Source organism: Lygodium microphyllum, chromosome 30 (genome assembly GCF_053477565.2).
Source record: "Lygodium microphyllum isolate KBCC chromosome 30, Lygodium_microphyllum_v1.1.10, whole genome shotgun sequence".
Lineage (NCBI taxonomy): Eukaryota > Viridiplantae > Streptophyta > Polypodiopsida > Schizaeales > Lygodiaceae > Lygodium > Lygodium microphyllum.
The window spans coordinates 103,916,908-103,986,511 of NC_141164.1; the positions used below are offsets into that span (position 1 = coordinate 103,916,908).

At 41.0% G+C, this 69,604-nt stretch overlaps 1 protein-coding gene and 1 non-coding gene across 2 annotated transcripts; both read left to right on the forward strand.

Moving 5' to 3' along the window:
• Positions 1 to 32,664: 32,664 nt before the first annotated feature.
• LOC148010210 (protein trichome berefringence-like 7) lies at positions 32,665 to 60,644 on the forward strand. Its single transcript, XM_087673065.1, has 5 exons — positions 32,665 to 32,850; positions 32,953 to 33,487; positions 33,640 to 34,029; positions 59,445 to 59,603; positions 59,706 to 60,644. Exons 2-5 carry the CDS (start codon positions 33,045 to 33,047, stop codon positions 60,010 to 60,012), a joined length of 1,299 nt encoding a protein of 432 aa, XP_087529191.1. The 5' UTR covers positions 32,665 to 32,850; positions 32,953 to 33,044; the 3' UTR covers positions 60,013 to 60,644.
• A 4,397-nt stretch (positions 60,645 to 65,041) lies between these two features.
• TRNAA-AGC (transfer RNA alanine (anticodon AGC)) lies at positions 65,042 to 65,114 on the forward strand. The gene has a single exon. It is a non-coding gene; the product is annotated as a tRNA-Ala (tRNA).
• The last annotated feature ends 4,490 nt before the right edge of the window (positions 65,115 to 69,604 follow it).

Here is a 69,604-nt window from a genome sequence, read left to right on the forward strand (position 1 = left end):
TCAAGACCATTGAGTACGATCCTACTTATATGGCACCTCTTTCATTTAGAGTTTTGGCCATTACCTGGAACCAACACTTAGATGACCAGGTCCTAGCCCATCCTTACATTGACCAATTCCTTACGGAAAAAGAATTGCAAGTTGCAAGCCACCTTAACACCAGATATATTTTCACGATGTCTTGTCCTATATCTCCCAAGTTTCTGTACAACCCTATGAACTCGATCGTCATGCTCAACTTGAGTACAACCCTGCATTTTATGAGTGGCTGTTGGTCAGAACACCCCATCAAAATCACCTTTGATATCCTCACCACTTCGTTCAATCCTAGGAAGGATTTTCATCTTTCCGAGGGGGAGGAATAAGGCTAAGAAGGCATAAATAATTGTTGAAAGGTTGAACTCATTGGTTTTTTTTTTTAAGTTAGCAAAATTTTTCAAGTTCTTTGCATTCCTGTTTTGCATATTTTTCATGCTTAGGTTCATTTAGCCATGTTTTCCTTTTCCACTTGTGATTAATGAAAAGTATTTTTGCTGGGTAGGAACCCAAGATGGCTCATCAAGATCGCGCTCATAAGCTTCCCTTCACGGAAGAAGAAAAGCAAAAATATATGCTGAATTTGGAAATTCAAGCTTGCGGACGGTTGAATTTCCGAACTATCCACAACCTATCCAGGGTCGTGGAAACGGAGGAAGCAGCGAAACAGGTCATAGAAAAGTGCAATATGACCAAGTATGTGGAGAAGGCGGAACAAAATGTGGATCATGCAAGGTGTGTTGAGATCTTATGAACTTTCGACTCTGCCTCCAAGAGTGCCACGGTGACTGTGGGAAGGGGGGATGTTGCCAGGTAAGTCAGGATACCCTTAAGCAAGGAACTAGTAGAAAAGGCACTGGGCCTGGAATCAAGGGTCGTAAAGAGACCAAAAAGGGATGTCTTCGCCATGATAAAAATGGACAGGGGCCAGGTGTGGTCCAACGACGGAGTCAATATCCAGGATATCCCTGATGACGAAATCCACATGCGTGCTAAAGTCATGCACACCCTCTTCTCTAGCCATCGATACACTACCTATATGGGCAAAATAAATGTGCCTGTGCTCAAAAGCCTCACGGCCAATGCACCAAAAGAGATCTACTGGAATGATTATGTAGGACACACAATCGAGAAGGCTGCCATAGCACTTGATCTGGGAAGCCAACCTGCTGGAGGTGAATCCCCAGCAGCAAAAGAGAAGAAGAAAGCCGCCTCCAAAGCAACATTCATTGGATATGGAGGTGTACTAACCGCCCTAATTGAAGAAGCAGTAAAGGAGGCAGGAGCAGTAGAGGAGGAGCAGGAGAGACTGCCACCCTCACCACACAATGATCTGACGAGGAAACAGAAACTGATGAGAGTAGTGATGAAGAAGAAAAGCAAAAAGAACAACTCCAGTAGCAGCAAAGAGAGCAGCGCACTAAGCGCTTCCAACAGTAAGGGGAAGAAGAAAGGAGGAAGAAAGACAAAGAAGAACTGCAAAAAGCGCAAAGAGTGTCAAGAGCCCAGGAAACAGAGAGGAAAAAGAAAGAAAAAGAGGATGCACAAAGAGTGGAAGAGGAGTCTAGAAAGGCAGAAGAGGAGAGGAAAAGAAGGGCTGAGGAGGAGGAAGAAGCCATGAGGAAGAAGGAACAAGAAGATATAGAACTTGCAATTCGCCTATCTGTGGAACAACATCAATGACAAAGAAAGCAAACCTCGCCCCAAGAGGATGAGAACCCGGACACGAGCTTGAATGTGTCCCATCCCATCCGCCAGTCATCGCAGAGGGCAAGGGCAAGGAGGCCATCATGCCTATCCCTACCAGTTTTGTGCCAACTAGCCCTGCTGCTTCCGTAATAACCATCCCCACCCCAGGAACTTCGCCAAAGGTCGATGAGAGCAATATGGTCACATGGCTGCAGTTCCTGGTGGAAAGGGAGTTAGCAAGAGAAGCTCGTGTAGCCACCCCAGTGTCAAGAGTGAAGAGGGTAGCCACGGCTGATGTGGAGCCAAGCCCAGAGCTTAAAAGACAAAAAATAGAAGCTACTACCACCGCCCCATCCCCCACCTCCAGCAGGCCAGTACGATGAGTATGTTAAAGAGCTGCTCTTGCACCTAGAAAAGGCCAAGGAAGGAAAGAGAACTACCATGGAAGAGTTCACAACAAACCGAGAATCAAGAGCCACTCTCCAGATGGAGAAAACTAAACAGATAGCAGAGTACCAAAATGAGATTGCTGTGCTAAAGGAGGAAGCCAGCAATAGAGATGCAGAAGAAGCAAAAACCCTAAAGGAACATGATGCTGCCTGGGAGAAAAGAAGAAAAATCCTAATGGATCGCCTCAACGGAGAGAGGCAGACCACTGCTCACTTGAGGCGCAAGAACGACCAGCTCACTGCAGTCAACCAGGAGGCACAAAACCAGCTTGAGAAGATCAAACAGGAGACTGCAGAGCTAGAAAAGCTAAGAGAAGAGCAGGTGCAAAGAATGCAAGTGCAGCTGGATCAACTCAGTGCACAAATTGCCAATAAAGACCAGGAGCACTCCCGCCTACACCGCGAGCTCGAAGACCAAGAGCAACGACTCATGGCTATGACCCTCCATCAGGGGGAGAGTCTGGAAGATATGGAGAAGAGAGCAAAGGAATGGGCTGACCACAACGAAAGGAGGGTACGAGACTTGGCACACCGATTGGCCAAAGCAGAAGGAGATAGATTGTTGGCTGAAAATTAGGCAGAGGCTGCCCAGCTCTCTATGATGACCTAGCAGCACACTTTCCTCAACACGCTACTTCACTCCACCAAAATAGAAGAAAACGAGGCCAATGATCAGCTGAGTAGAAGAAGCTAGCCATTGCACACAGAGCCCTAACAGCAGGCCTGCACGTACCACTGCAACTAGGAGGCCCACCGCAGAGCCTAGAGGAGCAAAGAAAATACCTTACACACGTAGGCCTAACGGTGCAAGAAATTGACGAACTTGGTTTCACAAAAGAGAAGGTGCAAGAAGAAGTGCAAGCAGAAGGGGGTGGACCAGAGTTTGATCTGGGACCTCAGGAGGAGGACTACGTCCCACCATCCTCTCCTCCATGACAAGATGAAGTGTAACCCACTGACACATCCGAGAGGAAAGCAGCCTTGGCTAAGCGCAGAAGAGAAATGGTGGAGAAGGCAAGGAAGAAGCTGAACATTAGACTTGTCCCAAGGCAACCTACTCCTCTCCCACCGTGCCCTGAGGACCTCCCCGCTGGATTCCATGTAGAGCTAATCATCTGGGAACAGCAAGAATGTGCCCGCAACCCCTTCGAGTTGAGCTTCGAGCTTCCCACTAAACTAAATAGAGTAATGCTCATTGAAGTTGTAAACGATGTAATCGCTATGGGTGCAAGGCTTAAGGACAAGTGGCTAGCGGAGCGAGAGGCCAACCCAACTGCTTGGGGAACCAAGGACCGTGAATTTTGGCATGATAAAGTCTTTCAGGTGCCTAGATTTATGGAGGGCTACAATTGCCAACCCACCTGGAGAAGATGCATTTTTTATGTCAACCTTGACGCTTGGGTGGCATTTTGAAACACCCTTCCTTCTGAGAGAAACGACCCCACATTCATGCCGTATCCTCGAAGGGTAGGTGTGGATTTTAATCCGTCCATCCATGGCAGGTTTGACTTTCCTATCATCTATAATGCCAATAGCACCTATGATAAAGATGCCCTTGTATTCACCCTCCCTAATTTGTACAATTCCATAGATAGATTCCTTAGTGAGTTAACATCTTGTCCTGACCCCGCCTTCATAATAACCTATAATTATCTTAGACTAATTAGGGTCCTAATCTACCAAGAGCTTGCACCTCAAGAACACCACCTTCCACCCCTTTACTTCGACCCCAATGCCATAGATAGTAGCACCATGACTCGCCTCATGATGCGTGCTACTCTTTTGCCATCCTTCTGTATTGCACTGCTTGAGGATATGAGCGATAGTAAATTCACACGGTGCAACCACCCTTTTCTTTCCACCATCACTCTCAAGACCTGCCTCAATCTCAAGGGCTACATGCTGAGCCGCAGATTCCTTAACAAAGCCCCTCGCCCTCCACCATCCCCTACCCGCCATTTGGATGACGAGGATTAAACTCCCATCATGCCCTTGTATCACATGCATCTATGTATAACCTCTTCCAAAAAAAAGAAGCCACAAGGAAACAAAAGAAAAGGTGAACTGAAAAGAAGAGACAGCAGCAAAGAATAGCAAAGCCAAGGGATGAATCTACTACTAAGCAAAGATAAGAGATAGAAGACTTCACATGATGAGCTTGCAACTTCCCTTCGCCTTGTTGTGCACCACAGTCACTGCATCTAGGGTTCTCCCTAGCCCCTTCCCCACTTCACACTTAGGGCACATTAAGGGCAGGACTTTCAGACCTGTCACCCTAAGATTTACACTGCACCTCCAATGACACACGAACTGGGTCCTCAAGTGTGGGACATTACCAAGGGCTTGCCCAAGGTTAGACCCATCTCCCAGTTCCACTGCCACGGGCACCATGTACTACATGGTGAGGCAGACACACCCCTTAGGGAGTGCACAACTTTTCTTGCAGGTTATGTTTGTGTTTCAAGAACTGGCTACTCAGCTAAAGAAGATCATCCACGGCATCCTTTAATGACCAAAACTTGTTCCATGTGTCAAACATGACACCATTGCTGCTGTTTCAGGAGCTTTTCTGCATTGGATTGGACGGACCAACATGCTTCATGTCGCCAACCATCTGCTTGCTTATGGCTACCATGACTGAACCGAATCAAGCAAAAGAAGTACTTAGTAATAGATCTGCCATTGGCATAGATTTTGAAACCTTATCTTCCAAAGATGCATGCCTAACGCCTCAAGATCTAGGATCACTTATTGATTCCACAAGCCTGAAGATTTTCAATGCAAGGTTGAAGATCTTCAACGCAGCACTGAACATCTTGAAATCACAGACAAAGATCTTCAAATCAAAGACACAGATCTTCAATGCGAAGCCAAAGCATATCTTTGTCAAGGCAGAGTTCGGGGGGGCTTCTCCAGGATAAATCCCTCCAACACCATCCTCCTAAGGGATTGCTTATTGATCAAGCATTTCTGATGCTCAAGGGATGACCGGCTACATATTTTTCACCAACCAACTGGAACCCCTATCAGCCGGCAGAATGGAAGCCACAACTGTGTGAGAAATGCCAAGCATCTTCATGAAGCCTAAAGCACGCCGGAATCTCTCCTGGTCATCGTCATTAAACTCCATCATCTCTCATTCACACCCTCACCTTTCAATCAGTGTCACCTACCCACCAGTTCCGCTTAGCAGCAGACCCAACTATCCCACTACTTCCCACCGTAGTGCCATGGGACTAGCACTTGGCTAGGAGGGGGGTAATGCTTACTGTGTTTACCGTAGCACAGAGGAGCGGGAAAATGGAGCAGAGGAATGAGAAAATGGAAAAAAGGAAATAGCAAAAAAGGCACAAGATAAAAGAAGGAAAAGGCGCCTTGACCGGTAACCAAACCCTGAAAATTTTAAATGTTCGGGCATGACCCCCAGAAAGTCTCAGTATCGCCTCGAGAAAGTAAAAGAGTAAAAAGTGCACCATTAAATGTGGAAGCGCTCCCGAATCCTTGTAAAAGAGTGCCAGGCTCGCTCCTGTGCAAATTGTATGCATTAGTTGGGAATAGGATAAATTAGAATGGTGGGAAATGAGAAATGGGCTTAGGCCAATGGCCGGCCGTGTAAAAAAGGGGATGACCGCCCAAAGAAGGGACGGCATGTATATAAAGTTCAAAAGTGAATGAGAAGCTCATTCTTGTGTGTGGCTAAAGCTTCTTCTTCTTCTTCTCTTGTTTCTTGCCTTCTTGCTTGTGCTTGAGAAAGGGAGTGAGGGAGTGTGAGAGGGTGAGGGAGTGAGTGTGTGAGAGTGAGGGATCGTGGAGAAGAAGCTCTCCATCTTCTCTCTCCATCTTCTTCTCTTCTCTTCTCTTCCCTTGTCTTGCACATGGCTATGGAGGATGGAGCTCATGGGAGAGAGATTGAGGTTGCTTGAGCTTGCCACAAGGATCGTGGAGCTACCGGTGTGCAAGAGAGAGGAGGGTACTCCATCGAGCATCAAGGTAAGCTCACTACACTCGTAAGGTAGGCATGGCACGTCGGCTATGTGAGAGGTAGCCATGGCCACTCGGCTTGAAATGCTTGATCAATAAGCAGTCCGCAGGTCTCGGGATAGAGCTTGTAGCTCCCCTTCACTTACTCACCTCAAGCTTCATGACATTGGTCATAGAGTCAATAGCCCTTCATGGTAGTGCTATAGCCCACAAAGATGAGCTTCTTGGACTTTGATTCAAGCTTCATCTTCCTCCTCTTCTTGTCCACATGGACAAATGCATCACATCTAAAGATGTGGAAGTGATACACAGAAGGCTTTTGACCAAAGAAAGCCTAATAGGGAGTCATGTCCTATAATCTAGATGTCACTATCTCTAGCATGGGCCGATTTGCACACTCCACCACACTATTCTTTGAACATGTGTTCAAATGGGTATACTCTACTCGAAGGTTGTGATCCTTGCAAAACTGAGAAAAGAGGTTAGAATTAAACTCTCCACCATGATCTGCTTGTACACCACAAACTTGAGAAATAGTCTATGTCTCCACAAACACCTTCCACTCTTGTAGAAAGTGGAGTATGCCACACTCTTGTACTCTAGAAAATAAGGCCACACATAATGACTGAAGTCATCTACCAAATCAACACTAGATACATGGCCTTCTCAAGGGAGGTTGTGCCCATAGGTTTGCAAAGGTTGGTGTGAACTAACTCAAGCAAAGTAGAAGCCTACCTAGTGGTAGTGTGGAAATGTGGCTACCTATGCTACTTGCCCCTCAAACAAAGTAGAAGCCTACCTAGTGGTAGTGTTGAAATGTGGCTACCTATGCTACTTGCCCCTCAAACAACTAGTACACAAAGTGTGAATAGAAGGGAAGTTAGGAAGTCCCTCCACCATCTTCTTTCGAGAAGTGCATCATATAGTATCAAAATTGAGATGACCATAATGAGCATGCCAAAGTAGCCCAAGCTCATGGGAAGACCTCGTAGCCAAGGCTGTTAGAGCATATAAAGCCCATCCTCCTAGAATCTTGTCCAAAGAATGGAACCTATAGAAGCATCCTCCATTGCCACCACATCTTGTATAAATATCATGCGGGTACTAAGCCATGTAAGACCATTAATAAACAATAAGTTAAAATCTAAATTTGGTACATAGAGAACTTTGGTTGAACAAGACTGACTGTCTAGCAACAAAGGAATAGTCCCTACTCCTCAAACAAGAATATTACAGTTATCACCAATGGTGACTATGCCCCCTCTAGCACTCAGATTTTGAAGCCAATCCAGTCTATAGGTCATGTGAGAAGAGGCCCCATTGTTAGTGACCCAAGGCTTCTCCTAAGAGGAAGAAGCAAGAGCTATATCCTCCTAGACAAATCACATGCATAAAGACAAACTCTATCATCATCGAGGTAGCCTTTGAATCCTTCAAATCGTTCTCCCTTGGCTTCAAATGGGGATATTTTTTCCAACATTTCTCTTCAAGATGAGTGCCCTTCCCACAATGTGGACACTTGGGCTTCTTCTCCTTTTCATCCTTCTTATCCTCTTGCTTCTTGTCCTTGGCCTATGCCTTCTTCTTCTTTCCTCCACTTGTACCTATAGTAAATGCCTTGATGGAGCCAAAACCATTGGCCTTAACCTCTCTGAGTGGCTCGTCATACTCTAATACCAATGAGGAAGGCTCCTCCGAGATAAGAGTATCTTGTGGGTCCTCAAGGTGATAAGGCTGGTGTAGAAGACATCAAACTAAGGAGATGGCAGTTGAGTCAAAAGGATCCTAGCCATGTCTTCAAAGTATATCATCCAACCAAGAGAGGCAAGCTCACCTCTCATGTCTTCCATCTTCATGATGTGGTTCTTTATAGAGAAGGAATCATCAAGACTAAACATCTGCAACTTCTTCTCAAGGGAATCTTATGGGCAAATGTCTTGTGTTGATACAAAGATGCAAGCTTCTCCCACCACACTTCCACCATGGTCTTCAACCTTTAAACATGCACAAGGACAGAATCCTAAAAACTCATAAAGTGAAAGGATCAAGATCGAGAGTTAAGCCAATCCCACAAGGCTACATGGTCCATAGAAGACCCATCTATTGGACCCTCCTTAGGATGAAGGATGGAATCTGAAACAAGAGCCCAAATATCAAAGGTGTTGAGTATGCATTCCACCTTACATGACCACAACGAATAGTTTGAACCATCGAGTTTGTCTTCTTGAGGTAATGAAGATAAGATAGGCACCTACACAAAGGGTATCAAGGATGGTATCATCATTGAGGATGGAGCCTTCTATGAAAGATGGATAGAAGGGGGATGGGTGTGATTGAAGAAGTCCTCTCGCTGTCTATAATCACCATAATCATGTCTCCACTCAAAAGAGTGTCTAGAAAGAAGCTCCTCCTTTGAGTCATCAAAGTTTGTGAACTAGTAAGGCATCTTCAATCCTACAATCACCCAAAACTCTATGTTTTGATGGAGACAGCAAGAAAGATAGAAGGAAATTAGCAATAGAGACTATAGATCCATCATCTATCAGGGAAAGGTTATCGCTTGCAACCAAGAACCTATCGCTACACTAGTAAGCTATCACCTATACTAGGATGTTGTTACCTACACTAGGATGTGATTACCTGCAAAATGCAAATTTGGATTTTCTATAAAATATAAAAAGCTGGGGCAGCAGACAAGGTTGCTTGGTCTTTGATGATGTAGCTTGGTCATCAAAAGTGTTGACTCAGCTCTAGAGCACTTATGGAGGCCATAAATGCAATAAACACAAACTAAAAATTTACATTTTGAAGATCTTAGATACTCCTCCATGATTAAAGCCTACTCTTCTACAATAAATCTCTAGACTATGTCCTCACTTATGCAATGATACCATGTGAGAGAATGAAACGAAATAGAAACATGAACATAGAGAGAAGCAAAGAGAGAAAGAGAGGAAGATGAGGATGAAGGAAAAATACTGCATTGATTGAAAAAGAATGTTGTTACAATGATGATGGACTGATTAGTCCCTGCACATAGCCAAAAGTGCCAATGAGGGCACTAAATCAAGCTGATGACAATGGCAATGCCAAGTACAAAGAGCAAAGTGAAGAGTGCATGTGTCTACCAAGTGGGGTGGTTGGCTATAAAGAACCAAATCCCCAAAAAATTGGTTGACCTCCTCTTGTAGGGGCCATATGTTGCAGGTAAAGGCACTTGTACTTAGCCACCAGTGTATTACTACATTGATAGTATTTGCATGCTTATACATTGCAAGTGGCGAGCGCCCCATCACTGTCACTTCATTCTTCATTCTTTCAGTAACATTTGAATAAGGAAAGGTTGATCACACATTATGACTATTGGACTTCCCACATCTCTCTCTCTCTCTCTCTCTCTCTCTCTCTCTCTCTCTCTCTCTCTCTCTCTCTCTCTCTCTCTCTCTCTCTCTCTCTCTCTCTCTCTCTCTCTCTCTCTCTCTCTCTCTCTCTCTCTCTCTCTCTCTCTCTCTCTCTCTCTCTCTCTCTCTCTCTCTCATGCTTTTGCTCACATGCTTCCACTTCGAGCTCACTCTCTTTAACTTGTATCAAAGTCATCTTTCCCAAGAGCTTGATCCTGAACCGGTATTGCTTTAGCTTCCATTAAAATACCTACAGTAGGGTTTCCCTCTTGGCAGCCATAGCTTCAACCTTTAAGATATGTATTGATCTCCCATTACTCTAGCACCTACCAAGACCTATTGAGGCTTCTTCAGGGCATCATTGGGCTTGCCTTGAGCCCACTTCAATGAGCATTTAGCTTAGCAATACCGATAGCCAAACTAACCTAGCTAGTGTGATTTGCACTTGGCTGTTCATCCCTCCTTCCCAATCGGTCTGGTGCCTCTCTCACAAGCCCAATCAGTGTGATTTGCAGCTAGTGTTTAGCCCTCCTTCTTGATCAATCTGGTGCCTCTCCTACCTCTCATGTGGTCCTTGACACCCCTCGACACTTGGTTAACCTCTTAGACACTTCTCGACATTGGCCATTTGCATATTGGAGCTCCCAATCTCCATTTCTTGTTGTTGAAATATATATCAAACCTATTGTAATATAGGCCTAAATAGAGTTTCTCAGTCATTGGAGCTTATACATGGTTCATGGGATGCCAGTATGCACATGTATGGATATCAAATACTTGGGGATGATATGGCATTGATGTGAGATACTATTGAGCTGATTTGAGCACACACTTCACTCATTTTTCTTAGAGATTTTATTGCTATAATAATAAGGTTGAATGTCATTTATCTAGAAAAACCATATACCAATTGCTACTTGATGCTCCTAGGGCTTGATATTGATGCCTGAATATTAGGTTGACACTTCACAATGCTTGATACATGTCTTGGAATGCTTTTGGGCATCGATTGAGCTTGCATTGGCTTAGCTTTAACTATCATTTTCATATTGTAATATACTATACAGCAAGCACTTATTTGTGATAGTTTATGCCTATTTTGGATTCATGCCATCTCGTATTGATACCTCGGATGTATGTTATATGGATCTTGGATGTATGGATGCTATTCACATGATGTTGTGAGCTTTCTTTGCTCGTATGGCATTCAACTTTTTCCTTAGTGGGAGCTATTTGGCTTTATGTATTGAGCCACTTACTTGACATTGGATGTTACATTGTGCATTGGATTGCAATTGAACTTGAGCTCCTTATAGTGAGACGCTTGGATATTCGCTTCATATCTATGCTCTCTTCATGATGTATGTATGTAGTGGATACCTATGGGTTGATCTAATATTTGTCTTTGGGCCAACACCTACCTCTATCCAATCGTTGTTAGTGATGCATACACCTAACCTGGCTATGTGTTGAGCTTTTGTTACTATTGCTCAGTCAATTATGCCTTTGGCAATTCTCTTTTCTTTCCAGTGAGACCTACTACATGCATGATTGTTATACCATTTGATGTATTCCCTTCTAACACTCTGAGGTTGAAAACTTTGGGTACTTATCACATTTTTGTTGATTGCTAGTTATTCATACAGATGTCACATTGTGTAGGATATCCCTAGTAGTTCTAATTTGCAATTTATCAATGTTATCTCATACTTGGCTTTGATTTCTCCCTTTTGTACTCTATTTTTAGCATGTTGTAATTACAATTATTTGCACTATTTATGAGATTGGTTACCTTTTCTTGATAGCTTTTACCTATAGTTTATGGATAACTCATTATTTTGTCAGTCCCCTCTTGTTTTTGGCTCGATTTTGCAGTGGTTTTAGGGTTAATTTGTAGGAAATTACATCCACCTCTTTTGCCCTTTTTTGCACTTGCTTGGTCTCATTCTAGCTGGTGGTTCTCATGACAGTGCTATCTTCAATATTGAGAAAATGGATGGGACCAACTACACCTATTATAAGATCCAGATATGGTAGGTTTTACTAAAAAAATTAGAGGTTATACCATTGAAAAATGGGGGTGTTAAATCTAAAAACATTGCGGCTGAGGATTGGGATGAATTGGATGAGCTATGTAAGTTCACAATCATTTTATCACTCTCTAAGAAAGTTCACTATAATGTTGTCATTGAAAATCAAACTGCATATGACATTTGGACACCGATTAAGAATCTTTATGACAAGTAGATTCTTGCATCTCAAACGGTATATCTCAAAAGCTTGCTCTTGTATGGGCTGAAAAGCTTGTGCACAGATAATGTTGGTGAGTATGTCTCCAAAGCTTTTGAGCAATTTTGCGATGAGCAGGGTATTAAGTAATAGTTGACTATCCCCTACACTCCTCCCTAGAATGGTATTGCTGCACCGAACACATGAGTAAGACAATTTAGGAGAGAGTTTGTAGTATACTTAGCTAGGTAGGCTTACCATAGCACTTTCACACTGAGGCAATTACTACTAGCATACACTTGATTAACAAGTCCTCTTACACAACTATCAATTGCCAAATTATAGAGGAGGTATTGACTAGGAAACCTCAATCATATACTCATTTTCACGTCTTTTCTTGTGAGACATTATGCTATGATCCTAAGGACAAGCACAATAGGCTAGATACTAATTCCGTAAAATCTATCTTTCTTTGTTATGGGGATGCAAGTGAGATGGACTATTGCCAATGGGATCCGCAAGCTTGCAAGGCTATCTATAGCCATGATGTAGTTTTCCATGAGGAAAAGATGCATAAGCAACATGAGTAGGTAGTTGAGGTACACATAGTGATCTTTCAAGTGGAGCCTCCTACTCCTATACAACCAACTAGATAGCCTACAACAATTGATGCTCTAGTGGCCCAAGATCTGCCTCTTGTGTAGGATCAACCTATTTTGAGATGCTCTAGTAGAGCTACTAAGCACTTTACGCCCTCCATGGACTATGTTATGGTGGCAAATGCAGATGAGCCTCTCTCTTATGATGAGACTATGCACAAAGATGATAATGACTCATGGGATAGGCTATGCAATCACAGTTTTACTCCTTACAGATAAAACTTACGTGGGATTTGGTTCCTTTGTCTAGTGGCAAGAAGACATTGCCATGCAAGTGACTATACAAGTTGAACAATATCCTTGGACACCCCAAGTATTCTTATAAGGCTAGATTGGTAGCTATGGGTTTCAAGCAAAAACATGGTGTTGACTTTGATGAAGTCTTTTCTGTTATGGTCAAAATGATGACCCTACGCTTGCTACTAGCATTGGTTGCTCAACTAGATCTAGACCTTTATCAAATGGATATAATTATAGCTTTTCTACAAAGGAGCCCAAGGGCTTTGAGAAAAAAGGGGCAGAGAACACCTAGTGTGCAAGTTAAGAAAGCCTTTATGGCCTTAACCGGGCACCTAGGGAATGGTACCACAAGTTTGATGCTTTTACGCATTCACATGGATATAGCCATAGTGCTATGGATCCATATTTATACAGGAAAAAGGCTCATGATGTTGGTAGCCTTATGGTTTTGGTACTCTATATGAATTATATGCTTATTATTGGGGGCCCTCATGATAAGCTAGATGCCTTGAAAACTCAACTCAAGAAGAGCTTTGAGATGAATGTCATGGGACAAGCCTTGCACATTCTTAGGATACCTATCACGCGCAATCACTCTAAGAGACTCTTTTATCTATCACAGAAGTATATTCAGAAAGTCCTTGAGAAATTTCATATGCAAGATGGTAAGCCTATTGGCTATCCTCTTCCTTCTCATGTGAAGGTTAGTCAGGTGAATTGTTTGCAAATTAATGACCAGAAGATGGAGATATCCAAGTTTCCTTATGCATCCACAAGGGATAGCTTGGTGTATGCCATGATAGCCACTTATCGTCCTGACATAGCACTTGCAATGGGAGTTGTGGCATGCTACATGGCTACACCTGGTAGATGGCATTGGGATGCCGTATAGGGTATTGTGAGATTCCTAAAGGGAACAATAGCTATGTGCATATCTTATGGTGGCCAAGATACAAGAGTTGTGGGGTATACTAACTCTAATTATGCAAGACATGCAGATAATAAGAAGTCCACATCTAGCTATGTCTTCACCTTTCTTAGAGGTATTACTTCTTAGATGTCCAAGGTGCAAAAATACACAACCCTCTCTACTATTGAGGCTGAGTATGTTGCAACTACCGAGGCTTACAAGGAGGCTCCTTAGTTAGGGCTTCTGGTGGTATAGACCTTGGTATGACTGATGTGGTCCCTACATTGCATTCAGATTCTATGAGTACTATTTATTTAGCCAAGAATCCGGTCTTCCATATGAAGACAAAACACATTGAGATGCGTTGCCACCCCATCAAAGGGGTCATTGAGGACATCTCTATTGACCTTGTCAAAATGTCAAACTAACCAAAATCCAATAGATCTGCTCATGAAAATTCTCTTAGCGAAGCATTTTGCCATTATTAGGAAATTGATGGACATTGGATGAGATGAGGTTTTTTCTCATCTTGTTGTACTTGTGTACTTTTGTACATTGTCATTTTTTCTTGTACTCTCCTCACTAGGGGCACTTTCACCTTTAAGTGGGAGGTTGTTGGGGGTAAAGACACATGTGCCTAGTTATTTGTGTATTACTACATTGACAGTACCTACACACATGTATACTACAAGTGGTAGGCACCCATCACTGTCACTTCATTCTTCATTCTTTTAGTGACATTTGAATAAGGGAAGGCCGGTCACACATTGTGACTATGAGAGCTCCCACATTCTCTCTCTCTCTCTCTCTCTCTCTCTCTCTCTCCACCATAGCTCTTGCTTCCACTCTAGGCTCACTCTCTTCACCATAAATGCTATTGGTCAACTAGCATTTAATGCTAGTCACACTGAAGGGAAAAATGCCAAAAAATAGGGATGGCCTTGAAAAAATCCCATATGGCAATGACAATGTTCAACAAGTGTAGGCAGACTATTGAAAGTACTAACTAGCCTAGAAATGCACATAGGAAGTTGATAAATCAAGAAAATGCACCAAAATTGCCACAACTTCTATGTCTATATCTAACTCTAACAAGAGCTCATAATCAGGAGATGATAGACTAACATAACTAACATAGGTAGGCTAACACGTGTAATGTATCCATCCCGTAAGCAAAGATGAAGGTGTATATCGAAGCTAAAAAGCTATAAAGCAATATAATTGCAAACAATGGAGTCTCTTTCATGCCACTATGGTTCCCTTATTGTTCTTCTACTTTCTTCCATAATCTGTTCTTCTCTTCTTACTCAACCATGTATTGCAATATGGTAACAAAGCCTCTTTCCTCAAGGCTATGAGGTAGAGAGGTATCCATTGTTACATATGGAGTTGAAGAAGCTCAAGACAAGAAAGAAGGTGATTGAAGGCGTGCAAAGAGTGTGAATGTTATGAAATTATATCTTTAGATGATTTTGATTATTTTGGATGTTGTCTATTTGCTACATAATGTATAACTTATCGTGCGAACGTGTTCGTACAATATTGGTTAATGCTGCCTAGCAGGTAGATGGCTCGAAGTCCTAAAACCACATGGGCAACAATAAAACAACTCTTCTTGGTGGTTTTGCTATCTAAGATGGTTTTCTCAATGAGGAGAGGCATTGATTAGCCACCATAGATCACTCAATGGCACCTAGCCAGGCCCAAAACTACCAATTTACCACTGAATCACTACTATGAGATTGCCCAAATAATCGAATGGCTACCATATAAACATTGTTTTGTGGATGATTATCCAACCTAAGTTACCATGATGCTTTGGATATTTGTAAACAGTATCTAATGGAGTCTTATAAAAATTGATCAACAAGCCATAAAACATTTATTGAATTAATCCTTAATTTCTAACCAACACATTAAATGAGCTTCCTTTAATCAAAATTTTTACCATATGATCCAATATCAGTGAGGTCAACAAATGCATTAAGTCCTAGGCCAATGGACAATATTACTTCACATCATTTTCTTGGGTTTGATAGAATCAAAAGTATGTATTTAAATCATGTTTTCACTATTGAAATTCAAACCTTTGATATTAAGATTCCTACACATGTTTCTGATCCTGATTTCTCTTTTATTTGGCAAAGATTTTGGAATACTAACACTATTATTTTTTATAATTATTCTTATGTGAATGGATTCTTATATTATCAAAGAAAGATGTGTGCTACGATACCTTTTAGAATTGTTGCCATGAGTGAGTTGCATCAACCTACATATATGGGACACATAGTATTCAATCTAAGACAGATGCATGTAAAGAGTATTTTTATTGGCTTACCATGAAGGATGACAAAGAAAAATTTGTATCTAAATGTATTGTGTACCAACAAATTAAGCGTCACCATGAAAAAACATATAGTTTGCTTATGCCTCTTTCAGTTTCTAATGGCCCATGGGAACAAATTTATGTGGGTTTTATCACTAGTCTTCCTACTATGCCCTCTCACCATCATGATATGATTTGGATAATTATTGATAAATTTAGTAAATTAGCCTATTTCATTCCCTGTAAAAAGACCTTATCTACTCCACAAGCTTCTAAATTGTTTACTAACACTATATTCCCTCATCATAGGTTTCCCAAGGTTATCCTATCTAATTGTGATAGTTGATTTTGTAATCATTTTTTGATAGCTCTCTTTAAAATGTTAGGTTCTAAGATGGATTTCATTTTAGCTTTCTAGCTTGAGAGTAATGGTCAAACTAAAGTGACCAATATTATAACTCTTAGATCTTACACAATTAACCAACCTAGTAATTGGGATCAACATCTACCTATCCTTCAATTTGCTTACAATAACAATCCAAATTCCACAATTGGTAAAGCTCCTTTCGAAATAGTATATGGGAAAAACCTGCATATTCCTATGACAACCATTGCTACTAATGTTCCAACTATTGATTCTTTGGCTACTAGCCATAGAAAAATTTTAGAGGAAGTCACCAAAATTAAGTAATTCCAATTGAGATATACATTTCAAGCTAATAAAAATTGCAAGGCTATTAAATTTCAAGAGAGCTATTTAGTCCAATTGAGAATTGAAAAGAGGAGGCTACAATCCATTGAATGACATCCGAAAGTTAAGTTAGTCCCAAAATATTATGACCCATTCTATATTGCTCACAAGATTAATAAAAATGCATCTAGATTGGGCATCCCTCCTCATTGGCAAGTATATAATTCTTTTCACATTAGTTTGTTAAAACCATTCAAGGGAATGCCTCCAATTGCTACTCACGGGGGATTCACTAGTAGTAATAAGGAGACGTCACCTGCATGCAAGAAATATATGAAAATACCCCTTATCTACCCCCTATTTATGGGACCTTACCTTATAAAATGTACATTCCTTCCCTTAAATAACCCCCCTCCCTTACACTCACATGGTACCATACAGTAAACCCTAGTGGACCCCCCGGGTTGCTACTATAGTTAATGAACCTCCTTTATTAGAGGTCGATACTAAAATTTTAATTTTTGAAGTAATCCTTGACTATGACCACACTACTACTCGAATAGAAAATCAATACCATTAGTATTTAGTTAAGTACAATAATCATTTTGTGAAAGAATCATAATGGATTCAAAAATCAATACTAACTCCACAATCTGATAATCTAATCTATGTCTACCACTCATAATTGTATTAGATATCCCATGGGCACAAATGTAGGAGGCAGTGTTTCATGTGAAATCCATGGAATTTTATAGTACAAATTCAGTGCATGAAGCAATACTACTTAGAACTTTACAGTGCAGGTTCACTGCAAGAGGGAGCACTTGCATGGGATTGGTTAACCTTCCATATTCTTCTTTACGCTATCAACTGGGGGCAGTTGCTTTTTAACCACTAGAAAATGTTATGAAATTATATTTATATCCTTATATGATTTTAATTATTGTGGATTTTGTCTATTTGCTACATAATCCATGACTTATAGTGCGCACATGCACAAAGTACTTTCCCCCATAATCTATTATTCTATTATGATTCCATTATTGTTCTTCTACTTTTCCCCATAATCTATTCTTCTCTTCTTGCTCAACCATGTTTTGCAATATGGTAACAAAGCCTCTTTCCTTGAGGCTATGAGATAGAGAGGTATCCATTGTTGTGCATGGAGTTGAAGAATCTCAAGATAAGAAAGAAGGTGTTTGAAGGCTTGTAAAGGGTATGAATGTTATGGAATTATATTTATATCTTCAAATGATTTTGATTATTGTGGATGTTGTCTATTTTTTGCATAATTTGATAACGTATCATGCGAATACATATGTATAGTATTGATTAATGCCCAATAGATAGATGGAAGGATACTAATGTATTTTGTGTTGTAGTGAGCAAATAAATAGGCAAAGTTAAGCATAATTATTATTTTGGAGTGTGTATATGTGCTTTATAGTATGGAAAAATATTATCAATGACATTATATTTTACATGCACCTATTAGCACAAGGACTTTACATGTGCACATGCGAAATAGATTTATTTTGATATATTTATTAGAGAAGACAATTGGTTGTTAAGAAATTTAGAATAGAGAGTATTTGATTTATTTGCACAAAAGAACTCAAAAAGGATGCTTTCAATGTGTTTTGAGCATAAAAGCTTAATCTAATATTTATGAATACATGCACAAGGGAGGTGCTCACCCATGCATGGGGGGATATTGTACCCATTCTTGTGTCTTGCAAGTTTTTGGATTCTTCTCTCTTGTGCAATTTATTCTCTTCTTATTTTTTTCTCTCAATTATTGGCTATTGCATGGTGAAAGGTAGGAACAATGAAGACTAGTGGTTCTCTTGAAGATGGTTCAGGTCAAGTAAGGTATCAATGGACATCTTCTCCAATAGATTTACTACAATATTTTGAAAGGTTTTCATTGTCAAAGAGGAGGTATTGAAAGGCTGGTCTCAAATTTTGAGCTCTTAGTTGTCTTGCTTGCAAGTAAGAGGCTTGCATAAGGGGATTGCTTGTTCATTAAGCTCAGGGCTTGCTTACCACAAAAGCATAGGGTTTGCTTACAACAAGCTAGACAGTAGCTTCTAGTTGAATAGAGACAGAGGAGACAAGAAAGAAGTTTGTGCAGCTTGGATAGAGCTTGAAGCTCTACAAACTTCATCGCTTAGTATCTGAGGACATTTCGGCTCCCTTTGATTTGCGGGAAGACATCCTAAAGGCTCAGCCTATTCATGTCAATCATCAAAATAATAGTATGTTATCTTTGTATTCTTTCTTCTTTTAAGCTTCATTACCCTTATTACCAAGGTTCAATAAAACCTTGTTCTTTCTTCTTTTAAGCTTCATTACCCTTATTACTAAGGTTCAAAATAATGGTATGTTATCTTTGTATTCTTTCTTCTTTTAAGTTTCATTACCCTTGTTACTAAGGTTCAATAAAACCTTGTTCACACCTACTCTCTCTAAACTAGTTTAACATAAAGTATTGTATACACTTACTTCCTCAAACTCATTTGTTTGAGTCCCAATTCACACTAGTTGCTGGACTAAATTGAAAATTTTTAAAAGTTGTATTCACATTACAAAAGTACTAAATCAATTTATGTATAAGAGGCTACATAGTCGATGAAAGTGAGGTTAGAGTAGATCCAAAGAAGATGTAATGTGTCAAGAATTAGACATACCCTACCAATTCTGCATCTTTGAGAGGATTTCTTGGATATCATCTTTCTACATGCAGTTCATTGAGTATCAATACATAAAAGGATATTCCTTTGTGGGATTTTTGAAATTGACCAAACTCTTTGAATCCTTCTAAGAGAATTTCATTCTTATTTGTATGGACCTAGACATTGTTGTGTGAGTCACCAATAAGATCTCTCTACTTCCAAAATGTATGAAATAGGAGTGGTGGCAAAATTTAATGGTGATGTTTTTCATATGTGAAGGATAAAACCTATGTAGTACCACTTCATGCATAAGGACTTATGTGAGTTGTTTGAAGAAGCTAAAGGTCCCATTGATCTACAATGGAGAAAAATATTAATAAGGCATTGGAAATTATTGCATAGGGCCTTTTAGATAATGTACTCCACCACATCTTGGGCATAAACGGGGCAAAAGAAGCATGGGAAAAACTTGATAAAATTCCAAAAAATTTCAAAATTTACCCTCTTGATGGACTTTTTCATATTGGACTTAAATAACTTTGAATCCTTAACATCACTTATCAACAACCTAAAGATACAACTCTCATTCATTAGAAAAGATATTGAAGAAGATGAGGCAATAGTCATACTCTTTAAAAGTGTTGATAAACTAGATAAAGGCTATGAATAAATTGTGGCTACACTAAGGAATGTACCTAATAGAAAGCTAAATGCAGTGGAAGCTACCTTGTACAAGCAAGAAAGAAAGATTTAGACAACAACCTAAGAGTTTGCACCAAGCCGTGTAGCAACCACACTTTATAACAAAGGTTGTTTTCAAGGTATACAGGAGAAATGGACACAAAGAGTGAGACTGTTTGAACAAAGGAATACCAAGGTGCAAAAACAGCAACAAGTTTGGGCACACCGACAATGATGACTGGAATTAAAAAGTAAAAATTGTACAATAGTCATCATAATCTTATGAAGAATAATTTAAAGGTATTTTGTAATGTTTGGCATTGCATGAGCTAGAGGCAATGTAGGCATTCAAGGGGGAACCTAGATCCTTATGTGCACTTGTCTAGAGGGTGAGCTAGTACCAAGGGAGAGTGTTAAAACTTATGGTGTTAGAGGCACATGTAATGTATCCCATAACCACAAAGAAAGGTGTGTATCCAAGTTGAAAAGCTATAAAATAATGTACTTGCAACCATCAAATAAATAAAATCTCTTTTGTGCCACTATGGTTCCATTCTTATTCTTCCACTTTCCCCCATAATTCGTTATTTTCTTGCTCGTCCATGTTCTGAAACACCATTAAACATATCTAGCTCAAAGTGCTTTCCTTAACTCTCTCTTCTATCACCTTTCGTCAAATAGTCTACTTTCATTAGCATCGATATAGGTAGCAACAATGTAAACCTAAATGTTTCTCTTGCTCACTATACATTTGTAATCTCTCTCTTCAAGTATTTTAATCATGTCATTTGAATTTTCCACTTCGGTATTAATGCTTCTTTCTCTTCTTTGAGCTCTTACATCCAATCACCAATTCATTATGTATAAAGGGACCAAGGATACTAAATACCTTCTTTTGTAGTTTGAGTTCTCGATATCACATTTGCAAGGATCATGATTGTATTCTCATCATTAATCCTCACTACTTTCAAGAGACTCAATGGGACTAATGGGACAACTATCGTAGTTATACTTATCATTTGCTTAGGTAATCTAGGTACATGTGTGTAATGCCTTGGTTAGAACACCTCTAATTGATTCTATTGTCCGTAATGGGTTCTTGTTTTTGTGGGCACTTAGTTGACACATGCCTAGGCTCTCCCTAGGCTAACCACACTTCCAACTTTTCATTTGTCTCAAGAGTTTGAATATACCTCTAACTCAATTGAATCCTAACATAATCACTAGAATAGGGTAGTAGTTTATAAGGACATCATCGCCTTCTTCATCATATGTGATGTGAGGATTCATGTACTACTCTTCTTCTATTAGTTCGTTATGTAGTGCATAAGTGTGTATCTTGATGGGTGAGATACAATTGGACTAGAGGGTCTTGACGTCACTATAAGGGCTTGATATATGCTCTTGGTGTAGGTAGTCTTTCAATATGTGGGGTAGGTAAAGCCAACTGTTGAGGCCTTTCGAGGGTCTTATGTGGTAGGGTCCTCTATTTTATTGTTGATATTCAATGTTGGTGTATAGAGCAAGATTGGGAAGTCTTCTTAGGGATCTCTAGAAAGCGGTTTCGTGGCAAACATGGCCACAATTAGTGCAAACCCAACTAGTTCTAATATGGAAGTGGTAATCAAGTAGGCAAGCAAGCAAGTAGTATATCCAACTCTGGTGAGGACACAAGTAGGCAAGCAAGTAGATAAGTGATGATGTGGTATTGGTAGATATGCACTCAAGCAAACTTATGACAATGCAATGGTAAGTGATAGGCACATAAATAGGATTTCAATTGTGATTAAGGCATGAGTCGATTTTAGGGTTAGCTATTTTAAAAGTAAAGTTTAAGAGAGTCTCCTCATTTTTTTAAAACAAATAGCTAGGATCTCTCAACCCTCTCTAGCTCCTATCTTACTATGGCCTTGCTTTGTTGGAGAGAGATGGAATGGAGGAGAGGTTAAGGTTGAGGTGGGTGGCTTCCTTGTTTCGTTGCAAGTGGAAAGGAGAAGGTCACATATAAGAGAAATAGAAGAGATATTGAGAGGACAAATAACCATTAAGCTTTCATGGCTTCCTAATATATAAAAGGGATCTTGAAGCATCTGAATGAAGATATATTTTTCTCTCATAGCTCTTGATCTCCTCAACCCCAATTTCTCTTCTCACTTTTCTCTCTCTCTCAACACCCAAACAACCAAATGAAACATGTATGTGGTTCTTCTTACCTCCTCGAGGTGGTGGTGTGGTGTGTTGTGATGGAGATGAGTATACATATATGTTCATCTTAGTTTATCCTAGAGAATATATATGCTTATGTAGGATCATGGGCAATTTACAACCAAATTTGGGCTATGTAGAGGCAATCATGGCACGCATGTGCCTTGTGAAGGGCTAGGTGTTCATATTTCTATTTGGGGAAACAAATGCTGAATGTTTAGGTTGGGTCACGATGATGTAACCAATAGTTGTGGGTTGATCACAGATGTCATGGGCTTGTTATGCTAAGTCATGGGTTGGAAGAGGGTCATGACTAATAGTAGGGAGCCATGGTAAGTAGGGCACAACATAAGGTAGCATGACGATGGGTTGCAAGAGCATTATGATCATATTTTAGGTCATGTGTTGGCCTTTATGACATAGAAAAGCAAAACCATAAACTATATTTGATGGTGGCCACAAAAAAGTAAGCTGTGGGCTATACTTGCAGTGTAGAAATAAAAAATCATGGCCTATTTCTGGGATTGTGATGGCTTTTGCTAGGTTATGGGTTGGCAATAGGGTTACAATCAAGCCCTTAGGGTGGGATAAGCAAAAAGTAAGAATGATTATCGATACTTCACTACTCCCAACTAGTTGTGTGTTGTTGATGAATGGTTGTCATGATCAAGAAGGATAGGGTACTGATATTGAGACTAGGCTCATGGCCTTGAGAAGTATAGTATTGGTCAAGAAACAAAGTCAAAAAATTATTGTGTTTAACCCTCATGCACTACTAGTCCTCTTTTAAGAACTCATGGTTACATATACAAATCATGGTCATTCTTTAGGCTCTTACAAGGTAAAAAGCAAGGTTAGCTTATGTTGCCTAGCCTTCAAGAGTAGGTTGCAGGGACAATGGGGTGGTCCAAAAATCAAAAGCTCTAGTGACTTGGGTTTGTGCCTCCAAATGAGTGTGGTTGTGGTGGTAGTCATAGAGTAGGTTGGCAAACAAACTAGCGGACAAAGTAGACAAGCTCTCCAGCCATTAGGTGTGGTCTTGGACATGTAGATAGACAAATACTCAAACGAGTTATTTTCCCATTAATCATGGTCATGCACAGCCACCTTATCCACTACCAACCACTACCTTATCTCCTTCTCAAGTTCTCAAGTATGAATCATACCAAATCTTAGGCAAGCAATCAATGAATCAAAATGCACAACACAGCTTACACAAGATAAAAAATGTGATATTTAAAGGTTTTTCTAAAAATTTTCACTCAATGGCACCTAGCCTACCCTAGTATACTCTAATCTACATTCATCCTATGAATCAATTCCTCAGTGATTTGTGGCTTGTTAGATAGCAATGCACGTTTTGGAGTGTAAGTGTACGAGTGGAAGATTAATTGCTCACTATTTCATCCCTCTCAAGCACAAAAAAGTCTCCTATTTCACCACATGGTAAGAACAAGAGTTCCTTTGGTGATTCAATTCTATCATTGCCTAGACAACATATCCAAAATGTTAGGATTAACAAGAGCTCAATAATGAGACATGGATAGACCCTCTTATTCTTTCAAAAGCTAGACTCGCCTATGACTTGATTACCTCTCACACCTAGGTGACTTATACTTTAGCTCCAAGCCATTTAAGCATTCTCTCTCATACTCACGACATAAAAAAGAAAAAAGGTTAAAAGGGTGTAAAAGACTTGCCTACTTACCTTCTCTATTTGTAGTTAAAAATGCATGGGTGGCTCATTAGTGGTCTCACGATCCAAGTGCAATCCCTCAAGCCACTAGTTTATCTTTTTCAAAAGTATATTTCCGCCACTCCAACGTCAAGAGAATAAGATAAAGAGGAAGAATGAGAAAAAGAGGATGGTAAATAACTTCTCGCAATCTGTCTATCACACACACACACACACTCTCTCTCTCTCTCTCCCTCTCTCTCTCTCTCTCTCTCTCTCTCTCTCTCTCTCTCTCTCTCTCTCTCTCTGTGACATATTCTCTCACACTCCCTCTTACTTAACCTTTGCATTTTACCCTTCAAGCTATAGAAGCAAGAGGGAAAGAAAGGAGTGATGATTGAGCTCTAGTTCCTCACACTCACACTTACGCTCTCTCTACCTCGGTCTCAAATCATTGGGCGCAACAAGAAAGTAGATATGAAGATGGAAAAGTGGAAGATTCAAAAGTTTCACACCTAAGCATTAGCTCTCTATTCACTTTCACACATAATATACATTAAGGCTATGGTTTCACTTTAAGTTCAATACCCTCTACCCTTCTCCACTTGTAACGAAATTTTCTCCTTTCTTGCATTCCTTTGGGCATTCTAGACACGATTTATGCAAAGTAAATAGAGATGCCCACAACGTTCACATATGTTGTGAGACTTTTAATGCTACCCCAAGTGCTAATGCAATTTGCATGGGAGTGCTAATGCAATTTGCATGGGAGTGAACCCACTTTATGGTTTCAAAAATGTCATATATCTTCATTTGCTAGTAGGCAGGAAAAATTCCAAGTCCACCTTTAGGGCATGAATGGTGCCTAACATAGTATACTAAGTCCTTTGTATTTTACATGACTTTGAAAAAATAAATTTAATTAAAATAAACATATAAAACTTATTAAATGCTATTGTAGTATGTTTTAATAAGATAGTGAAGCCCAGGTTCACTCTTAGAGTCACATTTCATATTTTCCATTTTCTTTTATGTATGTATGTAGACCCACAAGACAAATGGATTTACATGCAATTCTATTCATCTATACTAAAGAAACAAAGGTATACGAAATTGGATGATTGAACTTGAGTGAGGAATGCCAAGGGTTGAGGCTACTGGCTTGGGAAACCCTATGTATATAATGTATAAAATCAATAGAAAGTGTTATTCATGTGTGTATTTTTAAAGTTCAAGCTTCCACCTCTATCTTCTTGCTTTCACCATAGTTTATTGATATGAGAGAGAGAGAGAGAGAGAAAAAGAAATATTTGCATCTCCAAAAGCCAAAATGACCTATTAGACAAATGAGTACATTTGACCATGTTGTCTTGACTCAACTATTGAGATGGCAAGCTCAACATGTGAAGACATTCATGATGGACCACCTGGTTAGATAGGTTTGCATGTCCACGCTTAGCACATCAGTGGTCATTATGATCCTCACACGGCCACTAAGTTATCACTTATTATATTTGGTTTGTTATAACTATAACTGAGATAGTTATAATGACAATCGATTAGTCTAGTCAGTTATGTACTGTTTGACTTAGTAGGCCACTTTCCTTTATATTTATCTAATCTATACTTTGTGTACATTATATTGTGTGAAGAAGAACCGAGAAAAACTAGCAACAAAATGTTTTGGCCTCCATCTCTCTTCTTGTGTTCTTGAGTGAGCTTCCTCTTGTATGTACTGAGTGTGGTTGGCATAGTAGCTCGAGTAAGTCTCCCCACCACACGATTCATGACATATTATTAGAGCAGCGCCACTAATAGAGGCTACTTTTGAAGGCTGAAGTGAAGGAGAAGCAAGGATTCATGAAAGTAACAATTGGCAAGAAGCTCTCCCATTCTCTCTCTCTTTTCCTTGGATAATGCATGTGGAAGTACCGAAAGCTAGGCAAACCAAAAATCCCAAGTTACTATGAGATTTGATGCGCAAGCAAAATAGTGTATATTCTACATATAAGCCTATTTAGGTTTACCATTGTGATTTTGGCCATTTGAGGCTTGGTTTTACCTCCATAAGGTTACACACATAAGTTTCAGGGCATACTATGAAAAAGGCTACTCAATTTATTAATGTACACATCTTATGAAGAGTTAAAGAGGTCTTGCTTGCTATTTGGTACTCAATTGTTTCACAATGGCTAAGAATAATGGAAATCCGATTATTGAAAAGCTAAACAAAAACAACTACCTATCATGGAAGTTTCATGTGATAAGCTTCCTTATTAGAAAAGGCCTCTGTGAGTTCATTTTAGGTGAAGAAAAGGAACTAGAGCTAAGTAATCCTACAATTGCAGAAGAATTAAAGGCATGGAAAGAATGGAATGCATTATTGGCTATGTGGAGTTAGTGAAATACTATGCTAGGATATATAAAAAATGTAGAAACTTTACATATAGCTTAGCCAATCTTTGAAAATATATTTTCTATAAATAAAAAGACATAGAAGATTCAGCTCAAGCAAGAGTTGAATATCTTGAAGAAAGAAAGATGTCCATAAATGAGTATATTTTGAATGTGAGAAGCATTGTAGATGCCTTAGCAATTATTGATGCAATACTCAATGATGATGATTTGGTTTTATCTACTTTGGGTGGTTTCAATAATGAGAAGGCCTTACAGGTGCATCTAATCATATGACCAACCATGCTGAATGGTTTGGAGAGATGCAATATTTAAAAGTCCATTAGAGACAAGTGATGATTCATGTCATCCAATTTCATGTATTGAAAAAGTTTAATTATCCTTGCATGATGGCCAGGCAAAGTGTTTATCGGTTATTTAATATACACCATTCTTATAAAGAATTTGTTATATATTTATTAAATGGTAGAGAAAGGGCTATAAGTTAGATTTAATGTAAAGGGTTGTTTTGTTGAGGACTTTAATGATAAGAAATGATTAATTACAAAAGGAAATAGAGTTGGTTGCATGTTTACTTTGGATGCTGGATACTATAAATGTTGCCATGTATGCTAAAGGAAAAGGTGCAGTTATAGATACTGAAATATGACACAAACATATTGTACATGCAAATCTATAAATGCTAAAATTAATATAGTCCAAATGGTTGGCCTATATTTAGAGTTGTAGAATTGCATACAGTTTGTGAAGCATATCAATTTGGAAAGCAAACAAGGCAGCCATTTTCACATGATAGAAATGTAAATAAGAATATACTTGATATGATGCATATAAATGTTTGGGAGCCTATCCATAATGTATCTCTTGGTGGCAGTAAGTATTTTGTTACATTCATTAATGATTGCTTTAGAAAACTCTAGATATACTTTATGAAGGAAAATAGTGAAGAGTTTGAGTACTTCAAATCTTTTAAGGCTATTATTAAAATAGAAATATGCTTGAAAGTTAAGTGCTTTAGGTTAAATGGAGGAGGAGAATATCTCTCTAATGAGTTTAGTGACTTTTTGAGGTTTCATGGGATAAAGCAATAGTTTATATGCATGTATACTCCACAACAAAATAGGGTTGCAGAAAGGAAAAATACAAATATTACAGAAGTTGCACATGGCATTGATAGGACTGAAAAAAATATTCATAAGCACTTTTAGTCTAAGGCTATTCATACTATTGTCTATGTTATGAACAAATCTCCCGCAACTATAGTTCATGATATGACTCTTGAAGGATGTTTTACAAGTAAGAAACCTGATGTATCACATTTGAAAGTGTTTGGTTGTGTTGCACATGTTCATGTACTTGATGAGTTAATGAAAAAATTGGATCCCAAGGGTAAAAAATATATTTTCATTAGGTAATCTATTGAGAAAAAATAATTCATTGTTATAATCCTATTAGTGGTGTGAGCTTTGGATAAGGAAGGATGTTAATTTTTATGAGATGAGTAGTTGGTATGTATTTAGTAGAGCTGCATTAGATGATATCAATGATCATGATAGTCTTGTGCAAACATAAAAGTAAGAATCACAGACTCTTAGTGTACTAAAGTCATCATTTGGTAGTACGTCTATAGTCACTCCTTGGTCTGGGAGACTAAAGAGTAGCCCCATATCTTCAGGTGTATCTACTAGTATTGCAAGCAATGACAAAGGAAAGAAAAAAGTGTTAGATAGTAATAGTGTATCTACCAGTCATGCAGTTTTTTATGGAGACTTTAGAGGTTCAAAGAGCTAAGACAATAAGATTGGTATTCCTTCAATCACAACACTAGGTGTATAGAGAGCACATGGTAATGTAAAGGCTCCATTGGATAGTCAACTGGCACGCAGGTCTAGTAGGGTAAGGTACCCTGTGAGAAGATTTGGTTTTGAGGGCTATGTAGCTCACCGTTATGATTATATGGTAAAGGTAATTGAGGATGTTGAGCCCACTTGTTTTAAGGAAGCTGTTGGTCATGTTCATTGGGATGCAACAATGAATGAGGAGATGGTTGCATTAGAGGTCAACATGACTAAGGATCTAATACCATTGCTAAGGGAGATAAGCTATTAGTTTTAAGTGAGTCTATAAAATAAAGCATAATACACATGGTTCTATTAGTAGGTATAAGGCCAAGCTAGTTGCAAAAGGCTATACACAAACGTATAGCATAGGTTATGAGGAGACATTTCATCCAGTTGCTAATATGGCAATTGTTAGATGTGTGATTGCTTTGGCAACACAACCAAAGGTTGGAGTCTACAGCAAATGGATGTAAAGTATGCCTTCTTACATGATGATTTGCAAGAAGAGATGTATATGGAGGAGCTAATAGGTGATGAAGATGTAAAGGATCTCACATATGTATGCAAGTTAAAGAATGCACTCTATGGGTTGAAACCAGCACCTAGACTATGGTCTAACAAGATTGGAGAGTATCTTGTTAGCATTGGCTTTTATGTTTTAAATGTGGATCACTCACTTTATGTGAGGAAGTGTGATGCAAATTTGGCTATCATAGTCATTTATGTGGATGACTTGATTATTACAAGTGATAGTTACAATGGGATTGCTAATGTTAAGGGCCTTTTAAAGCAAAATTTTGAGATGAAGAATTTGGGTGAGCTAAGATACTTTCTTGGTATTGAGGTGATTATATATGAGGATGGTATATGGCTATTCCAAAGGTAGTATGGATTGGATATGTTATCCAAGTACGGTATGGGCAGCATGTAAACCTCTTTTAGTGCCATTAAGACACAATGTAAAGTTGAGTGTTGATGTTGTGGATGAGATATAAACCTCTTTTAGTGCCATTAAGACAAAATGTAAAGTTGAGTGTTGATGTTGTGGATGAGATAGAAGACTCTACTATATTCAGAAAGATAGTAGAGAGTTTAATTTATATGACTATCACAAGGCCATATTTGAGCTATGATATTGGATTTGTGAGCGAGTTTATGGAAGTACCTAGAAAGCCTAATTTGGATGCAATTAGATGTATATTGAGGTATGTGAAGTCCACCTTGCATTATGGACTTCTTTATGAGGCAGGTAAGGATGCACAGGTGTTTGGGTACACAGATGCAATTTGGGATGGTAGCAAGTTTAATAGAAGATCTACCAGCAAATTTATGTTTTCCCTCAGTAGTGCAACAATTACTTGGAGCAACAAAAAGTAACCAATTGGTTTATCGAGTACAAATGCATAGTATAGAGGCGTTGCTATGGTAGCATGTGAGATGGTATGGTTGCAAAGTTGTTAAGTAATTTAGATATACAAGGTGATGGTCCACTTATTATTCACTGTGATAACATGAGCAATATACAATTGGCTATGAACCCAGTGTTCCATGCTAGGACAAGACACATTGAGATACATTACCATTTTGTGAGAGAGAAGGTACTTACAGGAGAGATCGACTTAGTCTATGTCAACAGACATGATTTAGCATTTTTACAAAGGCAATGGGTGCAAAGAAGCTATGAAAATTTCGAAGTTTACTTGGAGTTACTGAGATGTAGTTGAGCTTAAGGGAGAGTGTTGAGATGGTAATCTCAACACATGCTGACCATTGATGATGGACCACTTGGTTAGATGGGTTCGCACATCTATACTTAGCATGTCAATTGTCATTATGATCTTCACATGGCTACTAACTTATCATTATATAGTCAGTAATGCTTTATTTGACTTAGTAGGCAACATTTATTTATATTGTATCTTATCTATATTTTATGTACATCGTATTGTGTGAGGAAGAATGAAGAAAAACCAATAAGAAAATGTTTTGACCTCTATCTCTTTTCTTGTGTTCTTGAGTGAGCTTCCTCTTGTGTGTATTGATTATGTTTGGAATAGTAGCTCGAGCAAGTCCCCCCACCATGCAATCCGTGACATCAACAACAATAGTTATGATGATACTTACAATCCTAAGGACTGTAATCTTAGGCTACTAGCATATATAAAATGGTCAATAGGTCTCTACAAATGTTATACTCTCATTGAGGCAACAATATTTTTCATGGGGTGATCTAAGATATCGAGTATGCTAAGAGGAGTAGTAATCTCCAATGGCAAGCAATGATGGGTTGGATGAATTTGTTGAAGGTGAGGAGGTCAAGCATGGTGATGGGTGGTTAGTGCTATGGTTTGCAAAGTATGAGTGTATGATCTGTTGTGACCCCTTTAGCTCATGGATTGATGCTGGGTCAATGGTTGGGCCACAAAAGGGAGCATGCATTTGGGTAATGAGCCATCAAGCTCTCTTTTCGGTAGGTACTGGGACCATAATGAGAAAGGTAAATCTAAGTGAGTATACGATAGACTTTGAGCTTTTTTTGCTTTTGGCTTTCATGAGATTGACGAAGAGAGCATAGATAGTTCAAAGGTACAATATGAGCCGATCGTGTGAGATATGGGCTAAAACTATGAAAGAAGGGAAGCTTTTGAAGCACATGAGTCCATCAAAGCTCCCATAGTTGAGTGAAATCTTAACATCTGTGGACTATATTCAATCGACATGATGGAGCGATAACATTATTAATGACACATGTCTATGATGTCAGCTACACTGTTTCTCTCTTCGTGCCACATTGTTGATCTCAAGATTCTTTCTTGGTCTAAAGTTTGATAATGATGAGATCCATATACTTTCCTATTTGTGTGTGGACCAAATATGTTTGCTAGTGTGAAAAGTCCTTTGTACAGGTCGATTGAGCTGCGATACGGGGATGAGGCGACTTGCGTGGGGATGCACTCTTATAAGATTTTAATCCAAGACGTAGAATCGATTGAATATAATCTTACTACTATATTATTTTAGCTATAGGTTCAGAAAGCTTCAAACCTCCAGAGGGCTTCGAGAACCTACCCCCTTTTCCAAACCTCCATTTTTCAATCAAAACCCTCTCCCCTCCTCTCTTTCTCACGTGCAATATCTCATTTTCTCTTCCTCTTTCCTTTTTTCATTAAAACCTTCCCTCCCCTCACCTCCTTTTTTAAAATTAAAACCCATTCCCCTCCCTCTCACTTATAATCTCTCTCTCTTTCTTTTCCCCATCCCCTTTTTAATTAAATTCTTCCCCCCTCCCCCTTCTCTCTCTCATGTCTTAGGCCTAGGTTCTCTCTTTCTTTCTCTCTCTCCTTTAATTAAATCAAAAATTTAAAAAATCAAAAGTTTATATATATCTCTCTCTCACAGTTAGATTAAACTTTTTTTTAATGAAATATTTTAAAAGTTTTTTAAATTTAAAGTTTTTCGAACATAATTTTTCACACACTTTGAGAAGGAGATAGAATAAGAGAGAGAGAGAGAGAGAGAGAGAGAGAGAGAGAGAGAGAGAGAGAGAGAGAGAGAAGAAGAAGAAGAAGAAGAGAGAGGAGAGGAGAGAGAGTGAAGAATAATAAAAAAAAGAAAGAGGAAAAGAGAAAGAGAGACGGGGAATAAGAGAAAATAGAAAATTCTTTTTAAAATTTAAATATTTTTTTAGAGAGAGAAAGGGAGAGAGGAGAGAGGGGGGAGAGAGAGAAGATAAAATTTAAAAGAGAGAGAATGAGAGAAAAAAAAGATAAATTTTACAAGGGAGAGATGAAGAGAAGAAAAAAAGAAAAATTAAGAGAGAGGGGAGAAGAAGAAAAGGGGGTAGAGAGAGAGAGAGGAGAAGTGAGAGAATATAAACATAAGGAGATAATTATATATAGGAAAAAGATAAAATTTACATACTTTTCAAGAGAGACTGGGGGGAAAGAAAGTGAAAGAAGAAGAAAAAGAAGACAGAGAGAACGTGTAGAGAGAATTATAGAGAGAGAAAAGATAAAATTTAAAAAGAGAAAGAGAATAAAAAATAGAGGAGAAGGAGAGAAGGAAAAGAGGGGAGAGACAAAGAGAGAAGAAAAGTGCAAAGAGAAGAAAAAGAGAGAGAAAGAGAGAAAAAAAATTTAAAAAGAGAATGAAGAGAGAGAAGAAGAAAAAAATGGAAAAAAAGAGGAGAGGGAGAGAAGGAAAAGAAATGAGAGAGGGGGAAGAATAAAAGGAGAGAGAGAGAGAGAAGAAAAGTGGGGAGTAAAAAGAGAGAGAAAGAATTAGGAGAAAAGAAAAAATAAACTAAAATAGAAGGCAAAGAGAGAGAGAGAGAGAGATACACATAGGGGATTTGGGGGAGAGAGAGAGAGAGAAAAAGAGGAGAGAGAAAGATGAGAAATAGATTGTTGAGCGAAGTTGTCTTGTAATAACATGACAACTTCTCTTGCTACTTCGGGACAGCGAAACGGCCTAACATTCTGTGCGCGCGAAACGCCCACTGAACACTAGTATATATAACTTATAACAATGTAACCATTTTTACCGTAGCTGGAGGGCCCTTGGAGATGATTGAGGGAGAAAGGCAGCGGCCCTCGAATGAGAGAGAGACAGACAGAATGTGACCGTTGAATAATGAATGCCGTCATACAGCTCGCACTCATCAACAAGTTTTCCTACGAGACCCGAACGTTTAACTATCTCGTGCTTGGTGATGATAGCTGGCTTGCAGGTTATTCACCCGCCGGTAATCGTACTTCCGAATCACCACATTCATTTTGTACGGAAAGTACGGACATCGTACATCCATCACATCATCTCCATAATGTACGACACTTCTCTCCCGCAGATTTGGGGGCTTGATTCATCCTATGCACTGTCAAGCGTCTGCATCTCAGTGGCTTGATTCTGAAGCTCTGCCTTCGACTCCGAAGCTCCCCCATGTGGAGAATCTTAACGACTTTGCTGATACTCTATCGTGTTTCCTCTACGAGACGTCTTGTACGGCAGAGCACCCCTGATAGGCATAAAAAAGCCCCATTAACATTTCGTCTCGTATTACTGTCAATATGCTCATGTCTCCTGTCTCTTGCCCTCTTGTGGAGATATTCACTGTCTCATTCGTGGCTGTTGGGTCAGTCTCCTGTTATCGACCGCCTTCATAGCAGTGCTGTTGATGGAAGAATCGGGAACAGCTCAGTGAGAAGCTCTTTAGCTACATGTGATATTTACTCTGGAAGTTGGGTCCGTGATGAATTGCCTCCAAAGTATAACTCATCATCATGTCCTTTTGTTGAAGTTGGATTCAGCTGTCAAGACAATGGACGGCCCGATTCTGACTACTTGAACTGGAGATGGCAACCTACTGGATGTGACCTTCCATGGTTAGAGAATTACGCAATTTACTGCCAATCTTCCCAATATTTTACAGAGTAGTTTGTTTGGGACATCTATCTGGCAGGCTTGAACGAACCACAAATCATTTTGGAGCATTTTAAGGTTATGATGTTTTGCCATGACCAAACCTTTGTTGCAGGTTTGATGCAAGTGAAATCCGACATAAGCTTCATGGTCTTCGGGTGGCATTTGTGGGAGACTCTATGGGAAGGACTCAGTGGGAGTCTCTTATATGCTTGTTGATGGCAGACCTTACAGACAAAAGGACTGTCTATGAAGTGAACAGGAAACCAGTGACTAAGACAATGGCTCATTTGGCTGTCAGGTTTAGTACTTTCAACTTCACAATTGAGTATTATCGATCACCTTTTCTCGTGGAGGAGAGTGTAGCACCAAAAAGTTCTCCAAGGAGGGTTCGATCAACCTTGAAGCTGGATAAGCTAGAAACAGCAGCATTGAGGTGGCTGAATGCAGATGTGCTGGTATTCAACACTGGGCACTGGTGGACATTATCAAAGACATTTGGGAGGTATAATTCTGTTTAATGTTCTCTATAGTAAGTTCACCTTGAATGTAGAAGTCATTTGAAACATTTTAAAACTTGCTCATTCATCAAATGTTAATTTCAAAAGGAATATTGCAAGTTGTGTTGTCAATGTTTGAGTTTTGCTAGTTTTCTCTAGCTTGGTTTTTATCATGCTTACTACTCAAAGGTTAATTTGAAAAGGATGCTTTTGGGCACTCTGAGCTTGAATCCAGACCTTCTGGGCCTAGCTGTGTTTGAAATTATGTCAGCAAAATCTAGGCATATCGAGTCACATTAAGGAATTTTTTAAACAAGTGTTAGTGAATACTTAGCTTTCATATGATGCATAAGTAGCTTGCAATTTGGGAATTGTTTTACAATAGTGTTCAATTTCAAACTTTGTACAAACCTTAATACACCTTGCTAATACATAGAGAGAAGGGTGAAGAGAAGCAATCATTGCATAGGGTCCAAATTGGAATATCCATTAGCCAAGTCAAGGATGAATCATGACAAATTGCAAGCACAGCTTTAGGATGGTTCGTATGAAAATAATCTTTGGGATGGAGTGAGGCTGAGTTTGTGAGAAGTGGGTGCAGTGATGGAAGCGTAGAAGACTAGTGTAATAGATTGCATAATGCAAGAGAAAAGAGAAAACAAAAGAACAGGGGAACTTTGCAAAGGGAGAACTTAGGGCTCCCTAACTCCAACAAGGCTTGCATTGGAATTTGTAGATGATGAATGATAGACTGTGGAGGAGGGAGCCTGAATATATGGGTCAAAAATAATGCAATAAATGCATCAAGTCAAGCAGCATTTCATGCTGGTTGGCCAGCAATAAATGCCATACATCACATAATAATGACCAATAAAAAATGCCTAAAAACATCTATAATGTTTGGCCCACTGAATGTCATGCCTAGGCTGTCATGAGGATGTAAAATCTTGTTTGCTTTACTTAACATTTGAATTAATTTTTAATCAAATGTTTGAGTATGTGTTGCACACATGCTGGACACCTTGGACTGCGTGCAGGGACCAATCAGTCCTCTCTTTGTATTCAACATCATTTTTGGATAGTGCAGATTTCTTCTCTCTTATTCTTGTTATCTCTCTCTTTCCTTCTCACTGCGTTCGTGTTCCTTCTTCCATTGTGCACTCTCACATGGTATCATTTGCCTAAGAGAGGACAGAGTGCAGTCTATCTAAGAGGAGACCACCCAGCCCCAAAACGCAAGTACAAAACCCTGTATTTGCTGCAAATGCAACCTTCCCTAGTGCATGCGATAGTATTTGGTAGTAGGTGACATCATCTTCTGCCTAGGCGACAACTGATTACACTAGGTGAGAACATTTCATTGTCAAAATACAAGGTTTGCTGCTTTGAGTCGATAGTTCTTGCCAGGCAATAGTCTCTAATTGTAGGCGACATCATCTAGGTGCAGGTGACAAGATTTATTGTGTAGGTGGCACATCTACGCCTCGATTGTAGCTGATTTCCTCCTGTTTCTATGCTGTTGCAGCAAAACACAGCTTTTCTAGGTGCTTGCAGGATTCAAAGATGTCTCATAACTGGTTTTTCGGCTTTTATGACATAAGAGGATAAGGTCTCTCATCATTCCTTTGAGAGATGGAGGGAATATCATGCTAGTGCACACAAAGATCGAGAAGAATGGAGGTTACCAAGCCCGTTTGTACGAGAGCCTTCTTGTATTTCCTCCCTTTATGTTTCTTACAAGACCCGACACCATGGTCTTAAGATGCCCTTGATGGCACCCTTTGTCCAGGTGCCTATGCTTCCTTTCTTGTCAAAGGAGGGCTGCTTCGATGGTTCCAACTATTCTTTGTGGCCATGTAGGACGGAGTGTATCCTTGATACCTTTAACCTTTGGGACTTTGTTTGCATCTTGTACCCTGTCTTGGGGAGAATTCTGTTGTCGCATCGACATGATTGCGTTACCTTGTGGGATTGACTCAACTCTTAAGCTAGATCCTTTTTGCTTATGAGCTTACATGATTTTGTCCTAGTGTACGTTTGTAGATTGAAAATTGCTGTGGAGGTTTGGAAGAAGCTTGTGTCTCTCTATTATTAATAGATGTTTAATCACCATATATCCCTTGAAAAGAAACTTCGGATGCTTAGTGTCGATGATTCTCCTTCCATGAAGGACCACATCAACAAATTGGAGGACATGAGAGATGAGCTTACATCTCTCGGACGGACTATATCTTTTGAGGATATGGCCATGATTCTATAAACTCAGTTGCGAGCTCCAAAGTTTGATGTATTCTATATCGGTTGAAACCAACCTTTCTCCTTGGAGAGGTTGGTAAAATAACGACTTGATTAAGCACTAATTACAACAAGTAAAAAATTCATGCAAAGTGTAAATGCACACTTTACTACTTTAATCTTGGACATTGGACACCCTGTTGGCCCCAAAATTGGCAATCCTTGTGGTATTTCTTTATCTGATATTGCAAATGGAAAGAGTACAATGGAGATTCTTTGATCTCCTTCTTTAATCCAAGTGCCTTACCGGCAAGCCTCCAAACCAATTTGCCCCTTGGTTTGCTTGGGGATTGGCCTTTACCTTGCTCCTTGTAAGACAGATTTAGCCCCAAATTAACATTGGCTAGTCAGTTTCTTGAATCTTCTTGAAAATTTTTAATTTCAGTTGTTGGAATTCAAGTCCCAGGCCCTCAATTTTGAGGATGTATCTCGAGGTGGTTGTAAAATCAGAATTTCTAATGTAAATTAGGGTTTAGAATAGAGATTTTCCAATATCTCCACCTTTGATGACTCAAACTGTTGGAAAATATTGAGATGACTTGAGAGATGGCTGGGGGATGAGAGAGAATGCTGCATAGAGAGAAATTTCAGAGTTTCATTGTGAGAAATGTTAAAAAATGTTGTTGTCCTGATCAAACAGCCATGGAAGCTATCACCTCCAGCTTAGGACCACTAGAAAGGCTGTTGTTGCCTCTAGTATGTTGTCATTTACACTTGAAGGATCTTAGGCTACTATCACGTGCTTCTAGAGGGCTCCAAATTGCTGTCACCTGTTTGTAGAAATGGTCCTTGGTGGTTGCAAATCACTTCAGCTGCATCTTCTTGCTTTCTAACAACCTTCTTCTCGCTTAAAATTGTTGGAATAGACTTCCACTAATTCCCAAAAACATTTTGCCCACTTGTGTGGGCAAGTTTTGCCAAGTGGCAACCTTTTAATCCCATTTTTCAACATTATTCAGCTTATTAAATTAATTTTAAAGATTAATTGTGAAATTTAATTTAATAATTATTCTAGTGCTTAGAAAATTAATTTCACCAACTAATAATTAAATTGGCTAGGCCAATGTTGTTAGCCTGCTCTTATTCAATCTCAGTCTGTCATCTCCTGGTTGTGAGCTCCTGTCAGAGTCTGACAGGAGACAGAGGAGCTCTGTCAGTGTGTTTTTAGGCTGCTTTTGTTAGTATGCAGCCTTGGGCATTTTACAGCCCAATTTGGGCTGTTTCTGGGCTGACTGCCCATTATTTTGGGCAGTCGGACCAGTTCTGGTCAGTCGGACCAGATCTGGCCAGGTCGGCCAATTTAGCTGGTTGGCCAGTTTGCTGGCTGGGGGCTATTTATAGCAGCCCCCCTAGTCAGTCCAGCATTCATGCTCTGCAGGTACAGCACTGCTCCCTCCGTCTCCGTCTCCGGCATTGGTGCTGCCTCTGCTTCCAGTCTGTCCTGGTTCCCTCACTGACGCTCCGGGCTGCGTGCAGGGACTGTTCTGTCCATTCCAGTGTATTCAGCATTCATCTCAGTCAGTGCAAACTTTCTTCCTCATTCTCTGCTTCCTCTCTCCTCTCCTCTGTGTTCGTGTTCTTCTTTCGCTGCGCACTCTCACATGGTATCATCGCCTGATTGAGAGCACGGAGGACGAGAGAAATACCTTACTGCTGCTGCCCACAGTTCCACAACAGCCAGGCGATTGCTTCAGGCGGCTGCCAACAGGTCCATCCCAGCCAGGCGACTGCATTAGGAGGCTTTACAGCCTGCGTTTGCTGTACACAGGGGCTGCCACGTCATCCAGTGACGCAGCAACCCTGCGTTTGCTGCCAGGCGACCTCTTTTGCTGCAGGGCGACCTTCCTACAGCCTGCGTTTTGCTGTACTGCAGGTCGCTTCTACCCCCGGCTGCTCCTTTCCTGCAAGCGACCTCTGTCTGGGCTGGTTCCCGGTGCTGGTGGTCTCGATTCTGGTGTTCGACATCAGATCTATTTGCGTTTTGCAGATCCAGGTGTTCGTAGGCACTCTCTGCCTGCGTCTTGGTGGTTGGTGACCACATTGTTGGTCCTATTTTGTCAGCGGCACAACTTTCTTTGGTATTTTGCAGATTGGAAGATGTCTTACCAGTTTTCAGGCTTTGAAGACTCAGAGGATGAGCTTCTTTCTCATCATTCCTCTGAGCGGAGGCGGGACTATCGTGAAGTTCGACATCGGGAAGACCCTCCTCGCACTCGTCCTTCTTCAGTCCATGCATCTCAGAGGGTTCCATCTACTGCGAAGGTTTCTTCAGTGAAGACTGCATCAGATGTGCGGATGCCTTTCTTGATTTCCTCTATCCAGGTGCCGATTCTCCCTTCCTTTCCGAAGGAAGACAAGTTGGATGGTTCCAACTATTCCCTATGGTCATGCAAGGTGGCTTGCATCCTTGATACCTTTGATCTGTGGGAGCTTGTTTCTTCGCCCATCGACCGACCCCCCGTGGATTCGTCCGATGGCACCTCTATGGACCGTGCAGCCTTATGGGATAGGCTCAACTCTCGAGCCCGTTCCTTTCTTTTTATGAGTCTCCATGATTCTGTTCTTGTACATGTTCACAGGTTAAAGACCGCGGCGGAAGTATGGACAAATTTTGCATCTTTGTATCAGCACAAGACATTTGCCCACAAGATTTCCCTGGAGAAGAAGTTGCGGATGCTCAGTCTTGATGGTTCTTCTTCCATGAAGGAGCACATCACGAAGATGGAGGATATGCGAGGCGAGCTAGCCTCTCTTGGTCGTCTGATATCGTCTGAGGATATGGCGATGATTCTGTTGACTCAGCTGCCATCACCCCGTTATGATGTCTTCTATACCAGCCTCATCACTACGAGAACCCATGAGACTCTCCTATGGGAGGAGCTTTCCCCGCTTGTCTTGGAGCATGACGAGCGACTCAAAGAGGTGGGAGCCAGTGGCTCCACCAAGGCATTTACAGCTACCACAGGTGGTGGCAAGAAGAAGAAACAAAAGAAGGAGAAGTCCAAGGACAAGAAGGAGGAAGATAAGAAGGATGCGAAGGAGAAGAAGCCCAAGTGTCCCCATTGTGGGAAGGGCACTCATCCCGAGGAGAAGTGTTGGCAGAAGTATCCCCATTTGAAGCCTAAGGAGAAGGACTCGAAGGCGGCCCCAGCCACAACAGAATCTGCGTTTGTGCATCTCTTTGTTGAGGAAGACACTGCCCTAGCTTCTACCACACAGGAGAAGCCTTGGCTCGTCGACAGTGGAGCATCTTCACATATGACCTTCCGTCAGGATTGGCTTCAGGATCTTCGTTCCAGAGGGGGTACAGTCACCATTGGTGACAATTCTACAGTTCCTGTTCATGGAGTGGGGACTTTACCTATGTTTTCTGACAGGCGGTCTTCCTCCGCCAAAGTTCTCTATGTGCCTGATTTGGGCTTTAACCTATTATCTGTGCATAGTCTTACTCAGTTAGGTACCCGAGTCATTTTTACTCAGGATGCAGTCACAGTGGAGGATGCTTCTACAGGTGATGCTCTTTGGACAGGTACACAGGAGGGTGGGCTTTATACGCTCACAGCCTTGGCTGCGCGGACTTCCCATGAGCTTGGGCTGCTCTGGCATGCTCGGTATGGTCATTTGAACCTCGATTCTCTTCGCCGGGCTTCTAGGAGGAAGATGGTGGAGGGACTTCCTGATTTCCCTCCTCTTCACACTTTGTGCCCTAGCTGCTTGAGGGGCAAGCAACACCGGCAGCCTCACCCGCAGGTTGCTTCTAGGAGGGCTACTTCTCCGCTTGAGTTGGTTCATACCGACCTTTGCGGACCTATGGGCACGGCCTCCCTTGGGAAGGCCAAGTATTTGATGCTGATTGTGGACGACTTTAGTCGTTATGTGTGGCCTTATTTCTTGGAGTATAAGAGCGAGGCGTACTCCCGTTTCTGTGAGTGGCAGGTGTTTGTGGAGACCCAAACAACTTCCAAGGTTCGTGGTGTTCGAGCTGATCACGGTGGAGAGTTTACTTCTCACCTTTTCTCTCAGTTTTGCAGGGATCATGGTATTCGGGTGGAGTATTCCCATCCGAACACACCATCAGAGAATGGTGTGGTGGAGCGTGCGAATCGGACCATGATTGAGATGGCCCGATCTATACTAGAGCATAGGAGTCTTCCTCATTTCCTTTGGGGTGAGGCGGTGGCTACAGCGGTGCATATACGCAACCGCTCTCCGACTTCGGCGTTACAGGACATGACTCCATACGAGGCTTTCTTTGGAAAGAAGCCTTCCGTGTCCCACTTTCGCATCTTTGGGTGCGATGCTTTTGTCCATGTGGACAAGAAGAAGAGGAAGACGAAGTTCGACTCTAAGTCGAGAAAGCTTATCTTCGTTGGTTATAGTACGACCACGAAGGGATATCGGCTCTACGACCCGACGACTCGGCAGGTTGAGGTGAGCAGGGATGTGATCTTTGATGAGGCTTCGGCCTCTGAGGATCCGATTGATGGTTCTATTACAGATGTTTCTTCATCATCGACGGAAACCCCCCCCCCCCCCCCACCTTCTCTCCCTTCACTTCCTTCCAGGATCACCCTTAGCACCCCCCCCTATACCTCCTCCTTCGGCTTCCCTTTCCCCTTTGGTGGATGTGCCTTCGTCTTCTACGAGCTCTTCTACCGCCACTTCGGGATCTTCACGGGATATACAGCCTTCTTCAGATGCGGAGGATTTACCTTCACTCGGTGAGGGGGAGTCCCTCTTCGATTTGGGTGCTTTACAGGTTCCGGAGAACCCCCAGTCTCCCTCACAGAAGGAGTCTCTCAGGATTCCTTTATGGTATCGCCGGCTCATGCAGGATTTAGGTGTTACTCACTTTCCTGCTTCTTCTACAGGTCCTCGTCGATCAGCACGTTTACAGGCCCAGCGGGACAGTTCACTATGTGTGAACTATGCTCTTATGTCACAGATTCTTCAGGATTCCGAGCCTTCCACTGTGGAGGAGGCTCTTGCACAGGATATTTGGAGACAGGCTATGCAGGCCGAGCTCGACTCCATCGAGCGAAACCATACGTGGGAGCTTGTACCGCGTCCCGTGAAACGGAAGGTGATTGGTGTGAAATGGGTCTTTAAGACCAAATATCTTGCAGATGGCTCCTTGGACAAGCATAAAGCTAGGCTTGTTGCCAAGGGTTTTGCCCAGCGTGCAGGGTTGGATTACTTTGAGACTTTTGCTCCTACAGCTAGGATGTCCACCATCCGAGTGCTTTTGGCTCTTGCTGCTCATCACCGTTGGCCTGTCTATCAGATGGACGTCAAGTTTGCTTTTCTGAATGGCGTTCTTGAGAAGGAGATTTATGTTTCACAGCCTCCTGGTTTTCTTGTGCAGGGGAAGGAGGATCATGTCTACAAGCTGCGGAAGGCTCTTTATGGCCTAAAGCAGGCTCCTCGTGCTTGGTACCAGCGGATTGACCGCTTCTTTCTACAGAGTGGCTTTGCGCGCTCGGCTTATGATCCCAACCTCTACTTACGGGTTGTGGATTCTCTTTCGGTGTTCCTCATCTTGTATGTGGATGATCTTATCATTACAGGGAGCGACACTCAGCAGGTGGAGCATACACGGTCCATTCTACAGCAGGAGTTTGACATGACGGATCTAGGGATCCTTCACTTCTTTCTAGGTCTGGAGATCTATCAGATGGCACAGGGCATTTTTATCTCGCAGCACAGGTATATCTCCGAGCTTCTTTCGGAGTTTGATATGGCTGATTGTCGGCCTATCTCATGCCCTATGGACCCTGAGTCCAAGCTTTTGACAGCTGGAGTTCTTCTTACCGATCCCACCCGTTACAGGTGCCTTGTCGGCTCTCTTATCTGGCTGCTTCACACTCGGCCGGATATCTCCTTTGTGGTGGCTTTATTGTCTTCCTTTATGCAGACTCCTACCTAGGATCACTGGCAGGCGGCCTTGCGGGTTCTTCGCTATTTGCAGGGGACTCGATCCTTTGGGATCATGTATGGAGATGGGATTACCCTTTCTGGATGGAGTGATTCTGATTGGGCAGGTGATGTGGATTCGCGACGATCCACTACAGGTTATGCTTTCACCCTTGGATCTGGTGCTGTCTCTTGGAGCAGCAAGAAGCAGCCTACTGTGGCACTTTCTTCTACAGAGGCTGAGTATCGGGCCCTATGTTCGACCGCTATGGAGGCAGTTTGGCTCCGTCGCTTACTCGCGGAGATTGGCTTTTCCCAGACCGGACCTACGGAGCTGCGCGTGGATAACCAGAGTGCTCTTGCTCTGGCTAAGAACCCGGTGTTTCATGCTCGTACGAAGCACATTGAGGTTCAGTATCACTATGTTCAAGAGCGGATCGTGGATTCGGAGCTGGTGGTGGTCTATTGTCCTACGGCGGCCAATGCAGCTGATCTCTTTACGAAGCCGTTGCCTCAGGCTTCTTTGCTTCATCACATGCGGTTCTTGGGTCTTCAGACTCTCCCAGGAGTTGAGAGGGGGTGTTAGCCTGCTCTTATTCAGTCTCAGTCTGTCATCTCCTGGTTGTGAGCTCCTGTCAGAGTCTGACAGGAGACAGAGGAGCTCTGTCAGTGTGTTTTTAGGCTGCTTTTGTTAGTATGCAGCCTTGGGCATTTTACAGCCCAATTTGGGCTGTTTCTGGGCTGACTGCCCATTATTTTGGGCAGTCGGACCAGTTCTGGTCAGTCGGACCAGATATGGCCATAGTCGGCCAGATCTGGCCAGGTCGGCCAGTTTGCTGGCTGGGGGCTATTTATAGCAGCCCCCCCAGTCAGTCCAGCATTCATGCTCTGCAGGTACAGCACTGCTCCCTCCGCCTCCGTCTCCGGCATTGGTGCTGCCTCTGCTTCCAGTCTGTCCTGGTTCCCTCACTGACGCTCCGGGCTGCGTGCAGGGACTGTTCTGTCCATTCCAGTGTATTCAGCATTCATCTCAGTCAGTGCAGACTTTCTTCCTTCATTCTCTGCTTCCTCTCTCCTCTCCTCTGTGTTCGTGTTCTTCTTTTGCTGCGCACTCTCACAAATGTGTCTTTCAAGTATCCTTGAGTAGTTATTAGCTCTTAGACTGGTATTAAATGATTAATTAATGCCTAATATCTAATGTCACCATTGACGTTAGTGGCGAATAAATTGGTCTAGGCCAAAATCAGACATTGGATACCACCAAGTACCTGTCAGATATAACTTATTACAACTTTTGCCTTTGGCATTAATTGATATTTCGGGGTCTTCGGTCCCATACTGTGAAATAATTAACTTGCACCTCACATGTGCAAGTCACATTAGCATATTTTATTAACTTTTAATCAAATGCTAAGCAAAGTAATAAAATTTCACGTCCCCATGATAAACCATCCCCTTGAAATCCTTGCAATCATCCTCGATTGCATTGCAATGTGCCAAAGCATCCACTGCCACTATTGGAAATACATGCTGACATCATAGTGAAAGAATATGTGCACCTATTGCTTAATCATGCTTATGCCCTCTGTATGTAAAATTCTAGTCACTTAAATTGGTTACAATCCACACAATGGATCATAGCCATTGTCAAAACCATAAGGGATGTATTCACATACCAAAATCCAACATTGTGTTGATTACCAATGCATTGTAATGCGTAAACTAAGCACAATCGATGCCTCGTCAATTGCAAACCACATGTAACTTATGGAATTGTACTTCTCATACATCACTTGTAAATGTACATTGCATGCCATTCATGTATCCCATACATGCCTTGCAAATACAAATTACTTTGATATGTACATACTGTATTCCATACATGCTAGCAATCTTGCAAATGTACAATTTCAGAGCCTAGGTGCAAACCATATACATATGCATACCAACTCATAGTGACTAGTATAGTAAATAGTGATTCTAATGGCAGAAATACTGTGAACCTACAATGCCTTGGATGCAAACCAAGTGCATTCGAGATCCACTACATAATTGAGCTGCCCATCGCTAGAGAAGCGGAGGTGCAATCTTACCCTTGAGCATCAGGCAATACTTTGGACCTTCTATTCCTTGTATGTGAAAGAGGTTGATCCAAAATCGGCTCTAACTGAAACACATCAAGGTAAAGTGCATCATTGAGGATAAACTGCCAGGTCACCCTCCTTCATTGAGTTGCATTCTTTCATAGGTGAAACAATGCTAAAGCTTCTCCAAGAAGCACATGGAAACTTTGCCTCTAGCTTTACTTGCCTTGAAACTTAAACTAGGTTCTAGGCCTTTTTCTCATTGGTTGTTGTATACCATAAGGATTTGTGCCATACATCCTAGTGTGCGGTTCCTAAACCCACCATAGCATGGAAACTAGTATCATCACCAAAGTACTCTAGCTGCCCTATCCTTGCATATATACCCTATTGTCCAAAAAGCATTGAATTGGCACTTCCAAGTTGGCCTTGCATATGTATCGATTGCCCCACTAGCATCATTTGCTTATGCTCACTATCCATGTTTGAAACATCATGTTGTTGGATTGGCTCTTCCTTCGATGTATCTTGCTGTCCCAAAGCTCTTTGAAGATGATTTCCTCTTCTTGCCTTTGCTGCTTTCAAGGGGTTCAAAAAGCACATAACACTTCCAAGTTTGCCTTGCATATGCATCAATTGTCCCATTGGCATCATTTGCTTGTGCTCACTACTTACATTTGGAACATCATGTTGTTGTATTGGCTCTTCCTTTGGTGCATCTTGCTGTCCCAAAGCTCTTTGAAGATATACAACACTTGGGTTATTGCATTTGGGCATTATGGTAATGTATTACTGAAGTGGGAGTTGTTATTAATGCAGATGTATCAAATTTGATATGTGTACATGCCGTAATCAGTATTTGAGACTGAAATTGCAGCAAAACATCTGCTTCTTGGACATCTTGGAAGTACAAGTGTGTGTAATTGTTGTTACAAGTAACCTTGCTATTGGCTCAAAGCATTTAGCACTTTATTGCTGAAGATGGCTGGTAGTGCATCTACATCTCACACAAAATCTCTTTGAGATTCGTAAATTTGATGGCAATGGCTTTGATCTTTGGAAAGATCGTATGCAGGGTATATTCTTTCTGAAGGGTTGTGATGATGCCTTGGCAGAACATAAGCCTGTTGCTTTGCCAGATGAGGATTGGGCTAAAATGAATAAAAAGGCCATTACTTACATTAAAATGGCTGTCACAGATGATATCTTGGTTGATATAAAGAGACTTGTTACTGCCTATGTAGTTTGGGAGAAACTCAAGGCTACTTAATGAGAATACAACTCCTGTCAATCAGGTACACGCGTGCAAAAGTTAGTCAACTTGAAGCTTTATGAGTCTAAGCTTCCCTTAAAGCATTTGAATGTTTTCAGTGGTATCTTAAGTTAGTTACAGGATGTAGGCTTGCGAGCTTTTGATTCGAAATTGAGGGCTATCTTCTTGCTCACGACTTTGCTTGATTCATGGGAAACATTGATCGTGTTATTGAGCAACAACCCCAACTTGACATTTGATGGTGTGCGTGGTTCTATTCTCAACAAAGAGATTAGACGTAAAGTAAGTGGGAAAAACAGTAGATCAGCCTATAATGTAAGAGGAAGAACTGAAAAAATATCAAAATGCTGCAAATAAAAACAAAAATTGCAGCAAAAGCAAGGAAAAACAACAAGATGTAACTTGTTATCAGTGTGGTTGCAAAGGGCATAAAAAGCCCGATTGCAGGTACTTTAAACGGGAACAAGAACATAAGAAGCAGGCTAATACAAAAGGGAAAAAGAATGAAAAGGATGGCAGCTCTACCCCTAAAGAAATAGAAAAAGCAAATGTGTATCTGGTGTCATTATCGAGGAGATAGAAGAAGATAAAGATGCTGATTTGCTGGTTGTATCTTCAGATCCATATGCTATGATAGTGGAGGACATGTATATCACTAAAAGGGATGTGATAGATGCTTTGTTGTCAGCCCATGATGGTTTGTCACAATCTTGGATTGTTGGCAACAGTGCTTCATTTCATGTAACTCCATCTTTGGAGTATTTTTTTTTTTATACAGAAGGAAATCTTAGGAAAGTCTATCTAGGCAACAACCATGCATGTGATATTGAAGAAATGGGCACCGTACACCTGGCTCTTGAAAATGGTCAAGAATTGATCCTTCATGATGTTAGATATGTACCTGGCATTAAGAACCATGCATGTGATATTGAAGGAATGGGCATCGTACACCTGGCTCTTGAAAATGGTCAAGAATTGATGCTTCATGATGTTAGATATGTACCTGGCATCAAGAAGAGCATGCTTTTAGTTGGGCAACTAGACAACATAGGTTACTTTACTACTTTTGGTGGTGGAATATGGAAGATATAGAAAGAATCTATGCTAGTCACTAGAGGTGGTAAAAAGGACACTCTATATTATCTCTACTGCAAGGCACTTCCTGGAAAGTTTGTTGCAATTGCTGAAGTGTAGTCACACATATGGAGTTATGGCACAAGCGTCTTGGACACATGAGCCAAAAGGATTTGCAAGCAATTTTTTCACTTAGAAGAGTTGATGTGAAAAACTTAGCTTGACTTTTGTGATGACTGTGTTTTGGGTAAACATGTAAAGAGTCCATACTCTCATGGAGCCTCTAGGAAGGCATGTATCTTGGATTTAGTCCATCTCGATGTATGCACCATGGTATTAAAAACTCATAGTGGTTTTGTGTTATTTTGTCTTTTATTGATAACCATTTTAGAAAGCTATGGGTTTACTTGCTTAAGTAGAAAAGTGAGGCATTGGACGCTTTTGAAAGGTTTTATGTATTTGTTAGTACTCAAAAAGGTTTAAAATCAAAATGCATAAGAACAGATAGCGGGGGAGAGTATGTATCTAAATAATTCAAAGTTTTGTGATACCAATGGGATTAAACGGAAGCTTATAGCTCCTTATAATCCATCATCTAATGGTGTCACTGAGCGAATGAATCGTATGTTATTTGAGAAGATACGGTGCATGTTGTCCATAGCTAATCTCCCGCAATTGTTTTGGGGAGAGGCACTCAAAACCGCGGTGCATAATTGCAACCAATCTCCACATCGTGCACTTGAAAGTGGGATTCTTGAAGAGGTTTGGTCTGGCAAACTTGCTTCATATGACCACTTAAGAGTCTTTGGCTGTGAATGCTATGTACATATACTTGTTGATAGCAGGACCAAACTTGACATGAAATCTCATAGAGTCATCTTTGAGTTATGGAGATGAAGGTGAAATGGGCTATAGAGTTTGGGTTCCAAGCATGAAAAAGGTGTTACGTAGCCGGGATGTGGTATTTAATGAGTCAAAGCTACTAAAAAATGTCACATCTAATGACTCAGACAAAAAGAAAGTGAAATTTCAGCATGATCAGGTAGCCTCTTGAACATCCATCAGCCCCACTGAAAATTCAGCTCCATTTAATGTTGATTATGATAATTAGCGTATCATCATTGAGCCAGATGAAAATGGTCAGCAAAGGGATGCTGAAAATCAGCTAGGGTAACAAAATCAGCATGCTGAAAATGAATTGCAGCAGCCTAAAAATCTATTACAGCAGCCTGAACATGCAGTTGAGTAGCCAAATAATGAGATCATTGACATTCCTTTGGATGTGGATCCATTACCTGATAACATAGACATTGGGTATGAAGGTCTATACATGTCAGAAGACCTATACAAAGGTTTGATCCCTCTTTGGACTGCATTTTGCTCACAGATGAAGGTGAGCCTCTTACGTATGAAGAGGCTTTATCATGTGAATTAAAGAAAAAGTAAAAGCTAGCTATGCAGGAAGAAATGAAGTCATTGTATGAGAATGATACTTGGGATTTGGTTTCGTTATCCAAAGATAGAAAAGCCATTCCTAACAAATGGGTCTATAAAATCAAATGTGTGGATGGCAAATCCAAATACAAAGCCAGACTTATTATTTTCCATTGTAGCATCTATGGATTTTGAACTTGATTAGATGGATTTTAGAACTGCATTCCTGTATGGTGATTTGGAAGAAGAGCTGTACATGAAACAACTCGAAGGTTTTGTTATACAAGGAAAGTAGCATTTAGTATGTAAGCTTAAGAGAAGCTTGTATGGTTTGAAATAGGCTTCTAGACAATGGTATAAAAAGCTCTCACATGGGTTTAAAAGAAGTAATGTAGGTCATTGCTTATATATTAAGAAGGCTAATGATGGAAGCCTTATTATACTTGTGCGTTATGTGGATGATATGCTTATTGCTGGTAAGCATAAAAGCCAAATTAATTCATTGAAAAAATAGCCGAATTCAGGTTTTTTCATGAAGGATTTAGGTCCAGCTGAACACATCTTGGGCATGCGTGTGATAAGAAATAGAAAGCAGCAGCTCTTGTTTCTCTCACAAGAAAAGTACATCAGCAAAGTACTTGATCGTTTTTCTATGGCTGATGCTAAGCCGCTTCGTGTTCTTTTACCACCATATCTTAAGCTTAGCAAAGTGGATTGCCCAAAAATGATAAGGCAGCCAGCTCTATGAAGGGTGTTCCTTATGTTTCAACTTGTGGTTCACTTATGTATACTATGGTTGCCACTACACTTGACATTGCATATGCAGTGAGAGTTGTGAGTAGATTTATGTCAAATCTTAGCAAAGCATATTGGGAAGTAGTGAAATGTATCTTTGTATCGTGATGCAGACATGGCAGAGGACTTGGATACTCACAAGTGTACTAGTGGGTACATTTTACCTTGATTGGTGGGGCAATTTCTTGGTGCTCTAGATTGCAAAAGATAGTAGCACTTTCTACCATTGAGGCTGAATATATTTCAGCCACTGAAGCTTCGAAAGAAGCTATTTGGCTTGGTTGTTTGGTCAAGGATTTTGGGCTGCCCACCAAAACACCTATACTCAGATATGATAGCTAGAGTTCCGTATAATTGGCTAAGAATGCCATGTTTCATGCACATACTAAACATATTGATGTTAGATATCCTTTCACAGACAGGTTCTTGATGATGGTCTAGTCACACTGACTAAGATCAAAACACAGGATAACCTTGCAGATGTTCTCACTAAAAGTCTTGCAAGGGCTCAACATGAGCATTGTATTCGGCTAGTGGGAGTTGGTTAAAGGTTCCCTTAGGACCTTTAAGTGGGAGGTTGTTGGATGTAAAGGCCCTTATGGTACTTTGGTGTGTATATTACTTTACACATGTAAACTCACCCTTGCGGGTGTAAATGTACCGCATTCTAAATATAAGTATATTCTTTTATTTTGTGTGTACCACATTGGTACACACCTATCTATTGACTCTCACTCTCAAACTCATTGTTCACTAAACTCTTGCTGCACCTCAATTGACAGACATACTCTCTTTGCTTCTGCTCGTACTTATCACTCCTATGGCTAGCCAAGGCAAGAAGTGTATGAATAGTAGCCATCCGAGTTGTAGGGGCAAAAGTATCATGGAAATCAATGCATGGGTATTGTGCAAAACCTTTAGCAACAAGGCAGGTCTTGTGCTTGTCCAACATGCCATCACTGCAGTACGTGGTCTTGAAGATCCAGTTGATTCCAATGATATCCTGATGGGGAGTTTTCGACACAAGATACCAAGTGCCATTCCTCTCAATTGACTCCAGCTCCTGCTCCATCGCTTTCCACCAATGATCATGCTGTAAAGCCTCCTTTATGGAGGTGGGTTCACGATCTGTGTGACACAAGTTATCAAACAGTAATTAGTGTAAACAAGCTCGGTGTGGTATGCTTGATTCCTGGGAGAATGCCGTGCTATCCTGCGGTTGCCACTCCTCAGGGCCCCCCTCAATCCTTGCATCACGAAGAGTGTTATGAGTCCAATGACAAGGATGTTGGATCTCGCCTCGTTGCTCTCTATTTGTTGAAGTTTCTGGAAGGTCCACTAACGACGGGGAAGCAACCAGTGAATTTGGTGATTGAGAACTAAGCTCCTCATCCGAAGAGTCCCCAAGAGACACAAGCTCCAGAAGAAGAGTTGCTGGCACCCAGCTATCAGCGAGGTCTCTAAGAACAGGGTGTTTCTCATCCCCCTCCGAGGCTAGAACTTCCACGAACCTAACATTACGGCTCATGTAGACATCCCGCTTAACGGGATCATACAATTGGTAGCCTTGAGAGTGCGAGCTGTAGCCCACAAACACTTGTCTTTTGAAAGCCGCTTCAAATTTGTCATGCTGTGTCTTTGGGATGTGAGCATAGACACACCCAAAAACCTTGAAATAAGAAACATCTGGCTTAGACCCAAAGTACGCCTCATAAGGATTGATTAAGGATGTGAACGGCAGTAGCCACAGTCTCAGCCCATAGACAATAAGATGTTTGACGATGCTTCATCATGGTACGAGCCATCTCGATCACACTATGATTCTTCCGCTTCAATATGCCATTCTCCTGAGGGTGTTTATATTGCCAAACTCTTGGCGAATACCACGATTTACACAAAGCTGAGCAAGCTCATTAGAAACAAATTTTCCGTCCTTATCTGATTGTAAGGCCTTTAGTTTCCGGCCCGATTGGTTCTCCTAAAAGAGCAACCAATTCTTAAAGTTGGAGAAAGCCTCTGATTTCAACTCCAAGAAATAAGCCTAGGTCATCTTGCTGTAATCATCCACAATTAGCATGAAATACAAGCTTCCTCTAAGGAACTCTGTCCTCATCGGTCCACAAAGATCAATAGAAACAAGCTCAAGGGTGCTGAAGACCGCCGCGAAGCCTTATTGGGAACAACATCATGAGTCTGCTTCCCATGGATGCAGGATACACAAGGTTGCTGGCTCACTACAATATCCGATAAACCTCAAACAACTGTCCCTTTGATGCCTTTCGAAGGTAATCATAGTTGAGGTGGCCAAACCGAGCATGCCAAAGCTCGGATTGAGTTTATGAGGTAAGAAGAATAGAAATCAAGGCAGAAGGAGACCGCACTTATAGACTCCATTCTCCTCATAACTTGAAAGTGTTATAGGAGCACTAGACTGTGCTTAAGAGACTAGACTAGATGCAAGGTTCGTTACAAGAATTCTGATTTCAAGATAATCCCACGTAGGGGCACAAGGTACAATAACAACTTAAGATACGGGAAATCCCACAACTCAGGACCATAGGTATAGACAACAAGACTCGATAGGACATGAAGGATCCCACAACCCAAAACCGTAGGTATGGATACAAGATATCAGAATTACAAGATCTCCCTGGACGAGGATGAACAAGATATAAGACAATACTAGACAAGATCTTGTATTATGAGATTACAAGGTGACAAGATAATAGGAGTATAATGGAAGACAAGACAAGAGTATATACCATGACTAGACAAAAACTAGAATTAGGACTTGAAGTTACTTACTTGGAGGTCTTGACTCCTTGAGCTCCTAAGATTGGCATTGGCAAGACTGAGGAGTTCTATGGCGAGCCCCTCCTTTTATAGGTGTTGGAGGACAGCTAACGATTTTCTAGAATGTTCCATGATGATATCATCGATGATGTGGGTGTTGACATGGCATATCTTCTAGAAGGTTCTATGATGATATGGCATGGGTGGATTCTCATGGTTGGTTCGAGGATGTCTTGTTAAGGGTGTGTTTGTATGGGGTGTGGATTCATATGGCATAAGCAAGAATTAGTATGTGCACTTTATCATGGCATGTTCGTGATATCATCCCTTCCTCTAGTGATGGGTTCCACAAGGAGTGGCTTGGTGGTTTGATCCAAGTTTTGTTGGATTCCTCTTGTGAAATTCTTTAATTTTGAGAGGTGCTATTCAGAGATATTATGCAGGTTCCCAAGTGCAATCATTGAGGTCATATCCTTTCCAGTAAACAAGGTATTTCAATCGACCTTAGGAGATCCTTGAGTCGAAGATATGCTCGACCTCAAATTCTTAATGATCTTCAATCTAGACAGGTGATGGGGGATTAGATCTCTCCCCCCTTAGTGGTGAGCTATGGTATGGCTTGAGCAAGGAAACATGGAAGAATGGGTGGATCGTGATGGTGTTGGGGAGTTGGAGTTGGTAAGCAACTGGGTTGATCTAGGCTACAATAGTAAAGGGCCCAAATCTCTGGCGGTCTAGCTTGGTGGGGGGCCTTGTTATCTAGAGGTTATGCCTAAGTAACCATACTTTATCACTGACTTTGTATGTTGAATGTTGGAGATGATGCTGGTCTGCATAGTGCTTGTACTGATTTTGAGCCTTTTGGATTTGTTGCTTGAGTTCTTGGTATATATCTGCTAGGTGTTGAGTTTTATCTCGGGCAGCATGGTTCTTCACTTGATTGGAGAGATGTACATTCATCCTAGGATGTTAGACCATAGTTTGCAAAGAAAGGAGTTTGCTTGGTAGATGCATGGATACTATTATTATAAGTAAACTTTGCAAAGGGCAAGAGCTTAAACCAATCATTTTGATGGTAGTTGATGGTGCAGTGGAGATATTGTTCCAAGACTTGATTTACCCGTTTTGTTTCACCATCAGTGTGTGGATGATTAGTTGTGGATAACTTAACTTGGACTCCAAGGAGTTTACAAAGACTCTTCCAAAAACTAGATATGAATTAGGAATCCCGATTACTAATGATGTTATCTAGGAGTCCATGTAATCTGAAAATGTATTTGAGGAAGAGTCTAGTGGTAGTTGTGCCTATGATGGTCTTGGTGGTAGGGATGAAATGTGTCATTTTTGTGAACCTATCTACCACAACAAGAATAGATTCATATTTGTCTGATTTGGGAAGATCTGTTATGAAATCCATGGACAGAGAAGACTAGGGTTGCATTGGAATGAGCAAGGATTGCAAGAGGTGGTTTGTGACGAGGTACCTAGGCCCTGTTGCAGATATCACATGATTTTATATATTCCTTAACTTCTTTCTACATCTGTGGCCACCAAAAATCTCTTGAAATAAGCCCTAAGGTATTATTAACTCCAAAATGTCATGTTGTTGGGGTATCATGGCGTTGTTGGAGTACCGGGAGTCTCGGTTTTCTTAGAGGGATGTAAGGTAGATCCATATAGTATAACAATCCATTAGTTTCCTAAAACTCACAAATTTTATTTCCTTTTTTCTCTTGACATTGTTGGCCAAATCATCATGCAACAGGGCTTCATGGATTAACTGGATCGAGGTAGGGTCGTCTTGGTGACAAATGGAGATGGTTGCTAGCTGGAGGTGCTCTGGCTTGAGTAGTATTGCTTGTTGTTGATCAAAAGCTTATTTTCCCTTCTTAGGTACGAGGTAGGATCTTCTTGACAAAGCATCTGATTGGCATTGTTGGTATCCTAGGCAATAGGTGATGACCAAGTTAAGCCTACATAAGAAGTTACTCCAATGGGATTGTCTTTGATTGAGGATGTGGTTTGTCATAAAGTATTCTAGATTTTTGTGATCTGTATAGACAATGACTTTATGGGATGCACCCTCTAGATGATGATGCTAAGTATCAAAGGCATCTACAATGGCAAGGAGTTCGTTGTCATGGATCTCATAGTTTATCTTTGGAGGGGAGAACTCTTTTGAATGGAATGCCATTGGATGCATATAACCAAGATCTCCAAGCTGGGACAAGATGGCTCCTAAGGCATAGTCTAATGCATCGGTCTCCAAGAAAAATGGCTTGGTAGAATTTGGGTGGACTAGGTCTGGAGCAGTGTTGAAAGCAATTTGTAGGGATTGGAAGGCCTTCTCAGCTTCTGGGGTCCATGAGAACTTTGAATTTCTTGTGAGTCTGGTGAGTGGTGTCATCTTTGAGTAATCCTTGGGACATCGCGGACACAAGTGGTAGGTGTTTGCCAATCAAGAATAGTCTCGATCTTCTTGGGGTCCATGAAGATTCCTCTCTAGGAGACATTGTATCCCAAGAATTCCACTTTTATCTAATGGAAAAAACACTTTTCAAGTTTTGCATATAGTCCGTTTTCTTTGAGCTTGACATTCGCCGTCAAAGTGGCCAGCTTTTTAACAATGTTAACAATATGTGTTTTTCTTTGATACATTCTTCTAGTTTAGTACTGTTCTTGGAGTGCAATTTTTCTATCGAGTTCTTCAATCTTGTTTGCTCTTTGGAACAATGATCACTTAAGCTCCTTGTTGGTAATAGAATATGATCTTAGTTTTTATAGGGTAGTTAGAAGTATTTCCATCCATGTCGAAACTTTGCGGGATAGGCTATGGAACCCACTCTTGCTCTATTCTTGGCATAGGCTGCTTTGGAGACTGAGTCGGTGTAAAGTGTTCTATGTTATCTTTCCTTTGTTGTTCATGTTTCTAAAGATGGACTTTCTGATCAAGGGCCTAGGTTTCTTCAATGAGTACCTAGCTTTGATACCATGTAAATAATTTCTCAGCTACAGAATACAAACACAATCGTACGACAAATGCAGACTAATAAAGAAACACAGTTAGGGTTAGGGTAACATAGAGATAATAAACACATAAGATGAAAGAAATTGAACGAATACAATGCTCAATGCAGTAGATGCACTATGCAAGGTGAATATTGAACCTCGAACTCCCATGTCTCAAGGATTGGGATAGAGAGTATAAGATAAAGAGTGTATTGTGAGACACAACAATGTTGAGAAACCCTTCACCCTTCATCCACAGTTTGCGTTTTTGCGTTTTTAGTTTAGGGTTTATAGCCCCAAAAAGGGGCGCCATCCTAGACTGACTGTGCCTATTTATAAGCCACTCTCTCATTCATTCCTCACGGCCGATTCATTCAGTCCGTCACCTCTTCTCTCCAACCTCTCCACTACCCTCACATCCCTTCAGGACATTGCGGTTCGTGGTTTGTGGCTGTCTTTATCATCTTCCTTGTGCTACGGCACCCTTGTTTCCTTGTATCACATTCACTCCATGATTCAGATCTTTATCATTCTATTCATCAGAGTTTCTTCTCTCTTCTCTTCTCTTCTCCATGTTTGCCGAGTTCACTCCGTGTTCCTCCTCGCAAACCCTACTATCTTGCTGGTACGTCATCTTTTGACATGGTATCAGAGATTGATCTGCTCAAACAACGGCAAAGATTCTCCACTCCAGTGAAGGCAAAGACCGGTGGCGGGTTTCGCTTCCACTTCTCTTCTTCTTCCGCTGTATCAAAATCTCATTTTTGCAAATTTCAGGTGTTTCAGCTTGCTGCCCACACCCTGTTCACGGAGGACATCTCAGCTGATGCTGTCCATTGCTGTCTCCATTAGTTGGTGCCTCATTTCCAGCCCTCTTCATGCAGTTTGAGGCTGATTCTAGCCAAGCGACTGCTGTTCTTGTGCAAACTTGCTGCTGTACAACTTGCCATGTCATCACAGTCCTCTTGTATGCGTTTTTAGTATTTCTCTCTCCTGCAAGCTGTCCTGCTTGAGTTTTTAGTATTTCTCTCTCCTCACCTGCGTTTTTCTACTAGTTGCAATCTCTTACTGCTGGTCGCATCCTCCTCCCACTGGCAGCTCACTTCCAGCCCTTCCACTACCCTTCCACCCCTTGAGGCAAACATTGTGGTTCGTGCTTCACACTGCCCTCATACCCCTTGAAGTGGAGATTGTGGTTCGTGCTTTACACTGCCCTCACACCCCTTGAGGCAGACATTGCGGTTCGTGGTTCATGGTGGCTGATCTCTTCCTTCTTCAGACTACTAGGTGCTCTTACTGTGGCATCACTGGACACACCACTGATGCTTGCCGACTTCGACCTTTGCTCCCCACCCCCTTGGAGTATATGCGTCTTCCACCAGGCATTCCTTGTGCCACCTCTTTTTTCTGGGCCACAGAGATCGTTCTACATCGGCTATCAGAGTACTATGCTCAAGGCAATAAGACACATCCGATGCGCACTAAGTCCTTTCGAGCACATGGAGGATCAATTGGCATTACGACCTCCTGGAGATCATCGCAATGCTAGCGGCAGTCTTCTCCCACTTATTTTCAGGTACAGTGGCTTCCACGACCTACGGCTCTGCAGTGCGCTCCATTAAGAGATAGTGATTGTTTGATACCATCTCCTCGTCAGTCTACTCCTTCGAGAGAGGGTGGCTGCTTGACTCCTTCCTCTTCTTCAGCTACCCATTCTGCTCCACTAAGAGACAGCGATTATTGCCAACCTCTTGCTCATTCTGAGCCCCATCCTTCCCCACCCTCAACTACTCAGGTTCGAGAGGCTACCTCTGGGAGCTTTTCGGCACCCTAGATACCTTCTTCGGCATGATCGGCGGCACTTCCTTCGTCATCAGACATTTCGGAGTCTGTGATTCATGAGTTTTTGGATTCTCTATCTACTTCAGAGGGGGATGTTATTTCTTTGCCCTAAGAGGGGGTATCTACTTTTTCTTCGACTTCAACGGGAACCCCTCCACCTCCTACCTTAGAGGGGGAACCTACTTCACATGAAGTCCTTCACCCATCCTCTACTTTCTTGGGGTGGCTGTCTTCGACCAGTCATCTCTTCTACTGATACCTAGGATCTTCAGGTACCACCTAGATTGGGACCTCGGAGGTTTAGCCTCGACTTGGTGATGAGGCCTTCGTATTCCTTCCAACATGGATGCACGGAGCTAGTGGCTTCTCTCCCGAGGTTGAGTTTCGGGTTCTCTAGTTCACTCTGTCTAGTGTTCTTTACTGTAGGTTCCCTTTCCGGTGGAAATCTTGGATCTTAGGGATCCTCTACATCTTCTTTCTCCTCTTCTCTTCTTGCCTTGGTCACTTGGTCAACATGGAGTCAACTCTCGAGATCGAGTACGGGTATATCCTTATGGTTCTTGGCACCACACAAAGTCCGACATTCCTTAGTGAACAATTTTCCCACGAGGGACACTGCCCAAGTGGCACTTGCAGCATGAGCATTCTTCAACATGTAGCATTGCATCTTCACCTCACTCTTCTCTTGTTCCCTTTTTGGGCCTGAGAGGGGGTGTTGAGAAACCCTTCACCCTTCACCTGCAGTTTGCGTTTCTGCGTTTTGCGTTTAGGGTTTGCAGCCCCAAAAAGGGGTGCCATCCTAGAGTGACTATGCCTATTTATAGGCCACTCTCTCATTCATTTCTCACGGCCGATTCATTTAGTCCATCACCTCTTCTCTCGAGCCTCTCCACTACCCTCACGCCCCTTTAGGAGGACATTGCGGTTCGTGGTTCGTGGTTGTCTTCATCATCTTCCTTGTCCTACGGCACCCTTGTTCCCTTGTATCATATTCACTCCATGATTCAGATCTTCATCATTCCATTCATCAGAGTTTCTTCTCTCTTCTCTTCCCTTCTCCATGTTTGCCGAGTTCACTCCGTGTTCCTCCTTGCAAATCCTATTGTCTCACTGGTAAGTCATCTTTTGACAAGCAATCAGTCTCTAGAGGTGTTAGGCAGCAGCAAACACAGCGGAGGAAGGTTTGATTAGTGTTTGACGGAGGAGTCGGAGCAAGGGATTAGAAAATGCAGCAGTGACTGATGATGTGGCTGCAGCAGCAGAATGCAGCTTGCCTTCTGATATGGTAGGCTGTACGGCATCTGGAATAGGTAAACGCAGGCTGTATGTGTCACATGGCAGCAAGGTGACAATAGACAGCAGGTAAACGCAGACTTTATCAGGTCTTGTAAAAATGAGATTAAGGTTGAGTGAAGGGTAGCCTTTCTATTTATAGATTGATGGGTCCTCCCAAATTAGGGTTTGGCTTATGGGACACAAACACTCTCTAGGAACACATATCTTTCTAATGAAAGTTGTAATCTAATTGATTAAGCATGTTTTGGGGATGTTAAAAATGACTAATCAGGGTATAATGCATTTTTAGCTCAATAGAGCTTCCCTAGCGTTTGCACCAAGTCACTCATGACCCAAGGCTGAAATCAATGCTGTAGGTGCACATTGTGGATGTCCAAGGATGTAATACCACTGCTCTTGTGCCAGTGCTTCAAGTGTCATCATTGGGCTAGATACTGACAATGCAAATGATGTTGGCAGTGCACTCAAAAACTGGTAGTAGTGCACATTTCATGGGTTTTAGGCATGCTCAATAGGCTGTTACTTGGACACTTTTGTGGGCAGCTAGGTGGCTTTTTTAGGGCTGGCCTATTTTTCTAAGGTGTAGTCTTGAGGCTTATACATACTGCACTCCACTGATTGGATCATCGGATCACATCCACCTAGAGAGAGGGAGATTGGAGGCACTCTGTTGGTCATCACATGTGCTGGTGCTTTTGTGGTATTGTATTGTACATCTCACTGTCTCTTGTGGATTCCATTGCCTCCTCATCATTCACTTTTTGAATTCTCATGTTCTTCATTGTTCATTTTGTCAATGTTCATGCTTTGTGCATTCTCACTTCCTTTTATTTGTGCACTCTCAGAAAAACTGCATGCTGATCAGCAGCTCTTCTATGGCAGCAAACACCGTACTAAAATGATTAAACTGACCATAAACAAACTAAAAGGGGAATAATGTCCCTCACCAAACCTCTTCTATGGCAGCAAACACCATACTAAAACGATTAAACTGACCATAAACAAACTAAAAGGGTGAATAATGCCCCTCACCAACATGATGATAGGGACTCACAACAAGGAGATGATGTAAGCGTGTACTGCTAACAAATAGGTGATAGGAAAGGCAGCTGTGTGCTGCTGTATTAAAAAGCAGTGCCACAACAGGAGAGCAGGGAAGGACGGAGAGTCAGAGATGGGGCAGGAGAGGGGGAGTAAAAGCAGGCTGTTAGGGGGTGGGGGAGGAGCAACAGTCAGCTCACATGGAGCTCAATCATGTGAGTAGTTGATCTTTTTGTTGTCCAATATAACCAAAAATGTGCAATATATGGCTGGAAAATGTGAATCATTGTGTGATTAAATGTGGCCAATGCATTCATGAGACTTAAACATCTAAGCATGACCAGCGTAATGCTCACCTCTGAGGCTGCTGGGACTTAATAATTGGTGGTCGCTGAGGTATTTCTATGTTGAAGCATTCGATCGACTATGCATGTTTATGCACATTTTAGATTTTGTTGTTTTCCTTTATATGGGGTGCTTTTTAGATGTTCTGTTTGTGAGATCCACAGAGGTATTGTATGGAGTATGCTTTGATGTGATTTGATTATGATCTAAGAAGTCCATACAACAGGGGATGCTACTTTCAGGTGGAAAGGTCATTGAAACTTGGAATGAGCTTGGAAACTGCTTACCGGTTGGCTTTAGGTACATGGGCAAACTGGGTTGAATCCAAAGTCAACCTGACAAGGACTCAAGTCTTCTTTAGAAGCTATGAGCCAGCTCATTGGGAGTAAGTGTGTAATATTAAAGGTTTATGTTCAAGTTCTGTGTGAAATTAGTGAAATGCACGCCATTTTTTTTGGGTATAATGCAGGATTGTACGTTTTTGCAGAGGCAGTTGGCATAATCGTTTATGTGCATCAGAAACGAAGCCGGTACAGAATTCAAGCTTCAGTGAGGATTTTCCACATCTTCCAGTGCTGGAAGATGTGATCCAGCACATGAAAGCTCCTGTAGCTGTTTTGAACATTACGGGGATGTCCTCATATCGCAAAGACAGTCATGTGGCACATTGGACTAATGAGAGAAATGTTGTGGACTGTAGTCACTGGTGCCTTCCTGGACTGCCCGACTCTTGGAATATTGTGCTATATGCTGCTTTGCTTCAAAGAGGACAAGGAGTGTGGCTTCAACAGTGAGTGCTGGTTTTGGGGCTAGATAGAGAAGACTTGCATCACAAAATTATATTGATCATGATCAGATTGGAATGCCTAATGTTGCATACTTCATCAGAACAAGTTCGGCTGCAGGAAAAGTTCAGTATCTTGGGACTGAATAGAGAGAAACTGCATCACTAGATCATATAAATCACGATCAGATTGGAGTTCAATATGATGCATGCTTCATCAAAAGCTGTTCAGCTGCAGTGAAAGCTGTCAATTTCACACATGAAATCAAGAGGTTTTCAAGACATGAGCTTTGCAAGAGAGAAAATAATGATATTGACTGAGAGCCATAGTACTCCATTTTATTTGGGAGTTATTCTGGAAAAGAGAAATTTGGATGGAGAAGTGCAGAGAGCTGTTACTGAAGCATGTAGAAGACCCTCAGCCTTGAAGTGTACAAACAAGATTGAGCAGGGGTTTCACACATCAATTTTTTAAATTTTAGGATTCCATCTGAACCATGTAAAAGCTACTTTATGGATCATTTTTCGGATCCCCACATATTGTTAAGCGAAGTTGGTCTGCAAATATCTACAAAGGCTCAAGCTCTCCTTGATAGTAAGAAAAGTTGGTCTGCATCTATAATTCATTATATTTTACTACTCCAAGGCTAGCATCTATTCTAGGTGGCATATGTAGAGTGATTCCAACCTCTCCGAGCTCTCTCTATTTATCTATATATCTATCTATTTTATTCTCTGCCCCCTCTCTCCCAACTCAAACAAAAAAAACACACGCATCTGCCACCTACGTGTTTATTCTTAAAGCCCACGTGTGTGTCTAGCCACTAATATAAGCATGGAAGTGCATAGATGGTGGGCCCAAAACACACACACAGAGCAGAAGCCATTAATACAGCAGATGTGGGAGTACAGAGATTGTGGACCCTTGACTGTCAAACTGAGACAAGATGATGAGGGATGTCAATGTAGCTGTGGTGCTCCATCCCTTCACTACTCTTGTGGGAGAAACTGCAGTTCTTAACAGAAGATAGGGTGGGGCTGTCACAGAAGTTGCTCCTGCTCCTGTGTTGCCATTGTTGCTTGCACTATCATTGACGGCAACATCACTGTCACATAGCTGTGTGATTGCCATGGCTGGGCCCTGTACATCTGAGCTCATTGACTGATCAGTGCGGACGTGCAAGATCTGAGAGACAACAACTGTTGCTGCCATGGGGTGAGCCCATCGTGAGATTCAGCTGATGTACCATGTATTGCTGCTGAGCTGGCATTGAAGCATGTGGGAGGCTATGAAACGAGAGGGTTGTGGCGACTCGGCGCCATGTGTGGTTGATCGAACAAGGAGTTGCAGAGGGTGGTGTTGGGATTGTGGGAAGGGTAAAAGGAGGCTACCCTGTTGCTGCGAGGCACCATCCTGCAGTCATATTATATGCTTATTGGGAGGGTTGGATAGCTGTCCCTTAGGTGACGTCGCATTGAGAGAGAAACCATGGTATAGCACAGGGGATGCCTCTCTCTGTCTCTCTCTCGCACACACACATGGTGGCCTTAAGATTTATGGTGCTTCATCCGTTTCTCCACAAGGCGATAGATGGTTGGTTTTTTTGACTCATTTTTAAGACAGAAATGCAGCAATGGGATTGCATCTTTCCCCTTCACAAGCCAAAGATTCCACCATCGATTATCTTTCACATTGATTGAGCGATTTGTTTGGAAAGACCTCAAGTTGGCTGCTGCAGTATAGGGATCCAGGGGCACTATGTTGTTGGCCTGTTGCAGTTAATAGTCACAAAGAAGTTGTGTTTATAGTAGGAATAGAGGAAGTATTGGAAGCAAACCAGCCTGCTAAGTTTCGTAAATGCATAGTTTCTGTTTTCCAGACAACAAAGTGCAGCTAGAGAGAGAGAGAGAGAGAGAGAGAGAGAGTTACCAAAAAAATGGAGAAAGAGAGAGAGGTAAGTCAAAAATGGAGAAAGGAGGGATAGAGCAAGCATAGAGAGAGAGGGAGAGAGGGAGGGACACCAAATGGATGTAGCTTAGTTGGTTGAGCATGACCAGAAGGTTTTAGGTTCACGATCATTTAGTATAGGTGTAGAAAATGGGAGATTTGAATTTGGATTAGTGGTTTATGACAACAAGTGGCTAATCACTAGGGTAGCCACTTGATTAGCAAAAACAGAGAGAGAGAGAGAGAGAGAGTAGGTAAGTTGGAAATGGAGAGATGGGAAGCGGGGTAGCATCCAAATTGATCCCTTAGGTGTGTGATGTGTTGCTCATGTGGTAGGTGGATCTCCCTTATCTCTCTTTGGTATAGCATTAGTGTTTGGTACCCCCCTATATTCGAGGTTGGCATGCTACTTTGATCTTCTCAGCTCTCTTGACTGTCACCCCTTTCCATGCGGTTGAGTGTGGAGTCATTGTTTGAAGAAATCGATAAGCTGTGATTAATGTCCCTCTTTCTATGGTGCTTGTCTATAATAATGATGTGCGGAGCCTTTGAACCTTGACTAAGAATTGGCCTAGGTGGCACTTGTTTGGGGACTCCAAACCCTAACCCTATCTGCCATCCAAACCTACGCCCCTCCCTACCCCAAATAGATACACAACACACAAATATCCTAATCCACCTCTTGCACAACTTGACCCTCATGCCCCAACTCTAATTGGTGTGTCACCCTAGACACCATATTCTATACCCCTCCCAAACCTACCGCGGCCCACCCTAACACTCAAAACTTCCCAAACATAAACCTCAATCCAAAAGCTTTGACCCTACCCTTCCCCAATCCCAATCCCCCATATAAAATCCTTAATATGTCTCTCCCTCCTTTTCCCCCTATGCACTCACGAAACCCTAACCTCCCTAAGTCTTAATGGCACTCTCTCAAAATGCTAAACCACAACCCCCGCCCCCATTGAAAAAAAAAAAAAACGCATGTATCTTGATGAGATGAGGTGCTTTAAGAAAACCAAGGACCCTAAACCTTGTGCCTTAGATAAACAGTGATCCCATTGCCCCCAATAAATACCAATTCATGTCATTCCTTATCCAAAACCTTAACCCCTTATGCCTCTTCTATGACACTTATTGAATCCCTACTCCCTTGCTACCCTAAATCTCTTAGCGCTAAGGATGTATTATGCTCATGAATCCTAAGATTTACAACATGTTTTTTAATTTTGTTACTTTATGCATGTTAAAAGAGTTATTGGATGCCCTTTTAGAAGTTCAAATACTTGATTAGGAGAGGCAAGTTATGAACATGTGAAGGATTTCCAACAAATTTATAGTATGTTATTCTTAACCACTTGACCACTCTTTTTGGTGGTTTGGATTTATACCAAAGTGCACTTCTCTAGGCATTGTCCAAAATTTATGCCCTGTTGCACTTGAATGGTGGAAAGTCTTCTCTTATTCAGACACTTCATACCTTCTCCATGTTTGCTTTGCAAAGAGAGAGAGAGAGAGAGAGAGAGAGAGAGAGAGAGAGTGTGTGTGTGTGTGTGTGTGTTTGTAGCCTATCTTCTTTTTGTTTGAATTCTTGTAGCCCAAGGGTTCCTTATCTTAAAACCCATATGGTGGATTGTTTCATTAGTGTAATGATGTTGCTTGATAAATTATGATGATATGGCAAAACTATGAGAAAAAAGGTTTATGTTATGTTGATTCAATCGTCAAATAGATTTAAAGAATACATGAATATAATGCACTACTTGCACATTGTAGTGTGGACCATAGTGAACAAACGGTTTAAAATGGACATGCATAGTGGAAATTCTTCAATTAGTCCAATGGATGGTAGTTTGCTATTTCACTTATTATGTCATGAATATAAATGTTGCTATTTACAAGATAATGAGAGAGAGAGAGAGAGAGAGAGAGAGAGAGAGAGAGAGAGGGAGGGTTACTGACAAGTAGGTGTAGCTCAGTTGGTTAAGTTGAATAGCATGGTGACCAAAAGGTCTTTGGTCATGCATGGTTAGGTGTTACAAAAGGGAGAATTGAACCCAAGTCAATGGGTTAATACATAGAAGTGGCCTACCACTTGGGTGGCCACAGATTACCAAAAAAAAAGAGAGGGAGGAGGGAGCACATTTACTCCATATAGGCACTATGACACCCATGCCTGCACGAGTCTAGCACATAGCAGTAGTTAGTTTTCAAAGGCTCAGGCTCTCCTCCATAGTAACCTTATGGTGAGATCTTTTAGATGGTAGGAGAGCAACAAGGTACACATAGGTTTGCTTTTAGTATGTTTATCTATGAAGAGACATCCTTTTCATGGTAATAAAATCTTGTCTGCATTAATCTACACAGACTCGGGCTCTCCTCCATAGTAACTCTATGTTAGATCTTTTAGATGGTAGAAAAGCCACGAGCTTTGTATACATATAATTACTTTTAGTTTGTTTATCTATCTATGATGAGACATATCATGAATTTTTTTGTAATCACTATTTTGGTCTCATAAGTCAACATGGCCTTTAGTAGAGATTAGTATGATTTCTGTGTGTAAGACCTTCAACTCAAGATGACACGATGGGCCATTATCCTCTCTAAGACTAGAGGTCTAATAACAACCGAAGCAAGGAGAAGGCAACCAGTTTTGCATAGTCACTCTCATAAAATTCTCTCATAGAATTATGCTAGTATGTGAAAAAGGTCTTAAAAAAATACATTTAGTTTCAAATGTTCAAAGACAACCCAGTCACATGAAATCATCAGGTCTCTCTCTCTCTCTCTCTCTCTCACACACACACACATATATATTATATCAATGCGAGTGGCCATAAGGAGTCAAACGCGGGGTTCTTGTAGGCTTCCCCAATGTGGAGAAGTAGTTCACGACTCGTCCATCCTCGTGTAACCACCATGGCCAAGAAAGTTCCAGAGAGCCGTGGGACTCGCCAAATTCGAGCAAGAGAACGAACATATTGGAATTCTTTTATTAGATTTGTGCAAGAAAACTCGAGTGCGTGCAGCCGCAATTGCTATATTTATGATGTATATTTATATAATAAGTCCCCTTGTATCAGAAGGGGATGTAGCTCAGATGGTAGAGCGCTCGCTTAGCATGCGAGAGGTACGGGGATCGATACCCCGCATCTCCATACCTTCCCAACTAACCGACTTGTAGATGTTTTATTTAAATTTGATATGCTCTTCAGATATCTAACCCAGAGACGACGCCTTGTCGTCCCCCCCTAAAGTGTCCCAAAATTTATTAAACCCTCTCCTTTTGCTCCCAAAGCCTCCCAAACATTGGATGAACCAAAACCAACCAATCACAAATATCAATTAACTCGTCACAAGTGTCCGAAATATTGGATGTATTGAAATAACCAATCACAAATGTTGGTCCCTTGATTGTTACGCTGACAATGAAATGGATTGAGGAAGGGAACAATGAGGAATGGATTGACATGAAATGCTCCTTAGGTTGTCGATGAAGAAGAGGAAGATGTAGAAAAAGATAAAGAAGAAGGAGAGGAAAGGAGTTTGTTTTACTAAAACCAACCCTAAGGGTTAGTTATCAAAGTCTTTAACCACTATTCACATGGGCCAAGTCATACAAAATTAAGATGCATGTATAATTTAAGTAACCTGAATTGTAGTAGTTTTAGGAATTACCAAAATTGCAACAAATTTAGGAATAACTTGAAGTGCAAAAGCATCCACGAGCTTTAGAAATGACAAGAGTAACCCAAATAGAAAAGTGTTAGAGCAGTTCATGTAAAAGAGTAATTCAAGTAGCTTGAACTACAAGAATTGCAAGAATAACCTGAATACCATAGACTGAATACCTACTACTCCAGCATTGCAAAACTTATGAATTTAAATGAGACAAAAGAAGGTCATTTTCAAAGTATAAGCATGTGTCATCACCATTAACTTTAATGGGTAAATCAAGAAAGAAGGAAAGACATATCTCAAAATGTTGTCCATATGTTTGCGACTTTTCTGATAAAGGAAAATCATGCAAGTATTTTTTCATGGTTGATTTGTGCAAGGAGTTTGATGGTATTCGCAAAAAAGTTTTTTTCAGTTAGCAAAGAAAGGTTCAAGTTCAAGAATGGATAATAAACCATGCAAACAACCAAGTTCTTTTAAGTATGTATTTGATGATGCTTGTGAAAAACATGACAATCATGAAGGTAAGAAAGTTTAGTCTTGCTCAAGTTTAAAGCATGTTTTGAGATTGCTAAGAGCCATTGAAAAGCTCAAGGAGAAATATGATGATGTTTTGGATTTAGATTTGGATTCAAGCGATGATGATGATTGGTGCCCTTTACTTGTGGTTTTGTCAAAGATTGACACTAAGAGAGTGAGATAAGACAAGAGCCAAAGCTACCAAGAATCGTCGAGTATCCCAAACCTAACAATGGATCTCACTAATAGAAGAGTGGAGCATCACATACCTTGCATTGACAACTTGAGGATTTTTGTGATCAATCCCCAATTGACTTTAGTCAAGGAGGAGGAAGTGATGAAATTGTCAACAAGAAATTGAATGAGTTAAGTGATCAAGAATATTATTTATGCCTTCAAGATCATGATGTTGTCATTGATGACAAGCCTCAAGATGATGACTTTCTTCATGATGATGTCATTGTGGATGATTTTCTTGGTTTGCTTATTGTTGCTGAGGAGCCTAATGTAGCTAGTGAGTTGGATTTCAGTGTGAAGAGGCTTTGCAAGAATTTGAAATGTCACTATCCATAGTGCAAAATGCATCATTCTAGATGTATTTATTCAAGATACCTATATTTCTAACATGTAGGATACTATTTCATATCGACTTACATGAAGGATCATCTACCTTGCAAACAATTATGGTTGGTCCATCACATATTGGTAGGCATGTTGCTTGCCATAAAGTGCCATATTGAATATAACATAATAAAAACATTGCATTGATTTGATTGTACCCTTGGTTGTTATGGATTTATGTTATCCACTGTATTTTACTAGAATTCACTATGGAAATATATAATGTGTCTATCTAACAAATCATGATAGCATTTATTTTAGTAGCCCATCAAGAATAATCAATGTCACTGTTGTCTAAAACTCCTTCGAGTAACCAAACATTTGTAACCTTGAGTTGCTTGAGTCTACCTTGTAGAGAAAGCTTTGTCTCAAGCCTAGAAGAATCCACCTAAAAATGGGGACCTAATTTAAATGTTATAGTCTCTTATCAACCATTTAGCGTCATCTTCTAACTAACTGCATTGCCAACATCTTTCAAGTCGAAGCAAACTATTGTCAAACTTGATATAAAGAGAGTGAGAAATGAGGAGGAGCAATACACATGGATTTCCCTGCCCATAAGGTAATCTCAACTTCAACCCCTTAAAACGACACTAGTTGGTTCTAAGACAACACATTATGGTAGTTATCATTTGACCCTTTCTAGCTTGTCTAATCCAACATTTGAGTTACAATGGAAGCCTCTTAACTAACCAAGAATACCCTACCATTGGAAAGATCCCTCGAGGATCCAACCACCCACTTCTCTCAAAGAGTTTCTTTAGTTTTCTAATTAATCCATCACTGCTTAGTTAAACATATAGAAATCAAGTTCATTATAATTAACCCCTTTAAACAAGTCTTTCATGTAAATTAGGCACGGACATGAATATAATTTCGAATGGTCTTTTGTGAAAAAAGTCACATAGAGTATTTATTTGTACCTTCTCCAAGGATCAATGCCACAGTAGTATTCTATCCCTTACAAACGGGAGTTGTACCCAAGGTACTTGGATACTCCTATCCAACTGTGATAGGCACAATCCACCAATGTGCCCTCACAGCATTAGGGACTTTCGAGAGAACCTATTCTATTATATCCAGACTACTATCAAGCACATGATGAAAATTATAACTAGAGCCCTACTGGTTTCCATGTGCCTTAAGAGTAGAGTCAATGGCTATGGAGAGATATCTCATCATTGGCACGAGTCCTAGAATCCAAGATAGAATCGATTCCTAGTGAGAGAACCCCGATGAGAGACTTAGGGTTTTCCGCCTTATAAGTTTTTCCAAGATTCAGCAAAAAACAAGGTAAACAACCTATCTCATCTACTTGATGCCTTTTCTATATCATAGGGTTTTGATGCAACAAATTATCATTCTTAAATACTCCTTTATTATATTAGAAAGCACTTTTAAACATAAAGAGAGCACCTAGACTTGAGTTGGGCCAATAGGGATATTGTTTGTGTACACCACTTCTCATCCAACTTTAACATTCTCTCGCTTAGGAGTCATCCTTCTCATGCAAATTATCCTTAGGTGTTCCTTCTTGTACTTTCTTTCTTGGGTCCTTGCCAATCCTCAAGTGTTTGTTTGCCTTTGAAACTATGACTTAGTAAAGCAGAGGGACTGAAAATATTTTATGGGTGGTTAATTTAGGTTAAAGAGAGTGGTAATACAAGATTAGAATGTAGAGTAGGATATTGATGAGTATGGACAATAGAATAGTAATGAGGATAGAGAATACAATATTAGTAGCATTTGCAAAGGGGATTGTTGATGGGATTTTAAAATCTTGTCCCTTTCTTCTCTTTCTCTCTCTCTCTTTATTGCTTTCTAATGCTTTAGTAGCTTGGGCTTATATAACCTTCATCTCTTCACTCACTCTATGGCTTTCTTAGAGCCACATACGAGATTTGTTGGCCAATCAATGATTTGAGATGAGGATTGAATCCCTAATCTTGAACACAATCGTAATGAGGATCAGACACCAATCGATCTCACTGATGAGGGACGACTTTTCATTGTTGATGGTGAGAATGTTGTTATGGTTGATGTAGGTAAAATAAGCGATGATGATGGTGCTTTTGATAATCGTGAGGATGACATTGACCTACACATTAGATGATCAAATGACGTCAAAGACATGATGCCTAAATCTTCTAAGTTTTAAAAAGGAAAATCTAAGGTTTAATGATTTAGGTTAAGCTGTTACATCCTCTCCCCCCCTTAGAGGAATCAAGGTTTCCCCATCTTGAGAGAAACTAGGATGTCATTTTTCTATGGAAAATTGTATCATAGGATCCGTGGGCTAGGATCCACCATGCTTTCACTATGCTACATGTACTCAAACTTCAAAGAGATACTATGAATTCAACAATAGGTTGATTGCAATATATTATGGATAAATTCATCAGAAGACAAGGATCCACTACAAGTATTAAAGCTTATTGCATCTTTTTAGGGCTTCTATTAATCTTCAAAGGGTATAATGGGCTCTACGACTTCATAATTATCTAAATCTTGCAATATACCAAATGTTGAACTTGGATGGCTTTGCTTATTTGCTGGTTTCTTATCTTCTTGATCCAATTCGAGGCAATCAGATTGGATATGCCCTAGCTCATTATTGTAGTGGAAGCATTGGCGAGTAGGTCATCCTCTTAGGATATGTCCTAACTCTCCACACTTGTGGTACATTTTCCCATGGTCCTTTGGATCATCAAAGTCTTACATTGAGAGGTACTTATCTTCAAGACATTGTCCTCTATTTGAATTGATGAAAGCTTTGACTTTGAGAAGTGCGTCTTGAAAATCCTGGGTCGAATAGCTTCCAATTGAGTGT

Coding starts and splice junctions, on each gene's coding strand:
- LOC148010210 (XM_087673065.1), top strand. CDS start 33,045: ATGTGGAGAATCTTAACGACTTTGCTGATACTCTATCGTGTTTCCTCT. Junction 34,030..59,444: donor TTATCAAAGACATTTGGGAG/GTATAATTCTGT, acceptor TCCATACAACAG/GGGATGCTACTTTCAGGTGG. Junction 59,604..59,705: donor TATGAGCCAGCTCATTGGGA/GTAAGTGTGTAA, acceptor ACGTTTTTGCAG/AGGCAGTTGGCATAATCGTT.